Source organism: Adiantum capillus-veneris, chromosome 13 (assembly GCF_014529385.1).
Source record: "Adiantum capillus-veneris isolate H3 chromosome 13, ASM1452938v2, whole genome shotgun sequence".
Lineage (NCBI taxonomy): Eukaryota > Viridiplantae > Streptophyta > Polypodiopsida > Polypodiales > Pteridaceae > Adiantum > Adiantum capillus-veneris.
Genome location: NC_140943.1, coordinates 123,690,650 through 123,762,738, shown reverse-complemented (window position 1 = coordinate 123,762,738; position 72,089 = coordinate 123,690,650). Strand labels below are relative to the sequence as shown.

The following is a 72,089-nucleotide window of genomic DNA, read 5'->3' as shown; positions in this document are numbered from 1 at the left end:
AAGAATACAAAATAGGGTCTAGAGGCCAAGTGAAAAGACATTTGAGGATGCGGTCTCATTGCTTGCAAAGAGAGAACAACATAGAGAAATATTGTGTTGAATGGTGCTACTTCTACCTCCAATATGTTAAAGATTCAAACATAACCTAGTATTCTGAGTCCAAAGGTGAAAAGTCTATGCTTGATGAGCTTGTAAAGGGCATGCAAGAAATGAAGTTAAAGCTAATGAAAAGGGAAACTTGTTGGAAACAAATTCCAAAGAAAAAAATGATTTGTGCATAGATGCATATGGTGTGATAGAATAAATCATGACAGAGCAAATTTTTACATCTTTAGTGATGCTTTGAAAAGAGACCTTGTGTTCTTTAAGGATAGGAAGATCCATTTGCGGGAGATAGGTATGCCATTTGGAACTAACTTTGGAAAGGAGGTATGCTAGAAGTTTGTGGAGGATATGGTGACCAATCATGCCATCTCTATAGTGGAGGCTACTAACTATGGGAAAAATATAGACCTAATTCTAGAGAAAGGGTCAAAGCCTACTCAGGATGTTTTTAAGGAGGTCAATAGCTTGTGGTCATATGCAGTGGCATCAGATAAGAAGGGAAAGGTAACTAAACATTTATTACATCAAGCTGGCAGTTAGATTTTCCATTCAATAGGTTGGGATGATCTATGGACTCTTAATTAGTGCATGTCTATCTTGCAAAATTCCATAACAATGAAGCAATTGTTGAAGAGAAGCATAGACATGAGAAAGGAGACACAGATCCATCTACCTAAAAGAGGGTTACAAGAGATGGAAGGAGAAAGGATCAATGTTTATCTTATGAGACTTCATTGTAGGTGTCTCCTCCTCCTAAGGTTCCTTTGTCTCAATCACTCTAGACCTCAATTGATCAATTGTGCTCTGAGGAAAAATTTGTCTATGTGATGGAGATTTGGAAGGTGACCTTGTAGGGGAAGTATCTCTAGTAGGTGTCTGTGGACTATGTGTGGTCATGACTATAAGATCATGGCCATGCCACGGAGAATAGGGCAATCCCATCATCAAGAAATGTATGTTGCCATCTTTGTCCCTATAAATACTATCACAAGGATATACCATAAGGCTCATGACTAGCTCAAAATGTCTTGTGCTCTACTCTCATCAATATCTACATCCACAATCATCAACATAAGTGAATGTGTGCTTCAACCTATATGAGTGCACTATCCTATGATGTAAATGGGTGTCCAAAAAATCATCAGGATGTGCTCTATCTACAACATTATATGGGCTAATCAACAGGGACATGCATATGGCCTTGAGCTCATCAGTGAAGAACTTGGTCAAACCAAGGTGAGGTCTCTAAACTCTAACTACCTGCCATATCAAAGGGTCAATGCCATTCAAGAAGGTGCCTTCGGTGTATGAATAATCATTAAGGTCAACAAAGAAAGGCATGACTCTTCTATAGCCTAATAAATGTAGCACAAGCTAAGTATGGTGCTCTCTACTTGTCGTGGCAACTCTATCCTTACTTGGTCCCTGCATGGTGTCTTTGGGTGGTGATCTATGTCTCATCATTGTATCTGATGCATGTGATCTAGTAATCTCTCTTTCTAGTGTGCTTACAGTCTGTGGTGTGGTCTCTATAGCCTCTCTAGCATGTGTACTAGTCATAGTAGCCTGTGATATGGTTGTATCTATGCATGGTAACTCTGGTGGTACATTGGTAAGACTCTTGTTCCTATGCTCCATATATTTCCCTCACCTCTACCATGATCTCAACAAAGGTCTATCTCGTAGATGTCTAGATGATGTGAATCTTGGAGGTGATCTAAGTTGTGCTGGTTGTGGAGAGGGTGTGGTCACCGGGTCTACTATAGGCTCACCATCACTACTCCACAAAGGGGAATAGTGTAGTCTACACAAAATCGATAGGTAGCCTTGTCATAAACACTCCTATATGTACCCCACAAGGAACTTGGTGGGGTGGCACTTTCTGTGTCATAGGGAGGGTACTCTCCAAATCTAACTTTCTTCCTCATGAACATCCTCTGATTCTCATCAGCGTACGATGGTCCAGTCTTAAAAAATCCCAAAGATACAGCATGTGGTAGCTCAAAGGTGTCTATACAATCCTCACAAAGAGATAGCATGACATGTTCTAAAATTTCCTCCGTCATATGTTTATAAGATGTACCAAAACCATCAAGAAGGTGATATGGCAAGGTGGGGTGTGTGCGAGCCCTAAGCATTTGAAAATTATGTGTCTAACAGTCTGTGGGCTGAATCTGGATGTACTCTGTTGAATGTCTACATGTATGTATATAGGCAATCTGTTTAACTCGCCATAAACCCACAACAATCTATCTAATAGAGCCTCAAGATCCATGATAGCAAAAATCTATGAACCTAGGTCAAATCTGGTGCAAGTGCAATAGCTTGGATGTGTAATCTCGCAATTGCAGGCTAGTGAAATGTTGAGTTGGGGTCGTTGTCAAATGTGGTCAAGCGTGGAATCTGGAGTCAAATCTGGACACAATAGAAGAATTCGTGTGAACAAACTCTAAATCTCGTCAACTGATCGAATATAAACCAAAATCCAAATCCGCGTAAGAACAAGGTCTATGCATGCAATCTGGCTCAAATCTGGTCAACTCTGGGGTAATCGGGTAAAATCTAACTCTTCGGACGCATCTAACCTAAGTATGCCTAATCGTGCGTAAGCGCGCGTGAACGCGGGGTCTATGTGATATGGGATGTGTGTGGAAAGCAAGGAGAAGAAACAAAAGAGAGAAATGAATTTTTTTTGTTTTTGGATTAATAAATAAAAACATATAGAGAGAAAAACAAATAAACAATTGCAAAATAAAAAAGAAAATAAATAAAAAGAAAAAGCTAAAAAAATAATGAAAGAAACAATTGAGAAACAAAATCCAAATTTTTTTGTTTCTCCAAGTTGTTTTGAGTTTTTTGTTTTTTTATGATTTTTTTGGTTTTTTGGATATGTTTTTGGAGTGTTTTTTTAATTATTCACTTTTTTTTTAGTTTTTGGAAATTTTCCAAATTTTATTTTGTTTACTTTTGTTTGAATCTTTGAATTATCTGGTCAATTTTTTCTAACTTTCATTTTTTCTTTTCTTGGGAGTTTGTGAGCTTTTTGTTTTTAAAATTTTTAAATTCCTCCTTTATTTTTATATTTTTATTTGATTCTCTCTTTTTTTATTGTTTTCCAAGCTTTCTTCCCTTTTTTGGATTTTCTATAATGTTTTTTTGAAAAATTTTGGTTTGTTTGGTTTTTGTTTTTTTAATTCTTTTGGTTTTTAGTTTTTTGAATATTTGGAAATTTTTGGGGGTTTTTCTATAGCTAAATACAAAATAATATGAAATATAAATAAAATAAAAATAAAATTAATTGAAATATATTGAAACTCAACGAAATTAAAATAAAAAATCATTGCAATAGAATCAAAATCCAAACTAAAAATGAAATCAAATGAAACTAAAAATGAAATCTAAACTAAAAATAAAATTTAAAAAATATTTTTAAAAAAACTCAACCAGAGCAAGTATGCTGGCAGCATGGACAAAGATTCAGAGAGAAGGAGAGAGATTGTGCACGACTGCATACACGCGCACGCGCGCGCACACACACACACACACAGATTGTTTTGTCTTTTGGTGGTTGTTAGTGTGCATGCATGCGTGTGTGTTGAGTGTGAATGTGTGTGTGTATTTGTGTGTCTGTGAACGTGTGTGTTTGTGTGTGTGTGTGTGTATGTGTGTGTGAATGCGTGCGTGTGTGTGTGTGAATGAATGTGTTGTTTTTTTGTTTTGCTTATTCTTTTCTTTTTAATCTTTTCTTTTCTTTTTTATTGTGGAATTTTTTATTTACTTTTTTAGGGGGAGATTTTGTTTTTGGGATGATCTTTTTAAGCAAAAGAAATTAAAAGAAAAAGTCAAAGGAAAATAGATCAAAATAAACTAGAGCTAGAAAAAAGAAAATTAAGCAAAAAGATGTCACAAGAATGGAAAAATACAGAGAAACTGTTTTGGGTGTGTGTGTGTGTAGATTTCTTTTAATTTTTTTCCAAAAACTGCAAACAATGAAAAAGGAAAATTGCTCGAGGTTTTAAAAATAGAGAAAATTCACATATTTGCAAAGCATGCTTGTGATTAGTAGTTTGCGATAAAGTTTTTTATTTTTATCATTTTTGGATAAAAGTCAGCACTTTTTGATAATAAATCAATAAAAGATGCTTAAAAATCTTAAAAATAGCAAAAAATTTACTTTCTTTACAAAAACAAAATTCAGCCAAATTAACTCAATTTGTAGCATTGGGATCCATCAACCATCAATATGCCACTCAAGTTTGAAACGTTTTGGACTGTTCTTTACCGTTTTTGACTCAAATTTGACCCAACTAGTGGTCTAATTAATAATTTTTTGCACATTGGCCCAACACTCACAATCAAATTAGCATTTGCAATATCTCAATTGTACATTGATTCAATCATTCAAATCAATTTGAAAGTGTGTAAATATGCACAATCAACACACTTACAAGCTTACACACACAAAAATCTATCGTAATTTCGATAGCATAACGATGCAATTTGCATACTCAAAACCATTGACCATAATCAATTTGACAACCATAAACATCTAATTGCTTCAAAACAATTGATTAGCATCAACATTGCCATACATCTGCACTCAATTTTGTCCACTTTGCCTACACATCAACACACATCAATACACACAAAATTGCACCAATTTTGATGTACGTAATTTTCAATTAAAGTCTGCATCTAAATCAGCAATTGATTGAGTTAGTGCACTCAAAATCGCATCAAGATTCATGTCAAACTCCAACACCAATGATGCCTATACATGTGTGTACAAAGCAATTGCAATGAGCACACATCCAATGCTTGAGTTATTTGCACATGCTTTAAAATCACATGCAATTAGTGAGTAATTAGAGAGAATAGATAGTGAAAAATCCCTTTTGACACACTTAAAATCACTCAAAACCCACATGATTTTTTTGCAATTTTATTTCAAAAGAGTGATTTCCAAGCCTCTAATAAGGCATGCACACATGTTTAGCACACAAATTGTTAGTAGATTAGTAACAAATTACTGATCAATTAGTGAAAAAGAATGGTTTTTTAACACCTAAACACTCAATCCTCTCAAAAAAATATCCTCTAGCTTGAGCTATCGTCCCCGACAACGGTGCCAAATGTTGGCTCCCTTGTAGCACATCTCCAACGGATCAACAAAATCATCAATTCGTGGCACATGGGTGAGTGTGTGAGAGTAATGAGTAAAAAAAGAGTGGAAAAATCATGAGATTCCATTTAAATTAGAGAGAAAAGAGAACTAATGGAAGGGATCGGTGTCACACACACACAAAACCTTATACTAATCACACATTGGTCTTCGTTTCATTCTCTACTAATGCTTGTAAAAACATCCTAATCACGAGCTCATGGGGTTATAATTACACCAATGCATGCATGAATCCTAATCTACACACTAATATAATCATGCATACAAGACCATAATCAAATACAAAATACCTTGTCAAGCAATTATAGGGTGATTAGTTCTTAACACACACAAATCAAGATACTAATACACAACTTGAAGGAAAAGCAAAGAGAGAAGCAATAGGACTCAACTTCATTGCATGCTTAACCGGTTAGTGAAGAGAGTACATGCGGCTCCAAGATTTCACCTCCATAGTCTCTTTCTTCTTCTTCTCTACTGTAGGTTTTCTCTCAAAATGATATCTCCCCTTTCACATGACCTAAAATTTACTTAAATGCCTAGAGTTTTGATAACAAATGGCCAACCGTCCAAGGCACATAAAGTAAAAAAATAGATACAATTTGGAACCCGTTGAGAGCCCATGAACCTTTACATGGTAAATGAAAAACTATGCTCATAGAGAAGAGGTAAATAGCTTCTTGTGTTGGATGCTGGATAGGGGGAAAGGGGAACACACTTGAAACCCAAGTAATCTGCCTCTCTATAGCCCAAGATAATCACTACAACCCCATATAGTAGAGTTCACCTTCAAAACTCACACAATCAGTGACACCGATCTGGCCCGTTTACAACCATGCCGCAGCACACGCCACTCTCTCTTTCTCTATCACACATAGAGGTCCGGGGAGGCACACACATCTTGAATACCAGCACCATGCATTTGGAACAGAGCAAAGAGAAGAAGGGGGGAATTGGGAAGGAACGGCACAAGAAACTGGTATGATTTGCTTCTATTGCAACCAAAAAACCGCCTACAAACATCCATGAAATCTTGATTACATCCGGCTTGGCATGGCAACCTTGAGCAACAAGAAAATTGGAAATTTCAGCTTCACCCCTAAGCGACTCTCATCTTTTTTGAGAGCACGACAAAAATCCTCCTTGATGGCACCTCTACGGGCTCCCAAACCTGCACCAAAAGATGTTGAAAGATCCCCTCGAAGCTCCTCCTTGAGCTCTCCCAAGATGACCCAAGAGCCTCCCCAAACCCTCTCCAAGGAAGATCCCCTCATGTCTTGAAAATTATGCCTTCTTAGTCTCTGCCTGCAAAAGGAAGCTCTCCTTCCTTGCAAAAATCAGGCCCCAAGGAGCACTCCCCCATGCAAAAATCGGGCATGTCAACCGAGCTGTTCAAAAATCTGAAAAGACATATGATAACCAATTGTCACCAGCTGCTTAGGACTTCATCTCACAATATCTGCATGACTTGATGCCTGATTGGCATGCCATCACTTCGTATGGCCTTCATATGTCGTGTACTTTGCATAAAAAACCTGGAAAACCTCCAAAATCCTCAAAATGCTCATTGATCAAGGTGACCAACCTGGCACAAACCAAGCCCCCGGTAAAACTTCGATTGCTAATAACTTGACATTGGAGAATTAGATCGTCGATCTAAAAAGGCCAACACACTCCATAAATCAAGCACTACATACGCATCTGTTGAAACTGGCTCCAACCACTTGGCACCACCTAGCATGTCCGGCAATGCACTCCAACTTTAAACCAATATCTTTTTCCTTGTAGCTCCATTTGGTGAGCCGTTTGGACCTACTCCTTCAGCATTTCAAGCTCTACATATCTGGTCCTAAAACTAACACCTCAGGAATTCTTTTCCTACCACCTCAGGAATATGGATTTTTCAATCTGTTACTCCAGTGGATAGATTAATAGTGCGGAGCAAATTACACAACCACAAAAAGTGAGGACCTGAGAATGATCTATGCAATCAAAAAGATTAGCCATTATCTTCTCACAAACAGGTTCATATTTTTTGTGGGTCACCAGGCACTATTGTATTTAGTGAATAAACCATGCAATATTGGCTACATAGTTTGATGGTTCATTATATTGCTAGACTTTGATTTCATCGTAGTGGTCAAGAAAGGGACTACTTATCAGAGGGTAGACCATTTTTTGCGATTGATACATGGGGAAGTACCTATTGGAGTTGATCATGACTTGCCAGACTCGTACCTTTTTAACATACAGATGGTACTAAGGTGGAGCAAACCTGTAATTTCATTGCTCACCATTGGTTCTCTATAGATTGAAAGGCATCCATCAATCATTGAGCAATCACACTCACTTGTGCTATAACATGATGACTATATAAGCAGGTAAAGGACAAAATAATTAGGCTATGTATGTAGCCATCGAAGAAAGAATTGTACTTGAGACAAGCTCATGGGCAAATGACGGGGTTTCACAATGTTAAAACAAAAACATATCAAAGACTACTGAGACTTGGGATATATTGGCCTCATATTTAGAAAAGTGTCCATGTCTACGTTAATTTATATAAAACGACAATCGCACACGTTACACTGTTTAAGATAACAACAGCACCCAAGTAGAGAAAATACATTGTGGATTACAAAGAACAAGGATTCTTGCCATAAAAAATGAGCAGATCTAGACTATGATCAATCCAAAGAGAAGCGGAGAACTATGTAATCATTGAAAATAGCTTTTATTGGAGAGGGATTGATAACAACTTGTGAATTGTGCCATGAAAAATGAGTGATTATTGATTTTTGAACAAGCACATGTCATATCAATAGGAGAAATTTTTTTTATTGACAAAACCACAAAAGCGACACTCCTTGCAAGCATGGTGGCCTACTTTGTACATGGATGTGAAGCAATATGTCAAATGCTGTGATGATTGCCAACGAACAAAAGTACTGATGTGCCACAATGAAATTTCACTAAAGACACATGATTGGTGCAAGGGCTTTTGCCAAGTCGGATAGATTTTGTTGGAACTATCTCACCCCCTACATATCGATCACATGCTTAATACATCATAGTGTCCACAAATTCTTTGACAAAATGGGTAGAATCCAAGGTGACACAAAAGAACGATGCCAGAATGATAGCGTAGTTCTTGTATGACAACAATTTCACTAGATATGGGCTTCTTATTGAGATAGTGAGCAATCAAGGGACTCATTTTCTCAATGATATAGTTGACTATCTATTATGAGAATTTATGGTGCTTCATTTGAAATCAGTGCAATACCACCCTCAAGAAAAATGGGCAAGCTGAGAGCACAAACAAAATTATATGCACGATGCTCGCAAAAAGTTTTATCAAATCAAGAGCCGAATCGGATTTGAAATTACTCTCAGCTTTATGGGCATATAGGGTAGCATGTAGCATACAAAACTCCACAAAACACAACACCTTTCCACTTGGTGTTCGGTATAAATGTCATATTGTCTATAAAATGCTTGATTTTGACACTACATATTGCATAAGAATTAGGATGTACAGGACACGACCAACCCAATTTTATGAGTTGGGACTCAAGGCTTTTGCATCCATTTATGCAAAAAAACAACAAAGAATTTCATGACCTAACATGTGATACTAACAAGGAATCTCAGAAGGGCGACTGTGTAATAGTCTACAACTTGAAGCAACACTCCAATAAAATAAAAAAGCGAGAAAATGGCCCATTTGTGATTGATGGAATATCACCCAGTGGTGCCATACAACTTGCAACATTAGAGAGAGAGAGAGAGAGAGAGAGAGAGAGAGAGAGAGAGAGAGAGAGAGAGAGAGAGAGAGAGAGAGAGAGAGGTGATGCCTAATTTGATCAATGGGTGCAGAAGAAGTAAACCTCTCACCATGAAAATGTTGGAGAAGATACATGAAGAAAAGGAAAGAAAGCAGAAAGCTCAAGAAATTCAAGAACAAGCGAAAGAGGAATCTAGGCTACGGATATTAAAGTGCAAAGAATGACAAAATATAGCTTCACTATGAAAATTCTAAGCATCTTCTCCTCCTATTGGAACAATCAAGAAAAGTTGGCTTGGAGGTATGGATGTACGCATCAATGTCCAATTCTTCCATGGCACAATAGAAAGAGCACTTATAGATATAGGAGCGCGCGTTAATGCTATGTGGTATTCTCCATGATCAAACCAATCAAAATAGAGCTAAGGGTAGCTAGTAGAGGAACAACGGTTAGTTTGGAACAAGCTAATATCTTTTCAACATCGCCAATAATGACTGACCTCATCAATTCCTCCTCATGGCAGATACGAAACAACTGTAGCTAGTAGAGGAACAACGGTTAGTTTGGAACAAGCTAATATCTCATTCAACATCGACAATAATGACTACCCTCATAGATTCCTCATCATGGTAGATACGGATCTCAATGAGAAAATCATCTTAGGAGTTTCATGTGCACCTAGAAAGAAGTACCAAATTGATAGGATGAAACTCTGAAGTACAATCTCAAAGACATAGCTTATGTTATGCCCTCGGCCCAAAAAAATCACATATAGAATGTACATTCTCTGTTAGAAGAATCAAAGCCAAAGGAGCCAAAACAAGCTATCCAATTGTAGTAGTCTACAAGCATCATTGGACAACAAATTAAGAAACTCTTGATAAAGAAGTCAATCATGGAATCCAAACTGCAATAGATATGGAAATCCAAAGCACTGCTTTCCAGTTCTTCTTCCAACTCAATTGAGACAAGCTACAAAGTGGCCTGAACTCCTCAACATAAGACACAACGGTGTAGGAAATCCAAATAGCAACTCAATGCTTCATCAAGCGCATCAAAATACAAATGGATTCCTAGATTCCAATTGAGAAGTCAACAACCGCCAAACTACCATGGCAATGGAGACCAAAACAATCAAACCGCTAAACATCTTTAAAGTCTCCAAAATGAATGATCTTTAAGTGGGTACCCAAAGCCAGGCCAATCCGAATAAAAAAATAGCCCAATGTACTCACCAGACCAACAATCAAAGAATGGGCGATTAGTCTTCAAAGACTTTTGTTCGATGAAAAACAAAGTTTAGATGAAACCTCGTTAGCAAAAACCAGTGAACCATGTGTTCAATATCCACATCTTGCACAACATAGTGTTACCCAATGCATCTCTTCTATAAGCATCATAGGGCCACATTCCACAGCCTTACAGAGACACGTTGTTCACGCCCATGCACATTGCACAAGCCTTCGTCTAGGAAGACTCATAATGGGAAGGGGGCAGTAACAATAGCTAGAATAACATGTTCCTAGATACTAAGATACAAGATGATGAGAGAATATGTGTACATTGTATAAAGCGTGTTTTGACTCTTTGATTTTTGCTTTTCATCAACTTTCTAGTAAAATTTTGTTCTTTTCAGGCATAGTATTGAGCCATATTGACAAATATGGACGGGCGAGATTCCTAGAGTACGAGTATGTACATATGAGTGTGAGGAATAATTTTGGTAAAGTTTTGGAAAATTAGTAATAATTTTTTTGTAATTTTATTTTCTTTTTGACCTAACAATGTTAAAAAAATTAATAACAAAGCTAGGAACTTTGCATTTAAGTTCTAAAAGCAAACGTCAAATCTATAAAGCAAGATCTTTGAGCATGTCAAATATGGAAGGATTTGACACATGTCAAAAATCGAGCCAACTTACAATGGACCAGAATTGCAAAATCAAGGGCAATGAATAACCAGATGTCCAATTGACAAGCCGTCAGAGCCGTAGGTGGTATGACATGAGAAATGTGGGCAAGTAAGGTAAGTACGGACAATGCACTCAGGACAAGCCATGCACATACATGCAAATGGAGCAAGTAAAACCTCATTTGTAGTTAAACATTTTCACAGAGAGAGAGAGAGAGAGAGAGAGAGAGAGAGAGAGAGAGAGAGAGAGAGAGAGAGAGAGAGAGAGAGAGAGAGAGAGAGAGAGAGAGAGATTTATAAACTAGAGCTCCTAGCAATTTTCTAGCTTGCTACAGCCACCCATGATCCTCATGCCACACCAGATCTTACAGGTATGATCCTTATCAATGCACAAAGATTTGTGTGTATGGCCAAGTATGCACAAAAACATTCACAACAACATAATCAATCAAATCTGGGAAGGAATTTATGGAAATTGTTAGAGACCTTTTGGGAGGGCTAACAAAGTCCAAATTTAGAAACAAGTTCATAGGAATGTTCCAATTTTTTAGCAAAATCAAGCCATGCCATTATATTTTTGGAATGAGGTGGAACATGGATCATGATCCATGACCCACCACCTCAATTCGCAAAGGTAAGTGGTGCCGAATGATACTGGTGAAAGCATCTTTACACTGCTGCAATCACAGATAAAAATTTTTGTTGGACATGAATCGCGATCTAGACCTCCAACATGTCAAAAATAGAAAAAAAATGGTCTAGTCAGTTTTTACAAGCCTTAGAGAATGTGCCCTGCAAATTTGATGGTAAATGGACATTGGAACCACAAAAAACTAATTGAGATTTCAGTCCCATCAAATGGTCATTTTGACCCATAATTGGAAAAATTGACTCAAATTCAAGAAAAAATTCATCGATAGCTTTAGGGAACATGTTCAAATGTTACCCTTGAAGTTTGGTCCAAAATGGGTTCAAAACGTGGGACGCAATCCGTGACCTCCAAATGAAGATTTGTTAGACATTGGTGGAAAAGTTTTGTACAGGTTAGTGATGTGTACTGGCAACTCGAGTACAAATCACAACTGGAGTCTTGAGATTGATTCATACTTGCAGCTCGAGGGACAACTTTCCAACCAACCCTTGAATTGCGTGAGCATGCGCACGCAAGAAACAAACCCTACCATTTTGCTAGCTGTGACACAATATTGGCCAATGGGAGGGGAAGGGTTAGTAAAAAGGAGGGAAAGGGTCGTGGCTGCAGGCATTTGCAGCCACATGGAAGACCTTCCCTTTCTTTTTAATATTTTAATAAATAGATAGATTAATAGATAATAGATAGAGCATGTCGACTTGGTAATGAATGATGAGCGTGAAGCTTTGTAGCTTTTCTATGCAAAGTTTTGTCATGTGTTCTAGACAGACGATTCTCTCCTCTTCTTGAAGGCGTGCCCCCAGGTCATCAGGAAAGCTCTGGAGATTGTACAAATATTCTCAGTAGGATCGGGGTCCTAGTGTAATATAGAGAACTTAAGGCTGATCTCCCTATCAGAAAATGACTCATTTGACCCTTCTGACTGGTCGGAGGAGATTGTCACAAAAGGGAATCTCTTGAGAAATCTGGGAGCCCCCTTGGGGGTGGAAGTAACTCACAAGCAAAGATTTGAGTGGGTGCTTGAAAAAATCAAAACAAAAATGAGTAGGTGGGAGTATGCTCTTCTCCCATTCCCAAGTTGGATAAAAGTGATAAATACCTTTATGATTCCTTATATTGCCTTCACTAGCCCACTTCTCAAGATGTCTAAGTGTCACTGGAAAGATTTCTTAAAACCAGTGAAAAGGTTTTTATGGAAAAACAACACAAAATCATCCAGGCCATGGAAATGGGCCCATTGGGAACTTTAGTTGGCCGAGGAATCAAGGAGGCCTCGGAATTCTGAACCCTGTGGCCCATGCAGAAGCTTGTTGCGCCAAATTTGTTGTTTCCTTGGCTAAACAGGATCAAGTTTGGACTGTCATGATGAAAGATATTATAGAAGCAGCTAAAATTGGCTCGAAAGGTGGAAAGTGGAGAGGGGTGGAGGTTCATGACAAGCTGTTAGCCCCGACGTGGACTACCCTAAAACTGGGGGGCAGCTCAGGAGAATTGGTGAGAAAATGCAATAGAGCAGCAGGAGTCTTAAAGTGGGGGGAAAAAACTAGATACTTCAAGAACTCCATTTTGCATCGGTCCCCCTGGCTTTCCAAAGTTGTAGATCTGCCACAAATTCCCTATTGGGTAGAGACAGCCAGGAAGCTGAATAATAAGGGTCTGAATTGACTGGGGCACTTCTGGGACAGTGACAACAAGAGTTGGAAAACCATCGACCTTCTGGTTACCCAGTACCAACTAAATAGCTTGGAGGTCTTGCTGGTCCACAAAGTGAGGAAAGAGCTTGACAACATAGTGATGCCTATCTGTGATTCAGAATTTGACTTGAACGCCTGGAAATGGCCCGAAAGCAGTCTCTTATGGAAACCCCATCCTAAATACATTTACCATACAATGATGCATAAGAAGAATTAGTCTAGCCCCCTTAACAAGATATGGAGAAAACAATGGCTGGAGGAAAGGTGGGAGCAAGTAATGGAGAACATCTAGAAGCCAAATATGCCGCAGCACATGAAGGTATTTTTATGGAAGGTAATTTGGGGTGCTCTACCAACGGGGGTGAAGATTCAGGAAAGAGGGATTGGGTCAGATCAATGCTTGGGGTGTAGGTTGGCTAGTGAAGATCTGGCCCACCTCTTCATGGATTGCCCAACTATCAAAGGCCTCGCAGGGAAAATATGCAAGTGGGTCCAAAGAACATGGAAATTTGGTTTTTACAAGACTGATCTATTCCTTGGAGGGAAGAATTCAGGTGGTCCTGCCATTCTCACCAGCACACAAATCGTCAGGTACTTCTTCTTACATAATGTATGGCAGACAAGGAACCGTCGTGTGTTTGAAGGACGTCTTGAATTGGCAAGCTTCGCATAAATTATACAAGAAAGAAAAGTGCTAATATGGACGCTCGGACGCAAGAAACACTCGGAGGATTGGTCTAGGACTACTTGTGCCTTGTGGTCAGTAGAGAGTATGCCTATGACGGGGGGAAATCTTGGCGTTCGGTAATTAAAAAATCTTAGAAGAACATGATAATGGACCTTATGTATCAAGGATAAGGGGGCGAGTTGGTTGGGATAGCTGCCCTGATAGCCGGTGTAATTTTGGTCCCTGGATGAAGTCATGGCTCAACACGAGCATGACAAGACCTTGTAATTATTTGGGTTTTTTAATATAATTCGCTCACAATTGTGAGTTTTTCTATTAAAAAAAAAAAAAAACATGTTGGTGGAAAATTTGTTGTAGAAGGAATTAGAATTACAAACTTCTCAAGAGAGAGTATTTGTGGCAGTGTGGCCCTTTGATATTTTGGCATGTGGAAGGCCATAGGGTTCATTATGCAAGGTTGTTGCAACACCTAGGTCGTTGGATTCTTTGGTTGGATGAGCGCCACATGGCAAGGGTCTTTGTAAAATAACTTTGTTGTCTCTTCAACTGTTTTCTTACAACTTCTTTGAGAGACAAGTCTCCCTAAGGGATTCAAAAGTCTTGTGAATACAAAACTAAAACTTTGGAATAGAAAGCTATTCTCCATGGTAGCATTTACTTTGTCCCTGCATGCTTGAAAAGGAATTTAGAGATCAAAACATTAAACAAAAAATTCATAGGAGTTTGATCTTATGATGCGGTCTTCGAGAAAGTCTTTTTGTCTAAGCGGTAAGTTTCCTCCTTATACAAATACAAAATGGAAATACTATTAAAAAAAATATTCAAACTATTTCTAGTATATTTTATCAGGTTTTTTTCCCTTTACCATCCTTTGCAACCGGCTAATCTCGATTTTCAATCGGTTTAAGCCTAAGCTCAGACACACCTTTCTCAAACACTGACGTATTGATAAATGATTCTCTCATTTGAGGATTTCAAAAAAATTCACTTCGCATTGTTTAATTATTTTCTATGCTTATTTGAAAGAGTTAAAATATTCTTTTGTTTTGATTTTTAATGTGTCTTTTTATTTTACTTCCTTTTTGTTTTATTTTGTTTTAAAATACTGATGTGCAATGTGCACCATTTACCTTATTATTGGGGCCCCTTCATAATATATAAGCCATTTGCGAGTAGTGGATACCGACTAGAAGAAAATAAAAAAATGGACTGATTGAGACTTACCTTAAATGTTATTTAAATTTTATAATAGTAAATGGATCTTTTTATTTCACCTTTCATTTCGCATCCTCACATGGCTTGACTTCTCTTGCATTCTATTCTTTTAGAATGCTAAAGTGAAGCTTCAACTTACATAATTATAGTAAATTCTATACATACATACATATATACACATATACATACACAGATTTTAGATTAGATATTTTGTAAGGTATTTTTTGAAATGAACGGGAGTGACACGTGGATGCCCTCTGCTTCCTTGAAAATTTTAAGCTGCATTATAAAGAGTATAGATGTGTGTGTGTGTGTGTGTGTGTGTGTATTTATGTATCTATACTCTTTATAATCCAGCTTAAAATTTTCAAGGAGGTATTAATCTAAAATGCAAAAATCAAAGGGTAAGATTGTAAGAAATGACAGCCTTTGTAGAAGGTAAGAAATGACAAGCATGTAAAGTCAAAAGACTTTCTATTCTACATAAAATAAACTAGTATGTGACCCGCGCATTGCTGCGGTCAAGGAAACATGGCATGTATTCTCATAGGGCTATCTTATGTTCCAATTAGAACACTATCAATACTCTCATTCTATATGTATAGTCTATCGTATTTCTAAAAATGATGCATGACACAACCTCTTGATAGATTTTAACAAACATGAATATATGTAAGATGCTCAAAGAATTCTTGAAAACCAAGCTTGGGAGCTTCTCATAAAAATTATCTTTCATGAGGTGCTAGCCTTTGTTCAACAAACTTACGAGTGCTCTCCTTCTATTGGGGTGTAGACACACACACACACACACACACACACACACACACAGAGAGAGAGAGAGAGAGAGAGAGAGAGAGAGAGAGAGAGAGAGAGAGAGAGAGATCTCATTTTGTCTACATGTAAGACGATGCCAAGCATACTTTAAAACCAAGCTTGGAAGCTTCTCATAAACATTATCTTTCATGAGGTTGTAGCCTTTGTTCAACAAACTTAGGAGTGGTCTCCTTCTATTGGGGTGGGCAGAGAGAGAGAGAGAGAGAGAGAGAGAGAGAGAGAGAGAGTCCTCCTTTTGTTCTGTCTTAATCTAGCAATGCTACCAGACTTGATTATAGAGATTAGATAAGTTAGCATGGTGTGTAGAGATGGATGCTAAGAGAAGTCAATGTGAATTTTTTTTTTTGAAAACGGAGTGGGTTCTAGAATTGGTTTCAATGATAGGAACGAAATTGGATTCAATGTCTCTACGCCACTCTCTTACTTGCTTCTATCCTTGCATCGTTCTTATGAGCAAGACATGGTAGTAGTGCACATCATAACTGCCTATATAATAAGAAGGATTTATTTTCCTTGGTCTACCTAGGGTTGAAAAAAGTGCTACCAAGTCATGAAGTACAAACTGGGTAAGCTAGCAAGTTATTAAAGATGAGGACTAGTGGCTGCTACATTGTGTTGTAAAAGATAAGGGCTCATAGTTTCCAAGGTACCACGAAAGTGTCAAGTTCAATGAGATGATTTGGATTTCTATTAATATTAAGATTGTGATTGACCCTTCCATCTATGTTTCTCTCTAGATGACTCGCTTGCATCTCTATCTATTTTTCTGCACAAGCATAGTAATGGTTTAAATCATCGCCTAATCACAATAATGCATAAGCAGTTTAATACAATAAGGTTCACACTATTTGTTCATTTACACTTTTACATCATTTGCATCTTTAAATGTGATAGAACTGAAAGTAAAATAAGGTTGTTTAGTTGTTTATTTTTGCAAGAGTTTTGGCCATTATGTTAAACTGAAGGATGTGGTGCAAAATGAAGTCGATGACCTGAAATCATGCATGCCATTAACCTTTCTCTCCCTCTCTCCTTGAATTACAAAAGCATGTTCCTCTTTGTGAGATCATATTGTATTCAACCATTTACATGCTTGAGTTTATTCCATTATGCACAATCTATATTATACCAACCATTTGGCTTAGCTCCTTAGCTCCTGCTCCCTTACATGTGAGACCGAACATTGAGGCAATGTAGGAGAGAGTCTTTTTGTATGGACATTACATCCTTTGAAAATTTGAGAGTATGAATACCATAGCCTACTTTAGTGTTCAGCTTTTGATCACATCAATTTTTGTTTTGTACATTTCAACTTGGATCACGGCCTACATTTCTTTCTCTCGTAGAAACTTTATGGACTCAATTTGTTAGTTGCCACCATTATATTTATAGTAGGGGAGCATCTTCTCTATGGAAACTTTAAAGATGCCACAAATAAAGAAGATGCCTTTTGGGAATTTTGAAAAATTTGTGACAAAATATTTGGGGTATTTTTGGGCTTTTTAAAAATTAAGGGATATTTTGAAAATTTCCACAAATTAAAGGGGTATTTTGGTAGTTTTTCATATATATATATATATATATATATATATATATATATATATATAGATAGATAGATACACAATACATATATAAATATATATATGCATGTGTCTCTGTGTGTGCGTGTACATATGAATGTATGTATCTGTGTGTGTAAATAAATAAATGTATGTATATATGTATGTGTGTGTGTGTGTGTGTGTGTGTGTGTGTGTAATGCTTGAATCAAAGATTTGCCACATACGTCTTGAGGCCTCCTGCTATTGTTCAAGTATAGTAATTGTGACATTCAAAATTTCTATGCTTCCCCCCCCCCCTGCAACAAAACCTCTCTCTCTCTCTCTCCCTCTCTCTCTCTCTCTCTCTCTCTCTCTCTCTCTCATACACACACACACACACACACACACATGTTGGGTGGATAGTAGTTTGCATGGACTATGATTGGTTTGTATCTCTCTCTCTCTCTCTCTCTCTCTCTCTCTCTCTCTCTCTCTCTCTCTACCTATAGATATTCACTTTTGTTGAAGACTCGTGTAACTTTTAGTGTCTTTTTGAATTGTTCCTACATCCTTGAACATTTTGCTATGTATTTCTCTTTCCTTACTTCTCCTTGCCGCATCATTCGTTGGGCGCTCAAAAATTATCCTCTCTCTCTCTCTCTCTCTCTCTCTCTCTCTCTCTCTCTCTCTCTCTCTCTGGGGTTGATTTTTAATAGGCCCCCTTTCGTGTCAAAATTTAGAATTTATAGGTTTCTAAGCATGGCCCACATTTTCACTCCTAAAAAGTAAAGAGGATAAAATATTCGAGAGCTGGTAAAAGGTCCATCAATTGGGAAATATCTCTCTTCATTTGGGGTTCCAATGTGAGGGTTGGTTTTTATCAGGCATTTCATCCTTTTTCTACCAGTGAAAAATGTTAGCTATCCTTTTAAAATTACATTATAATCGAAGAAATCCATAATATCTTGGAAATTGGAAGGGCTTGAAGAATGCCCTTGGTGAGATATAGTGCCTATGAGATCAACGATAAAATCTTCTCTCTCTCTCTCTCTCTCTCTCTCTCTCTCTCTCTCTCTCTCTCAGCCAATAACATGGATCGACCTCTTTATTTGCATGCATGGCAAGATATCACCAAGTCAACATGAGGTGAGCTTTTTTTTTCGATCTCTTAAGAAAAAGACAAACTTTTAGAAATCTCTAAAAAATATCAATATTGGTCTTGAAAAAACACCCTTGAAAAGATTAAGCCAAATATATATATTTTAATTTTTTTTATTAAATAATAAAATCTTCACTAAAATTATCCATTTTTTGTTATGTATATTTAAACTGAAACATTTATTCTATGCAAATTAGAAAGTCTATTGACTTTACATTGTGAAAATTAAAAGCCTGTCACTTCTTACAATGTTACCCTTTACTTTTACATTTTAAAGATAACCCTTCACTTTTGTTTTGCAAGGTTTTTTTTGAAATGGAGCAAGAATGTGACACATGGAGGGTCTCTCCTTCCTTGAAAATTTTAAGGTGCTTCATATATAGTATAGATATAGACTAGTATGTGACCCGCACGTTTGTTGCCGCTAATTAGAAGCAAGGCTCAACTATGTGACACTCTCCTCCCTCACCTTCCCCCAAGGTGGCAACATATGCAAACATCTATGCATTGATAAGATATTGTCAAGTATATTCTTAAATGCTTCATTATTAAATAAGATCATCCTCCAAATCTATAATGAAGCAACTTGTAGCTAATTATCCATAGTGATACCTACTATGGAAAAATGGAGGAGACTACATTTAAAACCTCTCAAAACAAAAACCAATGAAAATCTACCCACATCAATGAGTTTACCCTTATATATAACCTTCTCAATTAAAACATAAAGTAATTGTTGGTTGCATTGAGTTGCGAACTGACGCGACCTGGCTATTCTTTGATATTTGGCTAGCAAGCACCTAAGAGGTGATTCATTTTTTTTCTCATAGCATGGCCCAATTATTTAAGAATCTACGGATAGGATGTATAACTCTAGTATAAGTGGTGTATAATTTATAAGGATTTCTAAACTTGGATATCACATAATATTCTAATCAAAAATTTTAAGATTTTCTTGTTCAATTAGCCAAGAAAATGCCTTTGCTTTTATCAGAAGGTTGATGCATCTCTCTCTCTCTCTCTCTCTCTCTCTCTCTCTCTCTCTCGCTCTCGTTTTGAGTAACAAATTCTGACTTCGACTTGTCGAATAGATCTCTCTAGTCTTTTCCTTCTTTAAAAGATAGATCTTGGATTCGACTTGTCATATCAATCTTTGAGGTCTCGTGGGATTTTTTATACTACATTAAGAAATCTCCTCGTGTGTGTGTGTGTGTGTGTGTGTGAGAGAGAGAGAGAGAGAGAGAGAGAGAGAGAGAGAGAGAGAGAGAGAGACTTGGTGTTGTGGACTCTACCCCTAGCCAGTCTCAAATAGAGGTTGGAGACCTTTCCTTGGATGCCCAACAGGAGGTCTTGCGCCTGCAGGAGGACATGGAAGCTGTCAAGCGCCACCTTCTCTCCTATGATCCCTACTACACTAAATGGTATGGTGGAAAGAACTAGAGTTTACCGCTTGCCCCCTTCCTTCATCCGCCTCCCGCCCTCCTTATAATGTGGCTATATTAGCGATTAGGTTTGTGCTTATATTTTACCATTGACCTCCATTTCCCTCTTTATTCCAATTCCTATGTACCTATGTAGCGCCGCAGGTTGTCCATGATTTTATCTATTGTACCTCCTATTGGTATGCTATGGCATTGTTTTTGAAAAGAGAGAGAGAGAGAGAGAGAGAGAGAGAGAGAGAGAGAGAGATGTATGTGTGTGTGTGTATATACAGACATACATACAAACACACACACACACACACACACACACACACACACACACACATATATATATATATATATATATATACAGACACACACACATAATAAATTCTCCTCATGGGTGTGTGTGTGTGTATGTGTGTGTGTGTGTGTGTGTGTGTGTGTGTGAGAGAGAGAGAGAGAGAGAGAGAGAGAGAGAGAGAGAGTTTGCAAAGTGCGCTTTTGATGGAAGTGCATATCATTCAGAGGCTATTGACATCCTCTCTCCATTTAGCATACCATGAGCAAATTTAACTCTCTTTAGGAGAGGTTTTTCATGTGGTTTTTGTTTTTTTCCAAATTTCCCAATTGGCTAGTTGTTCTCAGCTCCACTTTTCTAGTTTGTTGCTTTAGTGCCCTCAAAATCATCACCATTTGGGCGTTCTCTTCCCTAAACGACAAACTTGAATTGCATCCATAGCTAGTACATGGATAGCCTCTCGTCAGGGTCACTCAAAAATATATATGATAGCACATGACTTCAACAGAAGGGGTCTATTTCTCTTAAAAATCTACAAAACATATACATACATAAGGGTATTTTAAATTTAAAATGTGAATTTTTGATATATAAGGGGTCTTTTTATCACAAAAGTGATATATAAGGGGCTCGTATATACATAAGAGAATGTACAATAAGGGGTTTTATAAATACCTCTTGAATGCACGTGCTATATCAGATTGCTATATAGTGAACCCCTAGATGATAGCTTACTTTTATTGTAAGTAGGCGAGTCTCTCTCTCTCTCTCTCTCTCTCTCTCTCTCTCTCTCTCTCTCTCTTCATAGAAACATATTCAACGTTCATGTTTTTGTTCGTGTCTCTCTTATACACACACATATGCATACACATACAACTTCTCTTTACTCTCTTCTTCTCATTGTTTGGATCCTCTCTCCTATCTCTCTCTCTCTCTCTCTCTCTCTCTCTCTCTCTCTCTCTCTCAGAATTGGTAAAATGTCCATCAACTGGGCAATCTCTCTACCCATTTGGGGTGCTAATGTGAGGGTGGGTCTTTGTCGACCATTTAATCCATTTTGTACGGGTGAAAAACATTAGCTACCCTTTTTAAAATACACTAATGCCAAAAAAATAACATCTTGAAAAGTTGAAGGGTGCGTGAGCTCAATGGTAATATCGTTCTTTCTCTCTCTCTCCCTCATGCATGTGCATGTATACACATGCAATGTGATGGTCTCTCTCTCTCTCTCTCTCTCTCTCTCTCTCTCTCACACACACACACACACACACACACACACACAAAAACAATGTGATGCTCTCTCTCCCTCTCTCTCTCTCTCTCTCTCTCTCTCTCTCTCTCTCTCATGGTTAATAACATGGAGCATTTGCATGTCATGCATGTCCTCAAAGCGAGACAACCCCAAGTCGACGTTATGCGAGCTTTTTTCTTTTTCTCAAGCTCTTTAAAGAAATACGCACTTCCAAAAAATTCTATAAAATTTCAATATTGGTCTTGAAAAAAAACCCCTTGAAAATATACAATGCCAAAAAATAATATTTTGAAAATTTGAAGCGTGCGTGAGCTCAAGATAAAATCTTTCTTTCTCTCTCTCTCTCTCTCTCTCTCATGCATGGTCAATAACGTGTATAACAACCCCTGCACTTGCATGTCATTGCATGTCCTCAAAGCGAGACAACCCCAAGTCAACGTTAGGCGAGCTTTTTTCGTTTTCTCAAGATCTTTAAAGAAATACTCACTTTCAAATTTTTTTAAAGATATCAATATTGGTCTTGAAAAAAGCCCGTTGAAAAGATAAAGCCAAATATATCTTCAAAAATTACATGTTCATTAAATAGAAAAATTTCCACTAAAATTCATCATTTTATGTTATATCTTCAAAAAGTAAGTTCACATTAAGTAACAAAACCTCCACTAAAGTTATTCATATTTTGTTTTGTGCAGTCAAACTATCAAACTCAAACATCTATTCTATGTAGAAATTAGAATAGAAAGTCTTTTGACTTTACATTAGAAAAGGCTTGTCATTTCTTACTTCTGCAAAGGCTGTTATTTCTTGCATTTTATATTAGATGTTTTGTAAGGTTTTTTGAAGTGGACCAGGGAGTGACACATGGAGGCCCTCTTCTTCCTTCAAAATTTTAAGCTGCTTCATATATAGACTTATAGTACTAGTATGTGACCCGTGCGTTGCTACGGCTAATTAGAAGCAAGGCTCAACTATGTGACACTCTCCTCCCTTACCTTCCCCCAAGGTGGCAACATATGCAAACATTCTCTATGCATTGATAAGGTATATTCTTAAATGCTTCATTATTAAATAAGATCATCCTCCAAATCTATAATGAAGCAACTTGTAGCTAATTATCAATAGTGACACCTACTATGAAAAAATGGAGGAGACTACATTTAAAACCTCTCAAAAGAAAAAGCAATAAAAATGTACTCACATCAATGCGTTTACCCTTATATATAACCTTCTCAGTTAAAACATAAAGCAATTGTTGGTTGCATTGAGTTGCTATATTGTTCACTGACGCGACCTGGCTATTCTGTGATATTCATTGGTTAGTAAGCATCTAAGAGGTGATTCATTTTTCTTCTCATAGCATGGCCCAATTTTTTCAGATTCGACGGATAGGATGTATAACTCTAGTATAAGTGGTGTATAATTTATGAGGATTTCTAAACTTGCATATCACATAATATTCCAATCAAAAATTTTAAGATTTTGTTGTTCAATTAGCCAAGAAAATGCCTTTGCTTTTATCAAAAGGTTGATGCATCTCTCTCTCTCTCTCTCTCTCTCTCTCTCTCTCTCTCTCTCTCTCTCTCTCTTTTTGAGTAACGAATTCTGACTTCGACTTGTCAAATCGATCTCTCTAGTCTTTCCCTTCTTTAAAAGATAGATCTTGGATTCGACTTGTCATATCGATCTTTGAGGTCTCTTGGGATTTTTTATACTACATTAAGAAATCTCCTCGTGTGTGTGTGTGTGTGTGAGAGAGAGAGAGAGAGAGAGAGAGAGAGAGAGAGAGAGAGAGATGTACGTGTGTGTGTATACATACATACATACAAATATATATATATATATATATATATATATAGACACACACACATAATAAATTCTCCTCATGGGTGTGTGTGTGTGTGTGAGAGAGAGAGAGAGAGAGAGAGAGAGAGAGAGTTTGCAAAGTGTTCTTTTGATGGAAGTGCATATCATTCAGAGGCTATTGACATCCTCTCTCCATTTAGCATACCATGAGCAAATTTAACTCTCTTTAGGAGAGGTTTTTCATGTGGTTTTTGTTTTTTCCAAATTTCCCAATTGGCTAGTTGTTCTCAGCTCCACTTTTCTAGTTTGTTGCTTTAGTGCCCTCAAAATCATCACCATTTGGGCGTTCTCTTCCCCAAACGACAAACTTAAATTGCATCCATAGCTAGTACATGGATAGCCTCTCGTGGGGGGCACTCAAAAATATATATGATAGCACATGACTTCAACAGAAGGGTTCTATTTCTCTTAAAAATCTACAAAACATATACATACATAAGGGTATTTTAAATTTAAAATGTGAATTTTTGATATATAAGGGGTCTTTTTATCCCAAAAGTGATATATAAGGGGCTCGTATATACATAAGAGAATGTACAATAAGGGGTTTTATGAATACCTCTTGAATGCACGTGCTATATCAGATTGCTATATAATGAACCCCCCGATGATAGCTTACTTTTATTGTAAGTAGGCGAGTCTCTCTCTCTCTCTTTCTCTCTCTCTCTCTTCATAGAAACATATTCAACGTTCATGTTCTTGTTCGTGTCTCTCTTATGCACACACATGTGCATACACATACAACTTCTCTCTACTCTTTTCTTCTCATTGTTTGGAGCCCCTCTACTCTCTCTCTCTCTCTCTCTCTCTCTCTCTCTCTCTCTCTCACAGAATTGGTAAAAGGTCCATCAACTGGGCAATCTCTCTACCCATTTGGGATGCTAATGTGAGGGTTGGTCTTTGTCGGGCATTTAATCCATTTTGTACGGGTGAAAACTTTAGCTACCCTTTTTAAAATACACTTATGCCAAAAAAATAACATCTTGAAAAGTTGAAGGGTGTATGAGCTCAATGGTAATATCTTTCTTTCTCTCTCTCTCTCCCTCATGCATGTGCATGTATATGCACACACAAGCAATGTGATGGTGTCTCTCTCTCTCTCTCTCTCTCTCTCTCTCTCTCTCTCTCTCATGGTTAATAACATGAAGCATTTGCATGTCATGCATGTCCTCAAAGCGAAACAACCCCAAGTCGACGTTATGCAAGCTTTTTTCTTTTTCTCAAGCTCTTTAAAGAAATACGCACTTCCAAAAAATTCTAAAAAATATCAATATTGGTCTTGAAAAAAACCCCTTGAAAATACAATGCCAAAAAATAATATTTGAAAATTTGAAGGGTGCGTGAGCTCACGATAAAATCTTTCTTTCTCTCTCTCTCTCCTCATGTATGTGCACGTGTATGCATACACAAGCAATGTGATGGTCTCTTTCTCTCTCTCTCTCTCTCTCTCTCTCTCTCTCACACACACACACACACACACACACACACACACACACACACACACACACACACACACATAGGCAATGAGGTGCTCTCTCTCTCTCTCTCTCTCTCTCTCTCTCTCTCTCTCTCTCTCTCTCTCATGCATGGTCGATAACGTGTATAACAACCCCCTGCACTTGCATGTCATTGCATGTCCTCAAAGGGAGACACAACCCCAAGTCAACGTTAGGCAAGCTTTTGTCTTTTTCTCAAGATCTTTAAAGAAATACTCACTTTCAATTTTTTTTAAAGGATATCAATATTGGTCTTGAAAAAAGCCCGTTGAAAAGATAAAGCCAAATATATCTTCAAAAATTACATTTTCATTAAGTAGCAAAATGTCCACTAAAATTCATCATTTTATGTTATATCTACAAAACGTACCGATTATTTTGTAAAATTTCTTCTTTGAATCTACCCAAAGGAAATTTTGTACATTTTTCAAAATGATTTTTCTCGAACTTTGATGTCACACACACACACACACACACAATTTATTACAACTAAAAATATTGCCTTTTTGAGGCCACGGTAAAAACTTTACCTTGTTATTTTTAAGAACTAAACATGTGGGCCATGCTTAAAAATCTATAAATTTTTTAAATTTTGGCATGCAAGGGTGCGAATCTAGAATCAACGAGAGAGAACACACCAAATGGGTAGAGAGATTTCCCAGTTAATGGACCCTTTACCAATTCTTGGATATTTTGTTCTTTTTTTTTTTAAGAGTTAACATGTGAGCTATGCTTTAAAATCTATAAATTCCTTAAATTTTGGCATGCAAGGGTGCCAATCTAAAATCAAAGAGAGAGAGAGAGAGAGAGAGGAGTGGGGAGGCGGGGGGATTTTTTAGTGTGGTATTTAATGTGTTGAAATGCAAAGTCCAATAAATGACGTAGGAGGAGAGAGGAAGACAAAACAAAATGTTAGCGTGTAGGAACAATCTAAAGTGACTTTAAAAGTTACAAGGCAATTCTTTAACAAAAGTGAATATCTATGGGGAGGAGAGAGAGAGAGAGAGAGAGAGAGAGAGAGAAGATAAAGAAGAAGAAATTTTTTAATGCCATCGAAACAATCCCAAAAGATATATCTCACAACATGGGTAAGAATAAAGTTATTTTTTTTTCATCTTCTTGCTCTCTCTCTCTCTCTCTCTGTCTCTCTCTGTCACACACACACACACACACACACACACACACACACACACACACACACATGTCTTGATAAAAGGAGAATTTGAAATGTTGTAGGAATATCCAATGAGATCTCAAAGATCTATCCGATGGTAGAGAGAGAGAGAGAGAGAGAGAGAGAGAGAGAGAGAGGCCAATCATAGCCATCTATACTTTTCTTTTCCAAAAAATGAGAAAAAGGAGTTTGCTTCTTCTTTTTAAATGTCCAGCTGGGATCATCACTTCAACTAGAGGGTTGGGGGGAGACGAGGGGAGCATAGAAACTTTGAATGTCATAGTTACTGTATTGGAACAATAGCAAGATGCCTCAAGACCTATGTGACAAATCTTTCCTTCAAGCATATATATATATATATGTGTGTGTGTGTGTGTGTGTGTGTGTGTACATATAGATATATATGTATACATACATCCATACATACGTACAAGGATAGAAGCAAGTAAAACAGTGGAGCAGAGACATTGAGTCCAATTGCGTTCCTATCATTGAAACCAATTTTAGAACCCACATCATTTATAAAAAAAAGTTTTATTATTACATTGACTTCTCTTAGCTTTCATCTCTTCACACCATGCTAACTTATCTAATCTCTATAATCAAACTTGGTAGCATTGCTAGATCAAGGTAGACCAAAAGAAGGAATCTCTCTCTCTCTCTCTCTCTCTCTCTCTCTCTCTCTCTCCACACACACACACACACACACACACCCCAATAGAATTAGAACACTCCTAAGTTTGTTGAACAAGGGCTAGCACCTCATGAAAAATGATGTATGTGAGAAGCTTCCAATCTTGGTATCAAAGAATGCTTTTTGTAGCATCTATTAAGAGGTCGTGTCATGCATCACTTTTATAAATGCAATAGACTATAATTGTAGGAAGAGAGTATTCATAGTGTTCCACTTGGAGGAGAAGATAGCCCTATGAGAATAGAGGCATTGTTTCCTTGACCGTAGCAACGCGCATGTCACATACTAGTATATACTTATGTACTTATGTTTATTAAACCTACCTTTTTGTATGAAGTCATTAAGAAAAAAAGGTACTTAAATAACAAGACATCAGGTAGGGCCTTTATAGCATAATTTGTCGTTCAAAACAATGGTGGGAGTCAAATCGACAACTAAGCCGTTCTGGAATCGCTAGTTTGTAATTGTGTGTGTATATGGACAATACAATTTTATATTAAAACAATACAATTGCAACACTGATTAAACCTACTTTTGGTAAATCTTTCCTCTCACTTACCTTCAACAGGCCATCGTGAGTCCTTACCTTGTTTTTTATGAAGTTCCATGTGCAAAAGATATGCCAGGTTGCTTATAATTCTCGTTGATTAATGCAATTTAAACTCAATTGTACACTTTCATAATAAAAAAAGAGATTTGTATAAATTATGGGTGTCTAGCTAACCTAAGTTAAGCTTCGAATTTCTCACTTATTTTATTTTTATTATTTTTATAGCCATTCGAAGCTTTGCTTCGACTAATTTTACGAGATTGTGCCCACTCACTCACACCCACATGTCTCGCGGGTTGAACCATGGTGGGTGTGCTTAGAGCCCCTCAGCTTTACCACTAGGCCAACCCCCCTTGATAAAGCTTCTCCCTTTAAGCTAACTAAAGTTAAGCTTATAGCTTTTCACTTTAAGCTAACCTACAATGCTTTTTTGTATTGATCACATGGCATCATGGCTTGTTATTTTATAGCCTATCTGGTCAAAGCTTTTTTCCCCACTTGGGCCCTTTTCTCATAATAAAATATATCACAGATAAGAAATACTATTAATACATGCCTCTTTATCATGATTGGATTGGTCTATTTCTGATGTTGGCTTAAAAGCTAAATTGAGGATTTCGATAAGGCTAAAGTAAAGCCAAAAAGCTAGGTGAGCCTCTTTACCTTTGTTTCTGTGGTTTAATAACTTATTTCTTTACCTCATAATGACCACGAAGGAAAATCCACGTCCCTTTACAAAGTTACATCGTCTTTAATGATGTGGCTAGAAATGCTCGTGTATTTTAGTTGGCTCCATCATGGCTAAGAAAAGTGTATCAAATAGCCAAAGTGTGCTAGGTCATTTGACATCTATGGTAAAAATGAAGCAACCTAAAAAATTCAAGGCACACATTGGTTCAAATTCAAAGAAAAAAATGTTCAAAAAAACTTTCTACTTTAAGTGAACATAACAAAAACAGATACTTTAAGTGAACATAACAAAAACAGATACTTTTGGCAAAGATTACGCTATTTAATGAAAATCGGATATTTGAAGATATATTTGTCTTTTGTCATTTGAAGGGTATTTTTTCAAGATCAATATCAATAATTTTAAAAATTTTGTGCATGTTCGTAATTCAGAAATACTCTAAAATGATGATTTTATACTTGTTCTTGAAGGTTTTGAAAGATTGATGAATGTTCGACACCTCCAATGCTTCCCCTCCTTGTGGAGTCAACTAGACCACACAATATACATATGTATATATGTACACACACGCACATACATATATATATAGAGAGAGTGTGTTATCATCGTTAAAGGTTATAATATGAAGCATGGGACCAAACCAAGTATCTCAAATGCTCTATCTTGAGTTGATCAATGACTCTTAATGCTTTAAGTAAGATCCTCTATTTTTGGGTCTCTTTTCAACACAAAAAAATAGATATCCAATTTACATCAGTTTAATTTTTGCTCTAAAATGCTTGCTATGCAATATTGAGAGATTTTAAAGTGAAAATACATGATCGTTTCATGTTCTAGTTTTTTAACTTTGGTTTTATTTTGGAAAATTTTATTTTTTCTTGCTTTTTATGCTTTTCGATGTTTTTTTTGTGAAAAGTAAGGTCAAATCCATATTCCACAAGGTTCAAGGAAGCTAAGGCTCAATTTTGTAAAACTATGCTTTTTAATTGCTTTTCTTATTTTTTGGTGCTTTTTGGTTAAAAGCAAGTTTGTTTTCTAATTCACGTACGCAAGGTGAAGCCACAGTTCAAGTTCAATTTATTTTTTCTTTTTTAGCTTTTGTGCTTTTGAGCATCCCCAAAAAGCAATCTATTTTTAATATTGTTTAAATCCAAAAATACTATTGTGGGTTACTGTATAAGTAAAAAACACACAGATCATGGAGAAACGAGATTAAGAAAAATTTTGACAAGTTTTTTAATAAAAAGTGGCATCATAAACACGTCGAGGTGGCACGATAAGTGTCATGATTATATTGGGGTATCTCAGAGTAGTTTAGTTCACTTATGGTCTCATTAGTTGCCTAGTTACTAGGTGGGTTACTGCAGAAAACTTGAATGTTCTTGCTAGAGCTCTTTCAAAATCCAAAGCATGTTCTTAGCAAAAAATTGAGGTTTAAACAAAAAACAAGGGATATTCCTAGCAAGAGAGGGGACGCATAGGTTTTTCTTGGGACACACTCTAGCTTACAGATGAGCTATATAAGGGGCATCAATACTCAATGAAACTCTATGTACATATTATACAGAGGTGGTGCAAAGATCTACATCACCATATCCATAAGAATCTATCTCTTGATTGAGGGAAAAAGAATAAGAAGAACCATCTCCCTCTCTTCTCTTACTATATTCTTTTCTCTTTTTACAATGTATGCACTTTAACATCAACTTTGTGGTGGAATCCTCTATGTAGCTCTCACCACCACTCCTTTTTTGCAAAGCAATAAGATTTTCTATCACCAGTAATCACTCCTTGTTCATGGTAAGAAGCTTTAAACTCCATAGCCATCATCTCTTTCTCTCTCTACTTTTGTTCTATTCTGTGTAGAAAAACTACGCGCTCAATAGTTTCTTTTCTATGCACATAGGTATGTTTGGGCTCCCTAGAAGTGTACAAGTATGATCCATGCTTGTCTCCTCATGTTAAGCACATTAATATATGCATATGGTGTGTTTATGATCACGTAGATACATAAAAAGCACTCTTAGCTTTCACATCACATAGGCGGTAGGGACATTGTTTTGGCCGTATCTCCTAAAGTATTATGAATTGGATGAAGATCTTTAATCAAAGATTAAACAAATGATTTGGATAATTTTCTCTTTCATGTTTCATAAGTAAAATTGCACTTGATTGAAGAGTTATGGTCATCACATATGGCTGCCCAATGCAGTCAATATTTTGGATCCTAGGCTCCTTGTAGTACCACTATATTGACTTGTTGGATGGAGAAATCCACTTAACCAAATCAAAACCTTGAAAAGACATGCTAATAAATACATTTAGATCACTCTCATGAGCGGGAGACATTAGTCATTTTTTGTATGCAATTCCCTATACTTGTAGGGATGCTACCTAGGGGGAGTACCGTATAGAGTCGTGGGTTTATGAGAGGTTCATTTATGTTTTATGGTTTATTTGGTGATTTGATTTCATGTGTTTTATTTCCATTAAGTTTTTTTTTCTGAGAAAAAGATCCTTCTATTAGTTAATGAAAACTGCCCATAGGGCTACATCCACCTCTGCAAGAGAGGGCTACAACAAGCATGATGGGGAGACTCTCCCAATGAAAAAACAACATATATACAATGGGGCTAAATCAAGAGATGGGAGGAGGGAAAAGCCACACAGGTGGATAGTAGTGCCATCTGAGCACCCCCTGGACCATGGTGTAGAAAGGCCCAGGGCGCCAGAGTCGAAGGAAAGCCTCGCGGCGCTCCCGCATGCGGTCGGAGATGCCCTATAGTCCCTCAAGCTGTCCTCTGAGAGTATGGATCAGCTCTAGCCAAAAGTCACGAACAGTCTCTGCTGGTGGCACAGGGCGAGCCTCAAAGATGCGGAAACAACGGGCCCGCCAAATGAACCAGAGAGCTAGGCCGCTGATGAGCTCCCAACACTCCTCTGTCTCACTGCACCACTCCTGTGGAGTAAGGTCTGTAGCAAGCTGGAGTGTAGGTCTCCCCCCCTGTATCACTATCATCCTGTTGGTGGAAGATAGCTCAAACTGAAGTGCCGGGCCCGTGAGGGTGGACCAAGCCGCTGTCCCCCAAGTGTACTGTCGAGCCGTGGAGAGGGCAGGCATCAGTCGAAGAACTCGTAGCCACACCTGTTGGGCCGAGGGACAGTCCCAAAGACAGTGTCGCTGACTCTCCACCAACTGGTCACAGGCTGTACATGCGGCCGAGAGACCACTATGCACAAGCCAGCTCCCTACTGTTGTGGCTCTGTGTGCAACCAACCACTCGAACAAAGTGACGCGCCTCGGCTGTCTGGAGTCCCATATCCTCTGCCAAAAAGCTGCCAAGAACTCAACTGTGAGGCCCTCCTCCTGCCAATGACGTGCTGCAGCTGGGCGGGTCTCTCTTTGTGCTGCAAGTATATGACGTCCAAGCCGAACAGTGTACTGAAAGAAAGGGACTCCTGGGCGGTCTGCAGAAGAGAGGGGGTCCCTCCATAGCCACTCACCAGGATCCCACTGTACTCGTGCCATTGGACAACACTCCCAAGCCCATAGCCTCCAGTGTCCTGTCTCAAGAGCTGCTGGGTCAGGGTCTATGACGCAAGTCCTTCCACAGATGCCCACAACTCGGATCCTCTGGAAATAGCACTCTGCTACCTGCGGGGCCTCGACTGCAACTCGCTGTAATCGTCCCCCACCCTGAAGCTCGAAGAACAGGGCTGGGACAGTCTCTGAGCAAGCCCTGACTGAAATGAGAACCTCCAGTTGTGTGAAGGCTCCCATCCACCGGGGTGGTACTGGCTCGAGAGGCGTGAGCCACTCAGCTGGAACTGACTCTGAGATGTCCTGACACATGCTCTGAACCCCTCTCATGCCCTATAGCTGGACAGCCTGCACCTCCTCTGACAAACCTGTGAACTCTAGCCAGTCACCTAGAGAGCGCGCTGGACTTGCTGCCATGGGCCCCCAAGAAACATCAGGCCTACTCCCAACCAAGTGGCCTCTCTGAGTGCTAACCATGGGGTTCCAAACGAGGGGCTTCCGTAGGCGCTCCTCTGTGCACGTCGGCTGTCTCTGCTCTAAGCCACGCCGTAATAGCTCCCAAGAACGAAGCAAACTCACAGCGAATCGGTCCTCCAGTCTCCTGCTCAAACGAACTCGGCGCAACTCTGTAAAGATCCATTTGGTTGAAGGTTGCCAAGGGCCTCTTGACTGAGGCACCCTGGCACGAAGCCTCTGCAGCAAGAACTCCTTCCAGGGATCCTCGCCTGGAAGAAGTCCTCTAACAACGAACTTCCCAAGAAGGGCTCTGCTGTGCTGTGCTGGATCAATGATCCCAAGCCCTCCCTGAGAACAAGGAAGTGTGATGACCGACCAAGCCACCTTGGCTCGGGCAATCTGAGTGTCGCGACTTGACCAAAGGAAGTTCCTGATCAGCCTCTCTACCTGGCTGATGCAAGAACTCGAGAAGATCCAGCAAGAAGTGATGTACCACATAGTCGCCAACAACACCTGGTTGGCAACTACTACTCTACCAGCTAGCGAAAGTCGTGCTGAGCTCCAATGTAACAGCTTTCTCCTGATGGACAGGAGGAGAGGAGAAATCTGCTGCTCGGGGGACAAATCCAAACCAACCTGAGAACCTAAGTACCGAACTGCAGTCCCTAGAGGAATCCACCTGAAACCCTCTCCTGGCATCCAAACTGGCACAGGAGCACTACCAACCGAGAAAGCCACTGTCTTTCTCCAGTTGATCAATGCGCCCGATGCACAGCAGAAGGTCTCCAAAGCCTGCCCACATCTGTGTAAATTGGCCTCCTGGCCCTCTAAGTACAAGGCTGAGTCATCGGCAAACTCAGCGTCCAGAAGCTCATCTCCCCGTATAGGGAGTGCTAAGCCCCTCAAACCTACCTGCTGTGACACCAAAAATCTACTCATCGCCTCCGCATAGAACAGAAAGAGAAAGGGGGCACGAGGAAAACCCTGTCTGACCGATCGTGTGAGCATGAAGCGCTCACCTCTACCTCCTGCCAAAAGCACCTGACTGTGAGCCTGCCTATACAAAGCTGACACCCCTCTGATCCAAGAAAGTCCCAGTCAACTCTGTTGTATGCCTTCTCAAAATCGAGAAGAAGAATCACAAGGTCCTCCCCACGGAGACGTGCTAGGGCAGAAGCCTCCCAGAAAGTGAAGATGATTTCAAGGATACTGCGTTCCTTGACAAAACCTGTCTGAGTCCCATGTATAAGGCTCTCTAAAAGTGAATAAATCCTCAAACTCAGAGCCTTCGCAAGAATTTTGTAGGCTGAGTTGAGATGGTGATGGGGCGCCACTGTCGAATCTCATCCAAGGAGCCACCCTCCTTCGGAATGAGGTAAATCAGGCCCTCACTCATGCTATCCGGCATCACTCCTGTGTGCAGAATGTACTGAAAGGCACTACAAAGATCTAGGCCAAGCAGGTCCCAGTACTCCAAGAAGAAGCTGGGAGTCAACCCATCCTCACCTGAACAGCTACCACGAGGGAGGGCCCTAAGAGCCGTGTACAGCTCCTCAAGCTGAAGAGGTAGCTCTAGCCTCTGGCGCATCTCCTCACTCACAAGATAAGGCATCTGCGCCCAAACCTGCTCCCTGCATGCATCCTGTCTCTTTGACTGGGGCTCAGCCGATAGTAGCTCACGGTAAAAATCAGTAGCAACTGCACGCATATCCTCAGGCTCACAAACAACTGACCCATCAGGTCTCCTCAACTGATTGACCTTGGCATGCGAGTGCCGAGGTTCCACTGTCTCAAAAAAATCACCTGTCACTCTGTCACCCACCTGAGTCCACTGAGATGCCTGTCGGTGAAAGGCAAACTCATGGCGCCTCTCCTCTTGCTATAACTGCTCCTCCAACCATGGATTGTCTGGATGTTGCTCCTGCATCCTCTGTAGTAAAGCAATGCCTCGTCTGAGACGCTGCTCCTCCTCTCTTGCTGCAGCCCATCGAACCAAAGACTCCTGGAGAAAAAAGTGGCTATGCTGAGCTAGGCCTAAGGCCACTCTATCTGCAGGTAGAGCCTGGCTGTCCATGCCCTCTATCCAGAGAGCCTCTACCCTCTCTCTGAGTGCTGAGTCCAACAAGACCCGCTCTGGGATGCGAAGCAACGTGCTCCCACTCCTCTTCCTGTCTGCCACTGTGAGGATCACTGGTGCATGGTCCGAGAAGGATGTCCCTGCCAGGATGCCCACTGATCCCCCCAAGTCACTGAAGTGGTCACTAGTGTAGAAGCGATCTATCCGTGATAGATTCACTCCTCCCACTCTGCGGTCCGACCTAGAGAAGGCAAGAATCTCTGGAGGCCTCACAAAGCCAGAGTGCTGCCATGTATCCGAGACCCTCAAAGTCATACACAACCTCTCCCAAGCTGCTAACTCGACTCCATGTACAGTAGCATGGCTGCCTCCGATCCTATCAGAGGGGTCCTCCAACATGTTGAAGTCCCCTCCTACACACCAATGGTCAACCTATGGTAGAGACTCAACAATCTGTGACCAAAACTCTGCACGAGCACGTGACACATTGGGTGCATAGATGTTCAGGAAGCCCACAAGGCCACCCTGAACCTGCAAAGTAATCCACTGAGCCTTGCCTGGCACAATAATCCCTCTGTCCTCAATGGCCTATTGCAATGAGTCCGCAATAGTCATACATACCCCACCCTGGATGCCTCCAGGTCCAAAAGCAGATGACCAAAAGGTATCATAACGTCCCCGCAGAATCTGACCACATCGCTGAATGCGGCTCTCAGACAAATGGTGCTCCTGAAGCATAAGGAGATCAATCTCTCCTCCCACAAGGCAACGCTGAAGCTCCTGACGCAATCGGCCCCGCTGTCGCTGAAACTGGGGCCCACCTAATCCTTGCACATTCCACGAGATGATCCTCATGGTGAGCGAGAGAGAACAGATGCTTCCGCAGCAGCAAGATGGGCTATCTTCGAGGCAGGCTTGGATGGGGAGTAATCCGCATCCGAGCGTCCTCTAGATAGGCGAGCCTGTAGTGAGTGCCTGGCCCAAGCCCATGCAGAGCGAGCCGTGCGTAAAGCAACCTCCTCTGTCCAGGAGTCCTCATGAATGTATACATAGGAAGGCAAACACTGCGTATCAACAAAAAAGTACACCACAATGTGCCTACATCCTGCTGAGTCTGGGGGTGTCACCGCAAACTTGGCTAGTGGCCACAAAGTCTGCAGCAAATTTGTAACTCCAAGTTCTCCCATGTGGTGAGAGAACTCGAGAACCTGTGTATGCAACCATCCCACCACTGAGTCTAGGGACCACTCTATCTCGGTCCGACCACAGAGGGGAAAGGAGAAACCAACTGCTGTCCAAGGCCTCTGTCCCCCTAGCAGCGAGGAACAGAGCGTGGACCCTGAAGCAGGCTGCCTCGTGGTCTGCTGCGGAATCGCCGAGAAAGCGAGTGAATCCATAATCGAAGAAATACCAGCGGCTTCGGAGGTCAATGCTCGTCAGACCACAAGGGATAGCTGCAAGGGAAGATGTCTCAATCTGCAGAGGGGGCCGCAAGAAGGGCTGACCCTCTCTCGCTAGGCGACTCGTGGCAAAGGCGCTGCCAAGAGATCTCCTAGCCGCCGGTGAGGGACCAGTCTCCTGAGTCGACTGTGGCACTGAAGGAGGAGGAGGGGGAGAAGGAGCTGGGGGAGGTGGAGGAGAAACGAAGCAGGGTGGGGCAACAAAGACAGGGGGGCGAGGTGGGGAGTGGGCGGGAGCAGAGGGCGGGGGAGGGGAAATCTTAGGGTGGGGTGGCTGGCGAGGGTGAAACGGAAGTGGAGGCTGGCGTAGGGGGATCCTCCTGCTCAAGAGGACCAAAGCGGTTCCCCGTGGGAATCCACTGCTGCTGAGTAGGCACTTGAGGGCCACTCTGAGTGCCAGGTTGCCGTTGTGGCCCCTGGCGTCGACGGCCACGGGCCTGCTGCCATCCGTCCTCCGCTGGAGCCCTAGGCTCGGAGGGTGGCTCAGAATCTGTGCGCTGTGACGGTGGTTGTGGTTGCGGCCCAGCCTTGGCAGGCTGGGGCTGAGGCTGAGGTGCACATCATGGCCTCCTCCGTGGATAGGCCTTTGCTAGATGGCCCATCTGTCTGCAAATGAAGCACTGGTTCGGGAGACCCGAGTACTCCACACTCTGTCTAAACCAACCCCCACTCACCCGAGGCAGAAGGATGACCTTCGGGAGTGTGTGGGTATCTCTGACCAAAACTCGAACTGAAGGGATGCCAGCCGCCTTGGAAGCTATTGATGCTGCCGTACGAGGTGTCTCCAAGATAGTCCCGATGGCAGAGCCAATCCTGGAGAGAAGTGGAAGGTACTCCCTCCGTAAACCCGGAAAGCAGACTGAGATGGGGATGTCTACCTCCTCTACTAGCACATCCGAAGTCGGGTCATAACCATGTCGCCACTATCGAAAGTGGGTGCGTGATGCTCGGATGGCCAATGGACTCATAGCTATGACCTTGGAGGCCATCTCGGAAGTCTCGAACTCGATCTGGTAGTACCCCCATCCGAGGATCTGGACATCCAAAATCTTGCCCACCTCTGCGAGAAGGCGGGCCTGGAGAAGGTCTCGCAGCTCTCCTCTGCTAGGACGGGTGCCAAGAACCTTGCAGATGACAGAAGTCGCATGCAGGCGCTCTACCTCTGCGGCAAGGCTCGCTTGCTTTGTCGGCGAAAGAGCAAGTCAAATGGAGGGCTCAGCGGGGTCGGGCTTCGGGGGCTTTGGATGAGTCCCTTTGTGGCGGAGCTGGAGCCTCCATCTGTGTCTACTGCTGAGGCGAAGAAGCGGTCGGTGAAGGCACTCTGCAACCGAGCACGCCGAGCACTGCTTGAAGTAACAGAGATGCTGAGCCAAGTGCAAGTCCTTCAGGATTGACGAAGACGGGGGGGGGGGGGAGAAAAACGGCAACAAAGCGAGGAAAAAAGGGCAGCGGGGGGGGGGGGGGGGGGGGGGGGGAAGGTGGCGTGAGAAGGGGGGCGCTGCAGGCTGGCGGGGAGGCAGCGCGAGGCGAGGCTGCAGGCGGCTGCAAGCGGGGGCAGGAGGGGCGGGCTGGAGTGGCTGGCGCGCGCAAGTGAGGGCGGGAATGCGAGGGGCAGGTAGGGGACAGGAGGCAGCAGGGGGGAGGGGAGCGATGGCGCAGAGGGGGAGGGGGGCGATCAGCAGTAGCGAGTAGCGTGTCCTATGTCATGTTTAATTGCTCAATTTCTTTCAATGTGGACTTCATTTCCATTAAGTTATGTGTGGATGCATGGTTAGCCACCCCAAACTGTATGGAAAATTTTGCATAAAACGGCTTTCTTTTCATGTGTTGCGGGAGAAAATCATACCACCTATAAAGTGCATGCAAAGAGACATTAACTATTGAAACAGGCCGAAACATTGTACTTGATGTGAAACTAAAGGGCAAGTCTGTCCGAGATACACCATCCAGGACAGAAAAATCATAATGACACCACCAGTCATGGAAAGAACAAACCAGGAATCTTACGATGGGCCGGAAAATGCTAAACAGATAGACCTCGCGAAACCAGGTGAGAAGCCTCAGCCAGTCTATATAGCAACTGATTTAGAGCCTGAAGAAGAAGAACGGTTAACACAACTTCTCAAGAAGTATAAAGATGTGTTTGCATGGTCCTACAAAGACCTCAAAGGAGTTGATCCATCGATATGTCAGCATACAATTCCTTTGAAATCAGATGCAAAACCTAGCAAACAGCGTCCTTATACATATAATGACACATTTGCTAAACGAATCAAAGAGGAGATTGACAAGATGATGGATGCCGAATTTATCTATGAAATCGAACATACAGATTGGGTGTCACCCATTGTGGTAGTCCCCAAGAAGAACGGAAAACTGAGAGTGTGTGTAAACCTCAAAAAGGTAAATGCGGCCACCATAAGGGATAATTATCCCTTGTCGATCACAGAACATGTACTTGAGAGGGTGGCTGGGAAACGGGCTTATTCCTTTCTAGATGGGTTTTCAGGAAATAACCAACTGGCAATTGCAATAGAGGATCAACACAAAACAGCATTTTCCACAGAATGGGGAATATATGAGTATCGAGTTATGCCTTTTGGCTTAACTAATGCCCCAGCTACCTTTCAAAGGTTAATGACGCATGCGTTCAAAGAATACCTAAGAATATCCTTAGAAATACACATGGATGATCTTTGTGTACACTCTCTTCTACGAGAAGAACATATTGACCATTTGCAATAGGTATTTGAAAAATGCAGAACATATCGAATCTGTCTTTGTTAGTGGCATTCAGGATATTATATTTTGAACTGTAACTAAGACCTTGAACTTTTGAACCTTAGGGATATGTGGACATTAGTACTTATAATTTTGGGTAGTTGTGAATGTGCCTTATGGTATCTGATGGTGTGAGGCAGTTTTGGGGATAACTAACGAGGCAGTTCTCCTTCTCCGGATCTCGTACTGTTATTTATGCTCTGTAATTGGGTGATGATGATGAATATACTTTGATGGCAGTCTCTTTCCCTCTTCCTTATGGTGTTCTTTGCTTATTTACTTTGCAGTATTGTGTATGAATCCTCAGTTCACATTGATGCATCTGCATATGCAATTGGGAGTATTCTGGCTCAATCGGGAGACGGAACAATGGATTTTCCAGTTTGTTATGCAAGCCGACAGTTAAATAGTGCGGAAAAGAACTACACAACCATCGAAAGAGAGGGGTTAGACATTATTTATGCTATAAAGAATTTTCGGCACTATTTGCTCACAAACAAATTTTTGTCCTTTACAGATCATCAAGCTCTTTTGTATCTGGTGAATAAGCCACGCAATACCGGGAGAATTGTACGATGTTTTATCATATTTCTAGAGTTTGATTTCATAGTGGTAGTCAAAAAGGGTAAAACTCATCTATGGGCTGATCATCTTTCAAGGATACACAACGATGAAGCCCCTAAAGGAGTAGATGATGACATACCAGATGCTTATCTTTTCAATATTGAAATGATACCCAAATGGTCTCAGAAAATTGTTAGCATTCTTTACTTTGGAGTCAGGTTTGATAACACAGAAGACAGATCCAAACAACAAACAATTCGACAAACCAAAAACTTCTAGTTGATTGCAGGACGACTATATCATCAAGGATCGGACCAAATTCTACGACTATGTATAAATCCGGAGGAATTCGAGTATTACCTAGAAGAAGCGCATGTCCAAGATTGTGCATTTCATTGTTCAACAGTGAAAACACACCAGAGACTGAAATAGTTAGGGATTTATTGGCCAACTATGTACGCGGACACACATGCCTATGTTACCAATTGTACTATATGTAGTGCCAAGCGATCACTAGATCACGCGACATTGTTTCAGGTAAACATTGCACTATCATGGAGTCAATATATCATTGATTTCTTAACCACAAGGATGTTTTCCCAAAAACATAACAAGATCACGGAAAAGGGCTATAGGGTTGGAGGCTCGTGACTTTCAGTTAATTGGGAACCAACTCTATAAGCGAGGAAAAGATAATCAACTTAGAATCTGTGCAAGTGAAAGTGAATACCTGCTGATTTAGAACACCCACATGGCGGAATAAGTGGAGGCCATTATTCAGGTGATAAGACGACAAAAATTGTCTTAACCGCAGGAATATGGTGGCCTACATTGCATATGGATGCTGTCGAGTTTGTAAAGTGTTGTGATGCTTGTCAATGCACCAAGGTGCCGATAAAGAGAGATGAGATGCCACTATGGCCAATAATGGGAGCAAGGGCATTTGAAAAATGGGGCATTGATTTTGTGGGGCCTATTTCACCCCCTGCATATCGCACCCATACCCAATATATCATTGTGGCTACGGACTATCTCACGAAATGGGCAGAAGCAAAGGCAACACAAAAAGCAAAAGCACGAACCACTGCACAATTTTTGTATGAGAATGTCTTTGTACGATACGGTTTACCAATAGAAATTGTCAGTGATCGAGGAACACATTTTCTTAATGAAGTCATTGAATATCTGCTAGAGGAATTCATGGTCATACATAGAAAGTCTGCTCCATACCATCCATAGAAAAATGGACAAGCTGAGGCCACAAATAAAACACTATGCACGGTTCTCACTAAAATTGTATCAAAGTCAAGAACAGATTGGGATTAGCAGCTACACTCAACACTATGGGCATACAGGGTAGCTTACAAAACATCGATAGGAACGACACCGTATAACATGGTGTTTGGCCTAAATGCTATATTACCCATAGAGTTTTTAATTCCAACTCTACGAGTAGCGAAACTCTTAGAATGGACAAGGCATGAGTTCTCTTCAAGAATAGATGACCTTGAAAAGCTAGATGAACTTCGCTTGAGAGCTATAGCTTCGATCTATGCTAAAAAGAGAAGACAAAAAGAGTTTTTTGACAAGCATGTGCGCACGAAAGAGTTCAAAACTAGGGATTATGTACTTGTTAATACCTTGAAGCAACATACCAAGAAACTTAAAAAGCGAGGGATGGGACCCTTTGTGATTAGTGATCAATCACAAAGCGGAGATTTCAAGCTTGCTACATTAGCAGGTGAAGAATTGCCAAATTGGATTAGTGGGTGTCGATTGAAGAAATATCATTTATCACCAACAGGATATGCTTCAACAAATCCATCAAGAAAAACAACGAATGAAGGAGAAACAGAGGGTACGAGAAGAAGCTCAAGCAGAAGCAAAAGAACGCATTGCAAAAAGAAGGCTTCTACGACAACAACAACAATATGGATCACCATTGTGAATCAATGCCATTCGACTAACGGATTTTGACGAAGACACAGTGGAGCCAATAATTGCAGTCAAAGTGGGTAGCAATCAAGTTGAATCGACGGCATTACTTGATTCGGGAGCTCAAGCAAATTTGATCTCTTACAGATTATATAAACAGCTCAAGCCCACAGGCCAACTTCATCCTACTCCACAAGTGCTGAAAGTAGTACATCACATTCACTGAAAACATTGGGCTGGATTATATTGCATGTACAAGTACATCAATATATTTACCCACACAGGTTTTATGTGGTCAAGGATGAAAGCACACAACACCCCATGTTGTTGGGACAACCTTGGCAAAAAGAGTACAATGTGTAAATAGATTGGAATGCGAATGCGGTCAATATTCAGCATGCACAAGAACAATAGGTGATATCATTTGCTCAACAACCCCGGAATAAGCATCTACCAGCAATGCAATCACTGGATAAAAAGCCAAAAGGAAGGGTGCCATTCATTAACAAACAGGGGACTGCCAACAAAGTTCACTACAGGCATAAGAAGTCACCAACCGCAGTGAAAACATCAAGGTTACCAACACACGAAAAACAAGTATGGGTGCGGAAGGATAGAAATGACATGGCAAACAAAACACAATACAACGGAAGAATTCAACCAAAGCAGATAGTTCAACCAAAAACCAAGGGAACAAAAAAAATATGGATCCCAAAGAAAAATCTCAGCAACAACTCGAATACGACTCGCATCTGGATACCGAAGCCGTGGCAAAAGGAACTCCCTTCAGTACAAGCAACATCAGTAGGGAGACAACTGCATATGAAACCAACAAACCGACTTATGTGGATGGCCATCAGCAACAAAACAATAGCAGCCATGCCAGTCGCGATAAACCTACAAAGACCGGCAAAACAAAGCTACAAATGGAAAGCAAAAGAGATGAGGTCTACGTCCAATTTGGCCACGAAAATTCTCTCCAAGGAGACGACTACGGCCATATCAACAGTAGCGGCAAAGCAAGAGACTTTTGCAAGAAAGATAATCAAACAAAGAGAAGTAGAGTTACAGCTTTTACTTGCAAAGAAGACAGGAAATCTCGATGGCGAATGCCAATAAGCATCTTGCTTATACCCTTCTCTTGCATAGCATTAATTTTTCCATGCATTGACCGAGTATGCATAAAATAGGGCCACATTAAAAGGCCAAGCATTAGCACAATTCTTCCAACCCATACACGGCACATACACTGAGGCGATACCTTGTCGTCCGGGAGGACTCCGGCTAGGAGGGGGGGAGGCATTCTCAAATGCGGACCCAATAGCAGAAAGAGCAAAAAAGGGTATATTTTTTGACTATTTTTAAGGGTTTTTGTTTGATTGCGAAATTTTCTGGACTAACCTAAGTACATATGCCCTTATACAGCATGAATCTACAGGTATATGGGACCAAACGACAAATCAAGCCTCTAGGTGTGTGTGTGTATATATAAGTAAAATAGCCATTTTTCGGGCAAAATATTGGTAAAACAGAGAAATCCGGTCATAAAAATTGCATGTGAGTGTATATAATATTTTGCGGTGATTTTTTTATTTATTATGATTTTTAGAGATTTTTTGAGTTTGATTTGTATTTTCCTTTTAATTTTGCTAATTTTTGGCAGAAAAACTTCAAAAATACAAAAAGCAGGTGAAAAACGATCGTAATGAAAAACAAAAAATATGGGGATGATCACTGAGACAACCTATGGTAAAGTGGAGGTGCAATTATGAGACTGGAGCAGAAAGCGTGATTTTGCCAGATTTTGACCGAAACGTCAAATTTCTTGTAAACTGGGTAAATGAAGTCCAAATCAAGAAATTTTTGAGCCTAAATCGCATCTCGCAAGAAGTTGGGAGCACATGTCAAATTTCATGAAAAGTGGTTCGGGGACCTCCATAATAAGAAATTTTCACTTCAATTTTAGCTCATTTCCACTATTAACCTTTGAGAGAGAGCTTCTGCCACCTATAGTGAACGGAACTTCCAGCAGCTTCTACGACGCGCACGACTACCCAACGGGCTTCAGACATGAGAGGTAGGCTCACCACCTTGAGCTTTTTGCGCATGTTTGTCGTTTTGTCACGAAAACTAGCGTAGGGTTCACACAGAAAGCGGGCAGTAGAGACCTACAAGTAGAAGTGACCACCTAACGGCTAACCCAAAATCAATGAGACTTCATCGGCAGCTTACCCTAGCATAGGAGACCAGTCTTGGATGTACAAAGGCAGTAGAAAACCATCGAGAAAAACCCTAATTCCTAGATCCCCACAAGAGGCCACCAAATGGGAAATCGGCGGAGAAGCGCCCAAATGCTACCAAAATTCATGGGTAGGAGCATCCCGACATGCTCGACAAGTCTATGTAGCCCACATGACCAAAAGGTGACCCGAAGCGGCACTAAACTTCAGAAACTACATTAGACACACAAAGCATCAAATAGCTCTCGCGGCCAAACCGCATGTCCGTTTGCTACCAAACTTCACGAGCGGCTTTCCTAGACCATCAACAACCAAGTCCTAGTGGTAGACCACCACAAGTCATCGAAGACATGTAAACGCAACCATGGGTGCTTCTAGAGCGACAAATTGCCAAACTGAGCTTCGGTAAAGCCAAAGTCGACAAAAACCCTACGGCAAGGATCCTCAAGGGATCGGGAAGCTATGGAGACCAACATCAGGAAATTTCATCGCCGTAAAGCACTCCAAAAGTCAAAAAACGGCTCGGAGGCTCTGAAATCCACACAGGGAGTTACTTTCTATCCATTTGACTTTTTTTGTTGAAATTAGGCTTAAAAGGGACTCAGGGGGACTAAGGGCAGACACCGGTAGCAGTTTCCATAAAAAAATCATCAGGAGACATCCTACACGTAGGATGTCTCAAGGCCATTTTTGGGCACAGAACCCAACAACTCTCATCACACAAATTTTCTGAATAGCCTTTACATGCTAGCCACCAAGTTTCATCACATTTGGTCCAAAATTGACCTCATATGCACGAAAAAACGCAAAGTCAGGGCATAGAGGCAATAATGGGCCATAGACCCACCAAAACTTGTCCAAATCACATGAAACTTGCACAATAAATTCATGAGCACATTGCCAACAAATCTGTGGGGTCACTTGCAAAAATTGATGAAGTAGACATCCTACACGTAGGATGTCTATTTGACATTTTTGGCCTACAGACTAAAAGCATGCTTTGGTGGTACAAAAAGGACTGTCCTTGACAGCACCTTTGACAAATCTTCAAGCTACAATCTCTACATGTCACATGAAAAACTACCTATCATACTATATATCAATGGATAGATCTTCAAAAGGAGAATCTGAAAACACAAGGTCTGAAAATTTTGGACCTAAACTACAAAAATTTTACCAGTCCCCACTTTTTCATTGGTAGAAGTAAAATAGGTCCTTTTTTTGTACCACCAAACCACGCTTTCACCCTACAGAGGATGTTTTTCCATTCTAGATCTTTTTATATCACCTTCAAGAGCTCATATATCAAGTTTGAAGCCATTCTAATCATTTTTGACCCCCAACACCTCCAAGATACACTTTTTGAACCCAAAAAGACTACACATGGTCTTACCAACACCAAATCTTGTCCAAATCAAAATCCAAGAGCATGGCCATGTTCCACATACCAAGAGCTACCCATAGAACAACTCTCAAGCTATTTTAATGAAATAGACATCCTACGCATAGGATGTCTCCAGCATGTTTTTGAACTTCTGTGCAAACAATGACATCATGGGAGCCATTACCATGGTGCAAGGAGCCCATATATCAATTTTCAACCCATTTGGATATCATCCCGGGGGATTCACCATGGAGAACTTACCGCACCACGTAAGTGTAGGAGAGGGGGGTTTATTTACAATTTGCATAAGTGTATAAGTTAGGGGCAAGCCCCAAATAATTTATCTCCCAAGCTTAAAAATAAGGAAGGGGGCACCATATTTATGGGGAAAGGGGGACCTGACCCAAGTTGATTACTTGTAACGATTGGTCACCGGTGTAAAATAGAACTCGGATGAATTTTTGGAAAGTGTTTTTATTAGGTCACACATCAAATTTTGCATCAATCCGGTCATAGATAAGGGCTGATTTGGAGCAGTTCAAGGGTTGATTTACACCAGCTTTGCATGGGTCAGAATTGGACGAGTAGCCAGAGTGCAAGCTGATTAGGCACATAGTTTGAAATTCAAACTAAGACACATTGAGGGTACATCTAGTTATCAAGAGAAGTGGTTCCTTAGTATGTTTCTAGTCACTATGCTACACACTCTTTGACTAGTTTTACTATGTTAGATAATGTGAGACCTAAATTTTATATAAGATAGGGGTATGCTAGTTTTCTTCATTGATTGTCGTATAACCGTAGAGTGAATCCCCCGAGGATATCATTTGCTACATGTTGTGGACTTTCTACCCAATTTGTGACCTAAAGCTTGAATCTGCCCAAAAATCCATATTTTGATGCTCAAACCCAATTCCAAGAACATGGCCATGTTGCACAGGCCAAGTACCATCAGCATGTCAAGTATCACCAAAATCTGAAGAAAAAGACATCCTACGCGTAGGACGTCTAAATGAAAATTTTTGGCCAGAATTGCACTGTGAGCACATGCACAGTTTCCCAAGTTCCTTTTAACTTTTATTTTCAAATATCAAGTCATTTGAATAGTTAAAACTCAGTTTCTCAGCTAATATGGAAAAAACGCTAACTTCGGACTACTGAGTGCAACAGGATCTATGGCAGTCGCAAAGTCACCAGCAAAGAAGAAGAGGATGACCATAAAGGATTATTTGGAAGAAGTAGAGCCCTTCGTCATACCAGAAGGAACTCTAAAGCCAACCAGCACGTGGATCCAAGAGAGCTTGCTAGAGTCAAATGATCTAAAAATCTACCAAGGCGTGTTCAAAGACACCGAAGGAAAGGTGATAGAGCTACCCATGCTACTACGGGAGCTCAATGAGTTTGTCAGAAGAAAAATGGCAGAGTACCTGGAGAAGATAGATCTCCACAATTATTTTGAAGCTGTGCCGACAGGAATCGACATAAAAAGAGTATGGGAATTTGTGACAACAATCAAGGAAGATGGAGTGGCCCGAGTTATGGATCTGCAGGGCAAGCCAGACACGGAGATTATAATCACCGAGAGAGTAGTGGTAGCTGCATTAGACCTCTCCAACAAAGGGGATAGTGTAACCAAAAGAAGAGATGAAGTAAAGGTGTACACAGAAAAGAAAGGCAACTACACCTTTAAAGACATTGCCAACCCTATAGTGGCAATCATGAGTCAGTTGTACAACCAGTATTTCCATATGCGTACAAAGCGGCCACAAAAGTACAGAATGCCGCCTGGAGCAATTGCCACAACCTTCACCTGGGCAATGCAGAAAAGCAAGCCAAAGGTGATCGACTATGCAGCTTATATACATGACAATCTGGTAAAGATGGGCAACAAAAACCCCACATACATTGTGCCGGGCGAGCTAATCACGAAAGTGGTTTATGGGGCCTTGCACGCCAAGGGAAGATGGCCGGACCCTCCATCACAAAATGACTGGCTACGGCTCAAGGAAGATAAGGAAGAGGAACAGCCCAAAGCACCAAGGGTTGCCACTAGGTTGAAACGACGGTTAGAGACCGTGCAAGAAGAGCAGCCAGAGCTGAAGAAAGGGAAGAAAGAGAGCGTCCAAGTGCCGGTCAAAGAGACAAAGTCACAGAGAGCGGCACGGCTAGAGAGGCTAATGGAAAGTTTCAGAGCCGAAAAAGCTCTCAAGGGAGATTTGAATGAGCTATGGAGGCCGTCTCTAGAAGCAATGTCGGGATCATCCTGAAGGGTGCACAGAGACAGATTTGACGACTATATTAAGAATTTTGAGATTCTGGATGCCACGGTGGAAAATATCCCACATGTACCATTTATAGAAGCAGAAGTGGACCAAGTCCGACGCCAACTGCTAGAGGAGCAGGAAGGCCGAGAGAGAGAGAGAGAGAGGAAGACAAAGGCAGACAAGGATTCCAAGAAAAAGCTGACAACTCCACCGTCCAGCCCTGAGTCCAGCCCACCGCCCTCACCACCTCCTCGTAGCCCTCCACAAACTCAACAGAAAGAGGAGCAAGACAAACCTGAAGATCAAGAGGAGTCAAGGCAAGAACAAGAGCAAAAAGAAGAAGCTAAGCCCAAAAGTGAGCAGCGAGAGCCAAATGAAGCAAGGTATAACACATTTCTAGACCTACTAGCTGTCGGATATTCAAAAGAAGAGGCTGCCACAGTCGCATTTGACTTGGCAAGCACAAGGCCCAAAGAGCAAATGCAGAGCCTGCGGTTAGTGGAGCTAAAGGAGATGGCCACTGATAAAGTGGACCCACCCACCAATGATTGGGATGTGGTGATGACCAAATTAACCGGGCTAAGGGCACAATCATTGGCCACAGAGAGTGAAATGGCTAATCTCAAAGCCACTGAAGTGTAGATCAAGCTTGAAGTCGACGCTTTACAAAAACAAAGCCAAAGGTAGATAGAGAGAGAAGCAGAGATGCAAGCCAGTCTGGCAAAGGCATTGCAAAGATGCCAAGATATGGAAAGAGAGAATCGGGCAGCAGCTCAAAGACTGCAAGGAGCCGAATAAGAATATAGAAAACTCAGCAAGTCACTGACAGATGCAAAGAGGGAAAGGGATAACCTAACCCTACAACTTACTGAGGAGTCCAAGGAAGTGGAGGCCATGCGGAATGCCAAAGAGAAGGTAGAAATAGAGCAGGAGGCTAGCCAGGATGAGGTCATTGAGCTCAAGGACCAGCTTAAAGTTAAAGATCAAACCATCCAGCGGCTACGGGCATCTCCTGCCAGAGTCAGAGCTACTAGCTCGACTCACACCACTTCAGAAAGTCTGATTTATGAAGAACAAATGAAAGAGCTCCAGAAGGAGTTGACTTTAGAGAAGAAGCAAAGGCTGATGATGGCAGAAGTCAGTGGTCATGCAAACCCGCATGGAAGAAGAGCATAAGGCAATGCAAGATGAGCTAGAAAATATCAAGAGAAAGATCGAGGAGGCGAAGAAAATAAATGCCGATTTGAACGACCTCCTCGTGACCATGGGAGAACAAGCTGAAGCAGAGAAACAGACATTCCAAAAGCAGATAGAATAACTGAGAGGCCAGCAGGCACAAGAGCAGGCAAGCACAGGGCCAACAGCCATGGAAGGAATAGATCTAGAAAATGTGGCAGATCCTGTGGACACACCCATGCAAGAGGAAATCCTTGTAGGACCCTCTCAAGAGCCACAAGATCTGACACAAGAATAAGAAGAGAAGCTGCTAGAGGCAATAGAATTGGAAATCAGATAAACTGCCAAAGGAGCCTTGGAATGGGAGCAGAGGGTTTTTAAATCCATGACCATTCAGAAGATAGACGCCAACAACATTAGGAAAATTTTGAACTCATTTTGAACCCCTGTAAATGTTGCTTAGAACCCCATGATATGACCTATCATTGGAATGTTCTTGAAAAATGGATTCTAAAGAGCCAAGGTCCGAAAAGTTTGGATGACTTCTATGAAAGTTATGCCATTTTTTTTCAATCAGCCAGGTTTTGTTACCGTTACGGTAATCTAAAATCACCTTTTTCTAGATCTACATGAAGGCAATGTCCGATACATGCATGCTATATATCAATAGATAGCATTTGAAGAGTAGATTCTAAATATCCAACCTCCAACAAGTTTGGATCTTATTTGCAAAAAATTTACCGATCCCCACTTTTTGAAAGCTATGCCATATCAACAATTCTTACAAGGCCCATTTTTTAGTCCAAACTTTGCCTAATGCCTTCGGCGTGAATGGCTACAGCCTCTCTCCCATATTCTTTGCTAAAGTACAAAGCCTCCACGATCAACAAAAGAATCAGAGAAGAGCCAACAATGCCACTGTACACAGCAGATATCTCCAAGCCTGAAGGGGTAAAATTGATAGTTGACTCCCAGCCCAGGTGGAGAAAGGCATGGCTAACAAAATATCCGCAGTACCTAATCCATTTGGTAGAGGCACCCAAAGTCATCAGAGATAACCTAAGCTTCTGCCCTCTACCAAGGGTACGGACGTGGAAGGCTCAGGATCTACTACAAAGAAGCCAACCGACTTGGCTAAACTATCCGAAGCTGCCAGGCTTGAAGGCAGGCGAGAGAATAAGTGTTCAATACATCGTGAAAATCCTAACGGGCGCCATCAAATTGTTCACTGGCTCGCCCGACCTCTCTTGCATTATGATGAGAAAGATCTGCAAAACCCTTTTGGCAGTCTTCGAGACGTTCAAACCGGGCCAGGTGACAGACAATATCTTCTTCTTTCAAGATACTTACAGATGTGCATACGATCTGTCTGGTCAGCCTTCCAAGGATGTGATACATGCATTGTATCAAAGGATCATGTTCTTGCCATCCTATCACCTCCAGGCCTTTGAAGAAGCTTTCTACACTGGCTTCTTCACCATAAGCACCGACATATTCGGCCCAACACTACTGGCTTTACATGCAAGATACGAGTCACTACTACTCAAGATGCGAGAAACCCTAAGATGAAGAAGCAGCTCAACAGCCATGTCGGGGACGACATGAGCAAGGAGGGGGGGAGTGTTAGAAGCTGGACACACCCTACAGAAATTGACTGCTCAACAGATTATCATTTTTTGTAATTATTCATTTATTAAGAAAACCCGACATTTCACCTTGTAAATATTGGGGCTTACAGAAGTTTCCAGATTGTATCCCAGTTTTGACATTTAGATTGAGTAGATGGTTAAAATGGAACATTAGGGTTTGAGAATTGTAAGGTATTTATACCACTTTTTGACCTGAATGAAAAACCTTTTGTCATTTTAAAAAAGTTTCGAAGTCTGTGAGTGAGCGTACTGTGTACGAGAGAGAGTGAGAGCTTCATCTTGACGCTACGCGCGCACCGGTGGTCAGAATCGAGTGTGGAGAAGTGCAGCGTGTTGCCCCCGACGAGAGCTACGCGTCAATACATACATTGTGCGCATACGGTCCAGTTTTGCGAGCTCCATCTACGAGCTTCATCTAGTGATTCGATGAGCATACATTGGCCGATTTTGCATTGCAGCATATCCACGCGTTCGCATTGAGTAGAGCTACACATTAGGCACTTTAGATTTCGGAAATGATGACCTGCAAATTTCGGCCAGACATCCTACGTGATTCTGCACCAGGTGTTTTGGATTAGGGTTTTGGTTCATAGACCTTAGGGAGAGCGACCTATTGGTGTTAGTAGGGTCTCCTTCCAGTTCTGTGGCGTTTCGAGATTTTTTGATGGGTATTCGGCTCTAGAAAGCATTGTAGGAAGTTTCCTCTCATGCACTCTTGAAGGCTATGACTTAGACATTGGGTAGAGACCTCTGTAGGAATTAGTTAGGAGTCGGTCAAGTGTAGGTTGACACCCTATGCTTGCTTCCACGCGCTTGCGGGTCGAGCTTCGTCCTTAGCTGACAAATCTTGTTAGGTGAGTTCTCGCTGTACTGACGTCCGTTGTGGCGTATCCGTCCAACACCCTTCTTCACCACAATTATAACACCTACCAGGAAACATCCTTTACATGCCCCTTTCTCCTCTTGGTTTTCCTCTACCCATCACACTCAATCGCAACTCCTACATTTGTGTGAAAAATCCTGTACAATTTGCACTCAATTTTGTGCATGACTGCTACATCTCAGTTCCCATGGTTCTCCTCATGAATAGCATCCCTTGGACTCTATGGTTGAGTAGGAGCCACTGCTTCGTATCCCCACATACCCTGCTCAATCTTCTTGTTGATTTGTTTGCTCTTTACCCTCGCAATCACCACTGCACCATTATAATTCTCTGAACTTTCAAAATCTACCTTTTCACTCACTTTAGGATGTAGACACACCATGGATTTTTCCAGGTTAAAGTAGTCGCCATTAGCCAATTACATGGCTGCCGCTAAATCTGCCCAACAAGCTTCAAAACGATCCAAAAACAAACCAAATTATTCACTTACATCTTGTTTGAGTGCCTTCAGTTTGGTATCCATCTCGACTGGGGACACTTCTTTCTGAAAATCATGTAAAAAGTGCACCCGTAGAGCTGGCAAAACAAGCCTCACCTCACCTTCCAATGCTTTGTACAACACTTTTGCCTTACCACACATTACCAATGGAAGCTGCATCTTGTTGTCTTTTCAAAGAGTCTCAGTTTAGGGTTGCACTCACACCCCAAGCAAAAACACATGCAAAGTACACAAGCAAAACAAGGGAGGGGAAGCGGGGAATCAACATCGAGATAGGGGGGGAAGGCAAAATTCTCCTTACAAAATTTACAAAACTTTTGAAATCCCTCTTATAGGGAGGCTTCATTTACAAAATAAAAAACAAAAAGGTGGGTCTTTTACCTGTTCCAACTCAAAAGAGTCTCTCTTTTTGAATTGGGGCTTATTTGACCCACTTTGGCATACCACTTTAGCACATTTGATGGGGTGCCGACACCTCAGTACCTTTCTCTCTCTTCACCACTTGAGAATCCCTCACTTGAGCCCATTTTGGTTGTCATGGCGCCGTGACAACCCTTTTGGTTCACGCCTTCTCTCCAATCGTGGACCAATGCCGCCCAGAGGGACGTCAAAAATTGAAAAAACCGTCTGACATTGCATTGTCGCTAACTAGACCAAGCCGATCACAACTCATTGACCGAGCATCTGATTGATGACCTGTCACTTCCTACCAACTTCACATGGTGCATACCACATTTTCAAACTTGATTGACTCCAAAAAACCTCCTTGTTGCACATTTCTCAATGTGGATAATTTGGCCCATAACTGACCCCCGACAAACATTCAACTACCTGTAGCTTGCTCATTTGGGATTTGATTCTCAACCTGAAAGGACCGGCATGGTCCATAACTTGAGTGCTTCACATTCACTTGATAACCAACCTTGGCCATCTGTCCCCATCTAACCCGTTCGTTAGGGATCTCCATAGTCTTCTAAATTTGAGCTTCAATATCTTCCACGTCATGGCTCCGTTTGAGGATCCATATGGACCAGTTTCTAGAGCACTTTGAGCACTACATTCTTAGGCACTAACACAACACTTTGGACACTTGGACCTACCTTCCAAATTGACCTGTCTTGGAGACTTTTTGTTCCAGAAAACCACATTGTACTTGCATTTCCTCGGGCCCTTTCTTTCCCATGTCTTACATACCATCTTAAACCCTTTACCAAGCACTTGTGTACACCCTTAGCATTGCTTTGGCACCACTTCTATCTCGGACCAACTTTGCTTGTACCAACGTGTATCAAAATGACCTTATAAAAAAGCACTACTAGCGACCATTGAATTGGAGTGGAAAATTGTTAATTTTTACAACAAGGATTTATTAGACCTATCAAGGTTGGGAGTGATGTTACTCTTCCAAAGGAAGAAAGATGGAACTCTTCAAATTTGCATAAATTACAGACAAATAAACCATTAAGAACAACTATATTATACCACGAATCAATGAATTGATGGATAGCTTACATGGATCCAAGGTCCTCTCAAAGATAGATTTAAGATCTAGTTACTACCAAATAAAAATAAATGAATCAAATATCTTGAAGATAGTCTTCGACACCCGATATGGGCACCTACATTCATAGTAATGTCATTTGGTATGATCAATGCATTGGCCATATTCAATAGATTGTTGCAAGGTATTTTCAAGCCCTAAGTAGATGATTTCAATCTCCTTGTCTTCTTTGATGATATTAGAGTCTACCCAAAGAATGAGGAAGAGAATGAAGTCCACATGAGGAAGGTGCTAGATCTTCTTTGACAACACAAACTACATGAAAAGATAAGAAAGTGTCCATTCTTCTCTCCAAAGGTCAAATACTTGGGATTTAAAATACTCCAAAATACTTGGGATCCAAACTTGACTTGCACAATTTAAAAGGCTTTTCACAAAAATTCCCTTTATTGTAAGCATCAAATTCCACCTTTTGGCCCCAAATTCCATATGATTCCATAGATAACCCTAAGAACTTATAAAGTTAAAAAAACTCTAAAATGCATCCAGATGTCAGTCTTTCACCCCATGCCCACAAAACGGTATGACATCCATCCCCTTTGAATTTTCACATCCTTCAACATGTGTAAACTGGATTAAAATATGAGTAAGCATCCTATCATGGCCCACAACTGCATACATGCTATTATTAAATACCCATTCTAGGGCTTCATAAGTCCTCCAAGACCTCTTGAAAGCTCAAGATTTATAGTCAAGATCTCTAAGACCTCCTAGAAGCTCAACATTTTATAGCCAAGTAAGCATAAGCACACTTCACCCAATAGATCCCGTGCTTCATGGCACATATGCATACCCTATCATGCATTCTCATACCCACCTGGATTAAATTGTATAAGAAGAAAAATTCCAAACCTTGAAGCTTCATAGAGCCCTTTCGGCATATGTGTCTGCAAAAAAACCATATTGTATGTGTATTTTGCAGAATTCACATAGCATATCACCATAGTCGGGCCCCAATATCATATAGCCATGTTGACTCCACTTTCAATCTTTTTGAATCCACCTAGTTCAAAGTTCATACCTAGCACATAGCACCTGTATTATTTACAATGCACAAGTACATGTCCTAAATCAAGAGGAAACATCCAAACCCGGAGATATGAAACCTGATATGTCTATTGGTATGCACAGAAGAGAAACTACTCCCCTCTCCTGGAAATCATAAGATTTGTGACATGATCTGTAACAAGGGAAATACCATTAAAAAACCACATCTTGCACATCCTCTGAGGAAACTAAAAAGCATCAACTAAAATTTTATTCCCCTTACTACTTTGATAGATGATTTGATTCACCTTCTTCACCCCATTTAGCTTTGAAATATTCATGAGCTTGGTGGTATGACATTCTCACACCATCAGCATCAATACATGGAAGCATTGCAAAACCATTTTCAATGCTAAAATCTTGGACATTGTCATTATTTGCCAAAAAACTTTGAATTTGGGCTTTGTAGGACTCTACACAATGCATAAAGGTTTAAAAAAATTTGATGCATTCCCCTATGTGTGCCATTTTTGGAGCATAAGTCTCCCATATAGACTTACATTAGGGAAAATTTGGACTCTCAAAGGGGCCCTATAAGGACCTTGACTTTCTCTCTCTTGTCCAAAATGGGCGCACGGTAAATTTTTCACAAATGAAATCAAAACTTGTCGGACCTTTTGGATTTAGAATGTACTCAACAAGATCTATCCATTGATATATAGCATGCCATCAGATTCCTTATATTCTAGAAGATTCCATTTTTTGATATGGCAACTCCGTCTTACAAATGGAATCTCTCCCCAGATTTCAGCTTCAGTGGGGAGGCCATAACTTCTAGAAATCAACTCCAGATTTGTTGGAGTTTGGGGATTTAGAACCTACTTTCGAAGATCTTTCCAATGATATGTTGGTTGATAGGGTTTTGACAAAGCGTTTATGTACTTCATTGGGTTGCCCACTTTGGATAAGAGAGGCAAAGTCAAACCTCCTTATAGTGCCCCTTTGAGAGTTCAAATTTTTCCTAATGTCTATGCACAAGTTCATTGTCTGGTCTTCTTCAAAAATACATGTCACGTCTTCTTCAAAAATACCTGTGTAAATTGGAAGCCCATCCTCACTCTATAAGATTGGTACCCCCTCTGAATAGGAATTTTCATCAGTAGGGGTTTCACCACATGTTGAACCATATGAATATAAACCATATATGAAAGCAATATCACATGTTGAACCATATGAATGTAAACCATATATGAAAGCATCATCAATGATACCATCCTTATCCTGTTTTGTATCATCATCGTTTGCATACACTTCTCGAGAAACACACATAGACACTTGCATCTTATCATGTGTATCAGATGATACATCCATGGTATCGTGTGAAATTATCACATCATGACAAGCATCTTCTTTCATACACAAAGACTCTTTACATACCTATAGTTAGTATCTCTTTTTGAGCCAATCAAAGAATAAACGGATTATTATTTAATAGCTTCACCTATGCTGCTAATGGTATAGCCATTAGCTTGAAATATTTGTAAAATATAAACATTAATTTCAAATTTTTCCTATTCAATAGTGCAACATCTCCCAAATCATCTTGCTCTGCTACTAGCTTCTCGCAAACCTATTTCCACGATGCTTCATAATTTGATGCCTACTCATCCTCATATCCCATTTTCTACATCTCCCATATCATCTTGCTCTGCTGCTAGTTTCTTTCAAACCTATTTCCAAAAAAAAATCATAATTTGATGCCTACTCATCCTCGTATCCCATTTTCTTTGCCAAATATTCATTTTACTAGCATGCAGAACCACTTCCTTGAAATACTCCCAAAAATTTGTATATCCCCTGGAAAGATCTTCAACTTTTGCAGTCAAACTTGGAATAAATAACCGCACAAATGACTCTATCATAAGCTCCTCTTCTAGAATTTCTCATGTTGGAATCTCCATCTTGTAACAAAGAAGGTATCCCATGCACTCCAACATATTGCACTTGGTGTGTACAATAGCTAATGTTGCTTCCATAGTACCTTCCAATTTCTTTTGTTTTACTTCATGTGTCCCTGCATTGATTGACAATGCTACAATCATTTGCATCAAATTTGTAAAATCGGTGTATTTTTTACCTCGCTGCAAAAATACGTAATGTTACTTTTTGAAATTTTAATTAAACACTATTGCATCTCCTGGTGTAGCTCTGTATACACTCTCTCACCCTAGTTTGATTCACGTCAAGTTCACCAAAAGTGTCACAGTGCATGATTCTTCGAGGTTGATTGGGAGGCTTCTAGCTATGCAAGAATTGAGAGAGCTTGGACCAGTCACTACGTATAAACGGCATATATCGCGTGCATTCAGGGACTATTTCCAAAACTCCTTATTTGTGAAATTTTGACAAACAAAATACACCCTTTTTCTAGTCAATCTGAAAATATTTTTCCAAATCCTTTTTATGGTATCCTTTTGTATGTGACAATGTGAGAAAAAATGAAAATTAATAACCCCTTTTGCTGTACTCACGTGATAGTCACATGTTTTTTAAGTGACCCCTCTCCCCCTCAAAGTGAGAGAGGAGCACAAAAAGAGAGGAAATATTGTGGATTTATATAATCTAGTGTGGTTCTCTATAGGCAATAAGAACTTTAAACCAATTTAAGAGGAATAATAGAGAGCTTACTTGTATGTTAATGATAGTCATAGTGGATAATTGAGAAACACAACAGAGTATGAGTCTACAATCCATAAACACTTCCAATTAATGATTTGGATAAACAAAAGTATACAATCTTATCATACACATTGTTTTCAATGTAAACCTCAATTGAATAACCCACAACTAGAAACTTTGAAGCCTCTTCTTCTTCTTCCCCTCTTCCTCTTTATTGGGAGAGAGTAAAAATTGTGTAAAAAGCTTTCTCCTTATTTTCCCCCTCTTTCCCTCCATTGAGAGAGTGACAATCCCTAAAAAATCCTACCCTTTCCTTCTCCTCTTCCCCTTCCTTGAGATAGAGCACGTCGAAAAAGAAAACTCTCCTCCTCTTTCCCTTCTCCCTTCCTCAATAGAACACAAAAATTTTAAAAATCTCCCAATTAGTGTGAAATTTTCTTAGATGTGAGAGATGCAAAAATGTCTAAAATGACCTTTTCCTTGTGCTACCAGGTTTTTCTAAGAGAAAAGGTGTTTTGCAAAAAAAAATTAGACTACCACTTTTTTGGTCGCCCTCATGCAGTAGAGTTGGTGTCACACCCAATTTTCTTTCTATCACTAGCCACATGACCTCAAGATACCTAACATGCCTTCCATGATTTGAGAGGATTTTTCACATAAAATCTCTTTATTGAAAGTATCTAATACCACATTTTAGCTTAAAATTCCATAGTTAACATACATTTCAACAACCTTATGTCATAACACAACCCTGTTATAACCCATACAGTAAGAAAAAACTCTAAAATGCATCCAAACATTGGTGTTTCACCTTGTGCTTTCCAAACGGCATGACAATGAGTTGGTATAGAATCTACATAAAAGATTATGTGGTGATCGCTTCACCCTTGATGGACCTTTTGAGGAGAGGGGTCAATATAAATTGGGAACTACAACACCAAAAAAGGTTTGTTAAACTTAAGTAGTATGCCACTACTACACCTTGTCTAAAGCTATCAAATGACAACCAAAATTTTGACGTTGTCATTGGTGCTAGTGGTATAGCACTTGGAAATGTTAGTTCTAGAAGGCATACCAATAGTTTTCACCTCACGTAAGCTGAAGTTTCATGAAAAGAACTACCCAATCCATGACCTCAAACTATTGGTAGTCATTTATGCTCAATCTATAGAGACATTACTTATTGGGAAGGGAGTTTTGACTTATAAACGATCATAAGAGATTCAAGTGAATCTTTACACAACCAGCCTTAAATATGTGACAAAGATGGTAGGTATAACTTTTGCAAGAGATAAACTTTAGTATTGCATAGCATCCCCATTTGGGTGGGTAAAAACACGGGTCAACCAAGTCATAAAAGATATTCTCAGAGATTCATGTAGTAGAGAGCCTAAGAAATAGACATTCATTGGAGATATGGTCCTTGGATTTGCATTTCGAACACCAAGTCTCCATCTTTCGAATTGGCTATCTTGTGTGGCTAATTTCAGCAATCTGTCTAGCCATTTCTTCAATTTTCTTAGTCCAAGATGCCTTCTTTGACTTCTCCTTGGCTCGTTCATTAGAGCTGCTCTTGGAGCTATTGGACACCTCACTAGAATCAGAACTTTCAGTAGCAGAGCTACTGCTACTAGTCCTTCGCTTCTTGTGGCTCTTCTCCTTCTTGCCTGCTGTTCCAGCTTTAATGCCCTTTGTACCAAATCATTGAATTTCTTGGTAGGGGCTGGTACCTCTTGCTCCCTAAGATTTTTGCTTCTGAAACCATTTAGAAACCATGCCCTCAACCTCTTCTCAAATGGCGGTTTCTGTAACTGTCTGGTTAGCTCCTTGATCTTTTCCACATAACTTCGGACTGATAGATTTCTCTGTTTGATCTTATCTAGTTCACAGAGGATATCTTCATCCCCTCTGCTGTTGGAATATTCCAACCTGAGAAATTTGTTGTATGATCTGAACTGACAGACAGGGTAATGGTTATACCATTTTCTCGCTGCCTCCTTCAAGGTTTGTGGAAAATATTCCCCCCAATCATCTTCATCAATATTTTTCAGTTCAGCATACTGCTCGAAAGCCTGTATGTGAACGTCTGGATCATCCTTCTTACCTCCCTTGAATATTGGAAAAGAAATTTTCAGGGAAGCTGTGTAATCATTCCGATTACCACTGATCCTGCCACTTCTCTTCTTGGGTTCAGAATGGCTCTTGGGAGTCTTCTTGCAATTGTCAGTGTCAGCAACCCAATCAATCTCTGACTCTATCTTGGTGTCAGTGTCTTCCTTTGTCAGTCTTCTAGAAGTATGGTGACTTCCTTTACTTCCCTTGGTACCCTCATCCCCCTGCCGAGCCGAGAACTCTTGGAACTCTTGGCTTTCTGTGCTTCCCGTTTTGCCCGTCGGCGTCGAGAATGACTGGAGTGCTGTGAGTCCTGCGCCTCATCATCCAGACTGCTCCTCCTTAGCCTCAGTGTCAATCATCTTCTCTTGCTTGGGGTCAGACTCTCTTCCTGACTCCTCAAGAATAGGGTCAACACGAATGGTGGATATCCGGCCACGACTGGATTTAGGTGCCATTGCTGAAAACTTCCAACTAGGAGAAGAGTCTTTCAGTCAACGAGCTTCAGCTCGAGCCGCCGTGATCGCCAAAATGGAATTGGAGCTCATCTCTTGAGACAGCTAATTCCAGTGTTATAAGATTTCAACTTCTATTGTGAGCAGATTTCAGACAGTAGACTGGACAGAAATCAGAAACTAGACTGGAATTTGGATACTGGAATAAGAATTAGAGTTATGAACTCAAAATAATGTTTAGATTCAGATTCAGAATACTGGGCAAGAAGTGTGTAACTAGATTATCTACCATGATTGGGATTACAGATATTACAGCGAAGATGATTTACAAAGAGAGTACAGTCGACAACACTGCCAATGATTCTCAAGTACTAGTGTAGCCAACGTGCTAACCCAAATGATAACAATTTCCAACCCGATTATAATGTAATGGACCCTATTTATACACTTAGGGTTTACTATAGTAATTACCATAGTACTAAGTAATTCGCTGCCCATCTTCTAAAAGGACGTTCCCACATAGTGAAACTATCCAGCCGTCTATAAAGACCTTTGCAAAGGATCTATTGGTTAGATAGAGAGAGTTCGTGGGTAGTGGCAAATTCATGATGTTAGATATCTCTTTGCATTAAAAGATAGGCCTATTTTGATTAGACGCTTTTGGATAAAGGATTATTTGGGTGATGTTAGAAGGGTTGCATGAACCAAACCATTATCAAAATTAATTAAAAAATACCTATTATATATGTAAAACAATGTGGTAGTACTAAAAAAAATGGAGTAATGGGGGAATTTGGTGTGGAATATGTGAGAAGTATGCAAATGAGCCTATGTCTACAGACAAGTGGAGTTGATTAGTTGGATATTTTTCATGAGTCTAGATGTTAGTAGTAACGATAAGTCTCATGTATTATTTGAAGGATTATGGATGGCAAATGTGTCTTTTAAACATGACACAAGAGGCATTGTTTATAGTTCCCTAGTATGTTAGGATTTTAGTGTAGTGAAATAAGATTTAGATATCATCATAGAAATTGGTTATCAACTTGGCTTAGAGGTAAGACTATGCTTGTATACTTACTTCTCTAGAGTGAACTAAACTGTCCTCAATGGAACTTAAGAATAATGAAAGGACAACTACAAAATCGTCCCAATGTCTAGGATGGGAACCTTACACGTATAATGTATAATAAAACAAACTCTCATATGCCCCCGAGAGATTCACCATGGACAACTTACCGCACCACATAAGTGCAAGGGAGGGGTTTTTTTTTACAAGTTACATAAGCGTATAAGTGAGGGGGAGGCTCCCTATGATTTTTTATCTTCCAAGCTTAATATAGGGAGGATGTTACCATATTTGTTGGGTTGGGGGGGGGGGGGGGGGGGGGGGGGGACCAGACCCGAGTTGATTACTTGTAACAACTGGTCATTGGTGTGCACTAAAACTTGAATGAACTTTGGGGAAGTTTTCTATCCAGTCACACATCAAATTTTGCATCAAGCCGGTAATAGATAAGGATGATTGAAGTAAGTCAAGGGTTGATTTACACCAAATATGGATGGGTCTAAATTGGACAAGTAAGAGTGCAAGCTGATCGTGACATAGTTTGAGACTTGAACTAAGACACATTGAGGGTATATCTAGTTATCAATAGAAGTGGTTTCGTAGTACATTGTCGGTCACTATGCTACATACTTTTTGACTAGTTTTACTTAAATAGATCATGTGAAACCTAGAGTTCATGTGTAAGATAGGGGTGTGATAGTTTTCTTCATTGATTTTCATGTAAACATAGAAAGGGGGGTCATATTCCACAATATGAATTGGGCAAAAGTCCAGGGGCTATGTTATATAGTGGGTGGTTGGGTGGTGGACTCCTAGGTTCTAGTTCCCCTTGTCTTACTAGAAGTTTGATATTATCAAAGTTGTCCCCTCGGCAGGTAGCGTCCCGTTTTGTATATAGAGTGAGTCCCTCATGCATATATCTCACTAGTAACATTTCAAAAATATGCATGTAATTAAGTTGCAAATAATAATGTCATTATTGTACGAAACTAAACATATGTATTTTACTTCTAACATAATCACTTGCAAATGTATCCTTGCATAACTTATATTGATAATAATGAAATGTAGGGTCGTATGCCTACGTACTTTGTTCCACGTGCAAAAGCTATCTAGTGAGCTTTTCCAACATATGAAAAATGATGAGTTGTTCACCCAATGGTAGGATTCTAATATATGAAGTCACATGTTTCCATGGTAAGACTTGGCTAGCTATTGGGCATGCATGACCAAATTTCTGTGTGTTGGGATAAACACTTGTCTGCTTTCCTTGGGCTACTTTCCACTCTACGTGGCAATTTGGACTTGGATTCAACTCCACTCTTAAGCTCTATGCATTCGAAGTTTCTCTTCGAACTCTATTTGTGTATGCCATCTGAGCTCTATGGTATCGGTGTTGGAGTGATTTGATAAACCAAAATCGACATACCACAGATTCTCACCACATTTTGACACATTTGCAAACATAGTGCGCAACATATGTTGCATAACAAATAGATACGTTCGCTCATTTTCACGCAACATATGTTGCATATCAAATAGATACGCTCGCTCATTTTCACCCTTACTAGTAGTAGCTTAATTGCTATGTTGCCTTGTTTGTGAAAGGTCACATGCAAGATCATGTTGCCTATAGTTAACATCCCTTGTCATTATTATTTACATTGTTTTTTCAAAAGTTTTTCATGACATTATGGAGATTTTACCCTTCAAGAAGTTCTTCTACCACTTCACCTTTGATTATCATATTTTTCCTAATTACCTTTACTATGGTTTTCACGGACTACTTTTGTTATTGTAAAAGATTTCTTCAAAATGACCTGCACTTTGTGAAAATGAGTCTTAGCCAATTTTCTTCTCTCACAACCCACACGTATACAAAATCTGAAAACTTGAAATGCATTTTTGATTATGAAGAAAGGTCTTGGGACTATTTGTACTTTGATCCTAAATCATGAAATCAAGTGTAAACCTTATCATCGTCAACAATGATAACGTCACACATTCAAAGAAAATCACATATGTCCTTTAATTTTGAGGTGTAATCAATTAGAGAAAACACCTTTTCCTTCACATGATATTGAGATCTATCAATCACATCTAATGTGAACAAATCATTTTTCACACCCTTTGGAAGAGGGCATCTTGTGTGTGCCTAGTCATGGTAGCCTTAACATAAAGCATCTTGTATGCCTAGCCATGGTCACGTGAGACTGCCACACTATCATTAGTCATGGTAGCCTTACATGCAATAGGCATCTTGTATGCCTAGCCATGGTCACGTGAGACCGCCACACAATCATTAGTCATGGTAGCCTTAACATGCAGCAGGCAGCTTGTATGCCTAGCCACACTATCGTGAGACCGCCACACAATCAATACATGATCTCTTTTATGCTACCTAGTTTCACTCTCTAAATGCCTTCAGCTATTGATTGTACTGGTACACTTGTTATTGTAAATAACCTCTTCCATATGCTTTGAACCTTATGAATACTTTTTTACCAATTTTTTCTATCTCACAAGGACCTTTGAGTATGAATAAAGGTCTTGAACTACTTGTACTTTGGTCCTAGATCATGCGATTAAGAATCCACCTTATCACCAACAACAAAAATAATGTCAATAAATGCAAGGAATTCACATGTCCTTTGTATTTGGATATGATCAATCAAGCACAATTTATGCTTCATGAACCACTAAACCTACAGCAAACCAAAATAAGCATGTATCTATCACTAATTGTGATCAAAGCATAAATACAAGCCACAACACCAATAGAACCTTATACAACGGTAATATGGAATATCCACATACAGCTAATGCTTCAAATAACCACATTCACCCCATTGGCAATCCACTCCTAGGTTTGCAACTTCTTCATGTAGACACCCTCTAGCTATTTTTAAGTGAATATTGAACAAAACCACTGAGAATTCAACGACGAAAGTAGCTAACATAAACAAAACCGAAGAAATAATTCTCCCAAAGCAATCTAGAGCTACATAGTAAGAGAGAAAACTCAAGCCCTTCTTTGCAATTCATGACCAAGAATTTCATCAAAAACTTTCCCACTACCAAAGAGGACTGTCTACATTTGCCACACATGCTAGTCCACTTGCAATGTCTATATTATTGTCTTTGGCTATAAACTTTGGTTATAAGTCCACTTGCACTGTCTATTTTCTTATCTTTGGCTATATTTATTCATTACTCTCGTATAATTGGTCAGAATCTATTATCCTAGTGGCAAGACTCTAGTTAGTAACTTCGAATAAATTATTTAGAAATACTAAACCTTCAGAAGAATAAACCTTTTATAGACTTAAAGGCCACATTACATTAGGTAAGATGACGAAGATAAGCAAAACAGGCAACTTACAACATATTAGCCTACTTTATTCACCTTTCGAACATTCGAATACTTACAAACAGGAAGGAAGGGGAGCTCAGCGCTCAAAGCGAGCACGTACTCATGATATGTATAGAGTGAGGGTAGGAGAAGAGGCTGGATCTAGTGATGACCTCCGTGACCACCCCCGGGTCCGCCATGGCCACCGCCAGGACCTCCACCACCTCCGCCAGGGCCGCCGTGACCGCCACCTCCTCCAGGGCCACCATGGCCGCCGCCGCCGCCACCGCCACCGCCACCGCCAGGGCCTCCGTGACCACCACCAGGGCCACCATGGCCTCCTCCTCCTCCGCCAGGCCCTCCATGTCCACCCCCGTGACCGCCACCAGGCCCACCATGCCCTCCTCCTCCTCCTCCACCACCACCAGGCCCGCCATGTCCTCCTCCTCCCCCACCGGGTCCTCCTCCTCCACCGGGCCCTCCATGACCTCCTCCTCCGTGCATTCTGTCTTTGCCTTGTTTATCAAGAAACACACACAAGTAACCTTCTGAACAATTTAGCAGGTGAGTAGAGATGTAGATGGTGCACAGCTCACTCAGCAGCCTCGGAGCTTGGTTTATAAGGGCGAGGTCGGCGGGCCCCACTTCGCTCCACACGTCTCCATTCCAATGAAGATAGATACAACTTTGTCGCTCGTGAATCGTGAGACGGTGAGCTCAAAGCTTATCCTTCGCCGAAGATACTTATGCGACTTGCCAACTCAAAGCGTCGGTGATCGGTCCCATTTCGTCCCCAATTTTCAACGAAATTGTTGGACGGTTGGCAAACTTCAGCCATCTGCGAGCCGGTCTTAACATTTTAAGTTGTGGCTAGTAATACCGGCATCACCATTCACAAGTAGCTAGGTGTGTTTAATTTTGGTTTTACGTTAACTAGATAGAATCTTAAAAGATCCCCCCTTTGTGGACAAAAGAGGAAAGGCATTGGGGTGGCAAGTGTTGTCCGAGCGTGAAGGAGTTGTTAGGTGTCACATCCTCAAACGGCGACAGGCCAGGTGGAGGGCAGGAGCAAAATGCCTTTTTTTATATGGAGATGCTCACATAGGTTGTAGCGACGTGGTTGCGGTGGACTGGCTCATCCTAGAAATTCACCTTTCAACGAGAGGTCGCTAGCTCGCAAGCTCGACATTGAGCTGTTGCATAGGAACTTACTTTGCAAAGCGCTTAGATAACCATGAAGGAGAAAAAAAGAGAGTAGCATCCATACTAATGATATTCTAATTACTTGATTAACTACTCAAGACAAGAGAGAGAGTGTATGCTGAAAATGCACTTGATTAACCCTTTAAATGAGTTACAAGGGGGTGCTTATAGAGCACTAGAGAAGCATCTCTTGCTTACCTCATGCATGGCAGCTTGGAACAAATTAATTTAAAAGCCAAACTCGAATTCTCATTTTTAAGGGGGTTTTTAATAATGTCTACATGACTCTACATGTGATATTATGCTTTAGAAATGCTCCAGATGGGTGGCCTATGACCAAGGCTTCTTTTGGCAATGCTACACCTAGGGTGCTATTGAACTAAGGATATAGTCCAAGAAAAGAATCTTTAGAGATTTCATGTAATCGAAAAGAATCTTTAGAGATTCCGTGCAATGCGGCTAACACGGTGACACTTTTGCAGGGTGAACCAAAAGGACCAACGAGCGACGCCTTGCAAGTGGCAAGGGGGGGTTGGGCCATGTGGGGGCTTATAACGTTAACCGTCTTCTTTCTCTTTCGCCTGGTGAGTGTCATGCCCCTCCTATCGCACATTGTCAACCGCCTTCCTAGTGCAACCCCCCCGCCCCCCCCCAACGGTCCCTGTGGAGAGGACGACGAGGGGTAGTCTCTCTCTCTCTCTCTCTCTCTCTCTCTCTCTCTCTCTCTCTCTCTCTCTCTCTCTCTCTCTCTCTCTCTCTCTCTCTCTCTGTGTGTGTGTGTGTGTGTGTGTGTGTGTGTGTGTGTGCGCGCGCGCATTGCAGTCCTGCACCTGTTTGCAATCTCTCTCCCATGCAATTATGCAAGTGGCTAAAGCGGCTCTGTCGTTACTGCAATGTGTGTGTGTGTGTTGAGAACTTGACGTGTGTGTCCGTAGAGCAGCCAGAGGTTGGGGAGGGCAGAAGGAGATAGGGTAGAGGGCGGAGGGATGTGATGGTGATGGGGTGGCGAGGTGCAAGGAGGTGACGGTGCAGGCACAAGAGTGGAGGTGGTGCAGAGAAGATATGATTTTTTACTGGAGGGCTGGGGGGGAATATCCCGAGGGAATCAATGACTTTTTTGGGGTTTGTTTTTAGTTGCGCCAGTATGTAACAAGACAACACCCACGATTACATGTTGAAAAAATTGAAGTGAGTAAAAGTTAGAAGATTTACGATTTGATATTAATTTGTGCTTTGTTTGGTAGAACCCATAGTTGATGGTCAACTCCGAGAGATTCAATTTCTATTTGTCTTATCGGTAGACAGGAAAGACTTTTGAGATTTTAGGGACCATCTCAAGGAGATTAACATCGTTGAGAGAGCAGAGGTTAGTTTGAAACTCTTTTACTGCTTCTAGAGCAGCACTATCTCGACAGAAGATGCCACCAATTGAAGGGATGGCGGGGGTATTTGGGGTGCAAATAAAAGAGGGGTTAAGTCCACAGAGTTTTCTAAGGAAATTTGACAACTCAGCTCCAGATGAGGAGAACAGGGCAAGCTCTTGCTGATATTGTGAAGCAAGGACATGAAGTTGGGCAATGTATTGGGAAAGCAGATTAACACCTTCTAGGGGGTCTTTGTCCAAAGATGCTAGAATCTTTACCCAATCATTAAATGATAACATATGCAAGACATAAATTTTTTTGTCCGAAACAAGAGCTGAATCATAAATAAGCTGTGAAGCATCCAAACTGCTAATACATCTGAGGACCAAAGAGGAGGCCACAGAGAGGGGCTCCGCGGTAAGTTCCAATCCTCGATATAAGGCAAGAGTCTGCAAAAAAAGTGAGGTCACGTTTATTTTTTCCTGCCATAGTATGTGATACATAATTTGGCTTTCCTAGCAAGGAAAGGTCTAGTTCTAGCAACTAGGGCTTCTTTTGGTGTATGGTCTTTCATGTAGAGCTTAATCTGATCAAGAATCTTTGCGTGATTCTTAGGGTTGTCATTTGTACTCATGCGAGCTGTCATTCTATAACGTGAGCAGTCCTGAAACAAAGGTGATATAAAGATTAGCAAAGTGCCTAAGAAGTAAAGTCTTTTTTGGTCCTGCAACCCTTCAACCGGCAGAGTCAGAGACTATGGTAGCCGTGAGCAGGGAACCAGAAGAGAGTCTAAAAAGGGCCACCTAACACCGGTCTACCAATGAAGGATTTAACGACTGTGGGTCCAATTTAGAGCTCTATTCCTACGATAATTTCCTAGGCCAGCATCCCGGTTTCCCCGGAGAGGAGAGACCTTATGTATAGGATGTGTGTGTAGCTGTTTAAATCTTAATTAATAAGACATAATTGAACTTTTACATTCAAAAGACAGCTGGCCAAGGAACAATGAACTGATATGTACAAAAATAACTCAGTATCAGAATTATCCAAGTACAATGATTGTAAGAAAGAGGTCCTCTTTCAGTGGGGTTGGTAGTAAAAAAACTTCCCCGTTCTTCAGTGGGTATTTCATAACAGTAATGTTGCTTGCCAAAGAAAAAAAACCCTCCAAGATAAGATAGAGTCCTTACCTGCATCCATCCAAACAAGACAACAATTCAGTTAGCCTTGGATGTGTTTTACAAGTATCAATGGACCATATCAGTTGTTATCCATGTCCATCTTATAGGTCTTAGTTACTTTAGACAAGCTAGGTTTATTCATTAGAACTGGTATGTTTAGCAATCTCTTTTTTTTACTTTACAAATGAGTGTTAGAGTCTCATGGTGAAGTCCATTAAGAGTCAAACTATTTCAAGAGCCATAGCTCAGTAGCTATGTAACCATATACTTACCTTCAGAATTAGTAAACCCATGGTATCAAAGGTATCAAAGTTACCCCTTTTAGATAGGGGGATGTGAAATCCGACTTACTTTTTTGTCAACCAAAAGGTATCAAATGTGGGTGATAGCTTGTACACTATGTCAAAAGCCGAAAAACCAACCATATACTTACCTTCATCATCCCCAGATATCCATAAATCATTAGCAACTTTCAACAGTAGTGTCCGAAGAGGTTTAAGCACAGTAGCTCGGTTATTATGCCAGGAGCCCAAAGCAGTTGTTTACATACTTACCTTCAAAAAATTAATAGACCCATGATTTCATTAAACAAGATATTGTCCTCCCTTTACACATGGACAGGTAATGTCCGGTCATGTTTTTGCTAGATATCTATCATTTTTTGCAAACAATGCAACAACATAAGGTACCACACGAATATTTCCTTTTCCCAATGTGTCGACCAATAAACAAACTTGAAATTAGTAACGCCCGTAATTGCAGGGTTCTGCAGTGGCTATAAAAAAAGCCCTAAGCCAAACCCAAGTTATGCAAGTATTGCCTCCATTTGACGAACAACTGCCTCCTTGTATGCATAAGAAGTTACTAGGACCAAATTTTATCAGTGCCCAGGTGTAGCAGCCATTGAGAATGGCCAGGTTATCAAGCCAAACCAACACAAACATACACAAACACACAAATATACACATACACATTAACTCAGGATGATGTCACCATACACCCCTATTTCTAAATCAGATGTTTAACCATTTTTATGTCTGTAAAGGTCATGTCCTACAGCCGCTAAAAGACACAGCCAATATTACATTGTGAAACGTAGCCTTTATCGGCTAGTTCAGAGCAACCCATTGCTTGACACACCTGTATCAGCAATATGCCAGGTAAATATAATCACCATTAGTGAAAACCACACCCTCAGCTGCTCATACAGAGCCTATCATTTCTTGCAACTTGTAGCCCCAATATTACAACCAGTTATTATAAGTGCCAATCTTACAGCTAGTAGTGTTTAACCTGCAGCGGCTGAAAACAGAGCTATAATAACCAATAGCTACAAACCTGCCATGGCTTGAAATAGAACCAGTAAAACAACCAGTATTAAATCATAATCTGCCCACGTATTCTACAACAATTTTTATGCATAAGAGGTCCTGCAGCGGTTAGAATCATAACTGAGTGATTAATTGGCCATCATCAAAATGTTGCCTCCATTTACACAGTCATGACAAAGAACCAGTTACCCTTCAAGCAATATATATGTCTAGTTTTTAGGATCTGCCCTCAAGCCTAGCCAACCATCATACTCACAACCACATACACACATACATATACAAACAAACATAGTACTTTATGCAAAGGTGAAGTCCTGCAGCGGCAGAGCCATTTACACCATACTGTGGCGAACCCCCAGCTTCTATGCAAGCTTTTCTATCAACAAAAAAACCACAGACTGTCACTTTTTATGCACAAGAGATCCCAAGGCCAACCATAATGCCTAGGCCTGGCAAATGTTACTATGTACAGTGTTTTTTTCATTAGACTTTCAGGGAAAGCAAATGAGAGCTTTGGTAGACCACAGTACCTGAGAAGTTTGAGCGGCAAGCTCCATAGCTTTAGGAAGTTCAAGCAGTAACGACACAGAGCAGAACAAAAAAACTAATCTCAAGATAAGTGAGGGCCAAGGAGTGCCCTCACCTTGGTATTTATAGGTTGGTTTGCACGCATCCTGAGCGACTGATGTGAAGGAGCAAAGCCGCCCACTACTGTGTGAGCTCCTCAGGCACCAGTGGATATCATTGCCTAGGGAGAGACGGTTCATGGTCCGAGGGTGGAAGGGGCCACCTTCCCCTTGTGATGATGGCTGAGGATTTCCACTCTCTCTTTTTTTTTTTAAATCCTTATATTTTTTGTACGGGGACATTGTCCCATATCAAAGCCGGTGACACGGTGAGTAGATGAGAGCCCTATCATGCCAATAGGGGCCAAAAAGGGGAGAGGGGGAGGGGAAATTTTTGGTTTCCAGTAGGTATTTTCCAGTATTTTAGTGTGTGTGGGGGGGGTTGTTTTGGGGTCAAAAACATATAGGAGGAGGAAAAAACTAACGCCATAGTAGTAGCACAATGTGTGTGTGTGTGTGTGTGTGTGTGTGTGTGTGTGTGTGTGTGTGTGTGTGTGTGTGTGTGTGTGTGTGTGTGTTGAGAACTTGACGTGTGTGTCCGTAGAGCAGCCAGGGGTTGGGGAGGGCAGAAGGAGATAGGGTAGAGGGCGGAGGGATGTGATGGTGATGGGGTGGCGAGGTGCAAGGAGGTGACGGTGCAGGCACAAGAGCGGAGGTGGTGCAAAGAAGATATGATTTTTTATTGGAGGGCTGGGGGGGAATATCCCGAGGGAATTAATGACTTTTTTGGGGTTTGTTTTTAGTTGCGCCAGTATGTAACAAGACAACACCCACGATTACATGTTGAAAAAATTGAAGTGAGTAAAAGTTAGAAGATTTACGATTTGATATTAATTTGTGTTTTGTGTTTAGGACTATCACAGTCAGGCATTGGGGGGCATGTTTTTAAGATTTTAGGTAGTAGACCCTTGCACCATTGACTAACTAGAGAATTGGGGTCACCTTGTAGTATGGTTGTCTCTGAGATAAACCCCCAACCGATCCAAGTTGTGACCTCTAACTTGCTATTTAGTGTTAAAGAATATGATGTTAAAGAATATGTCCATTGTGCTATGGGCGGCCGGACACTGACTATACTATGTTGTAAATATACTTTGGATAATAGTTCAAAAGAGAAGAAGAGAAGAGCAGCTCGTTGAATGGCTGCTGCAAGGTAACGATTGTGTGTGTGTGTCTCGATGTGTGTTGGTGTGTGTGTGTAGTCTTCTTTCCTACCTTCTCCATCACCTGCGCACTCTACAAACTGGTATCAGAGCTCAGTTTAAGGAGCTACAGTCAATACACAGGTTTCCGCAGCTCTGGAAAACAGCAAAAAAGAGAGGTTTTTTGGTCATAACTCTCTCACCCGAACTCAGAATACAGTGATCCAGGAGTCTATCTTTATGTTTTTGGGCGTTTCGGACGCATTGGCATACTCAGATTTTCCAAAATCTGCAATTTTTTGCAGCAAACAGCCAGCTTACACAAGCATAGGAGATGTCCAGTTTTGCACTCGGCAATAGATTTATAGGTTACAGGTGAAGAATTCAGCATTTACACAGGTTTTGGAGAGCGACATAGAGCTTTTGCATCATGATATTGTGTTATCGAAGATTATGTTTGGTTGTTGTGGGTCTGTTATGGACAGCCGCCTATGTAAGAAAGGTTGTGGGAAGAAGTTGAGGCGGTTATATTGTCAGATTGAGTACTTTGTGGTTATGTATGGATATGCGGTCAATGTATTTTGGAAAACTGCAGCCTTTGTGAGGGTCGAGTGAGGTTTTCTGAAGCCTTGCCTTGGGAGCTTTGGTACCTTGGCAAGGTGGATTAGGTATTGGAGCGAACCCCCGACTGGCCCCGCGAAAGACCTCATATGTTGTTTACGACTATGGGAAGAAGGTCGATGTATGGATATGTGGTATAGGACAGCGTATGGATTGCATTTGCATACAGGTCCATGTGGACATTGTTTTAGAGTATTTATGCATAGTACTGAGTCAGTCTGTGGCAAAGTGAGTCAGTGGATTTTCCCTTGGCAGTGAGAGATTTTCTGTCAGTGTTTATGAGCACTTTGGTTGAGATTGTCACTTGAGATATTGTCCAAATACAAACGAAACTCTGCCAAAATTTTGTCAAAATCCTTTGGAAGAAATTGAGAGAGTGAAGATGGCAGAAAGTTCAACTCAAGTCACACAGATTGTTGGAGAGAAGTTGACCAGAGAGAACTACAACATATGGTCTTACAGGATGGAGAACTTTATCATGGGCAAAGGTTTATGGGATTATGTTACAGGTGAACAAGAGTGTCCCGAGGTTGGTTTGGAACCAAATAGAGAGAATGTTGAAGCACATAAAACATGGCAAGCAGGAGTAGAAGCTTACAAGAAGTGGATCGAGAATTCAAGGAAAGTGATGCATTGAATTTCACTATGCATTAGTGACTTCTTTATACCACATGTGAAGAAGGATCAATCTCCAAAGGAAGCATGGGAGATACTAGCAAGAATGAACAGCTCCAATACACAACCACGAAAAGTTCACTTGAAGCAAAGGTTACATTGTGTATGGCAAGGAAATAGATCCATATCAGATTATGTGACAGAGATAAAGCAAATACAGGAAGATCTTGCGAGCATTAATGTTGAAGTTCCAGATGATGACTTAGTTTCAGTGACATTGAATGGTTTGGGACCGGAATACAAGTCATTGGATACATCTATATCTGTTCGAGGACACATGCCTGATTTTGAAGAGTTAGTAAACCTTTGTTTGCAAGAAGAGGTGAAGTTAGGCAAGTCAGGTCCTTCTACATCAAATAACAATTCCAGAGATCAGGTTTTTTACTCAAGAGGTCGTGGAAACAATAGAGGTGGAAGAGGAAACTATGGTCGTGGAAACAATGTTGGAAGAGGTCAATGGCAAAACCAACAAAGTCAAAGTTACAATGATTATAGCCAAAGAGGCAGAGGGAGAGCCCGAACTCGTGGATGTGGAGGTGGACGATTTGTACATCCTCAAAGAGATGGATATTGTAACAGATGTGGCATTTATGGTCACTTTGAAAGAGAAT

General features: G+C 40.8%; 2 protein-coding genes across 2 annotated transcripts; both read right to left on the bottom strand.

Annotated features, from left to right (window-relative positions):
• Positions 1-53,233: 53,233 nt before the first annotated feature.
• LOC147444812 (uncharacterized) lies at positions 53,234-60,163 on the bottom strand. The gene is made up of 3 exons (XM_086528149.1): positions 60,154-60,163; positions 53,788-58,778; positions 53,234-53,702 (listed from the first exon to the last, which is right to left on the bottom strand). The coding sequence occupies exons 1-2, from the start codon at positions 60,161-60,163 to the stop codon at positions 57,646-57,648; spliced, it is 1,143 nt and encodes a 380-aa protein (XP_086384275.1). The 3' UTR covers positions 53,234-53,702; positions 53,788-57,645.
• A 3,119-nt stretch (positions 60,164-63,282) lies between these two features.
• LOC147444811 (uncharacterized) lies at positions 63,283-63,941 on the bottom strand. The gene has a single exon (XM_086527344.1). It carries the CDS (start codon positions 63,818-63,820, stop codon positions 63,440-63,442), a length of 381 nt encoding a protein of 126 aa, XP_086383470.1. The 5' UTR covers positions 63,821-63,941; the 3' UTR covers positions 63,283-63,439.
• Between the last annotated feature and the right edge of the window lie 8,148 nt (positions 63,942-72,089).

Bases quoted from the DNA above. Each gene is read 5' to 3' on its own strand.
- LOC147444811 (XM_086527344.1), bottom strand. From the start codon at position 63,820: ATGGAGGGCCCGGTGGAGGAGGAGGACCCGGTGGGGGAGGAGGAGGAC.